This window comes from Denticeps clupeoides, chromosome 7 (genome assembly GCF_900700375.1).
Source record: "Denticeps clupeoides chromosome 7, fDenClu1.1, whole genome shotgun sequence".
NCBI lineage: Eukaryota > Metazoa > Chordata > Actinopteri > Clupeiformes > Denticipitidae > Denticeps > Denticeps clupeoides.
The window spans coordinates 18,925,029-18,997,117 of record NC_041713.1 but is presented as its reverse complement, the minus strand read 5'-3'; the positions used below and the strand labels follow the sequence as shown (position 1 = coordinate 18,997,117).

Genomic DNA, 72,089 nt, shown 5'->3' with positions numbered 1-72,089 from the left:
ACTGGAGTGAATTCTAAAGAGCAGGAACTTCCACAGCCTCCGGGTTACGTACCTGAGCTGCTGTCTGGCACCACAACAAATGGTGTGCAGGGCATAGAAAAACGAGCAGGGTACACTCACTCACAGACACACACATATGTATACAAGGATATATGAGGTGATTGTATGCTCTGCAGGGTGTCTGTGGGTATTCTGTGGTATCTGGTGCTAAGAAGTAAGCAAGAAGTATGAACCACAAAGTTGCAGGTTCAAACCCCACTTACTACCACTGTGTAAGACACCTACATCAGGAAATTCTTTTTCCACTAATTGGTGTTCCTGATTAGCAACAATGTGAAAATAGGCGTTACGTCTATTATATATATATATAATGTGTGTGTGTGTGTGTGTGTGTATGTATGTATATATATATGCGTTTTAGATTGTGCATAAATGTGATTCACCTGAGCAGACCACATTTTTCCAGTTCCTTATGCTCTTTTTTATGCTCACAAGTCCAACTGATACTCTCGTGTCTTTGCTCTTCATAGAAATCAATAAACCTTGGACTGGCGGAAACTCTTGGGCAAAACATGGTACTAACCACTGTATATCAGGAGCATTCCACAAGAGCTGCTGTTTTAAAGATCTCCTGACCCAGTCATCTACACATCACAAATTGTTCCTTTTTCCATGTGTCTTGTACTGTGTCCAGCGCATCAAGTTCAAGAACACTTCATGCCTGATTTAGCCACCTTGTCACAGGCGATATTGTAACAAAATAATTCATGTTCTTCACTTCAACTCTCAGTGCTTTTAATGTCGCGGATGAATCATTTTAAATATTTCCCAAGATCCCAAAGTCCAATGTTGTCATCTTTTCATTCTTTTTCATTATTAATATGATCACTCCTTTGTTTCTGCTGGGGTTGACTTTGAAGTCTACGCGCTGATAATCTGATAATCTTGTTCATTGTTTTCTTTGCTTGGCTGAGTGTCAGATTTTTTTTTTATGTATTTTTCATGCATTTGTAGCAAAGCCTACACTGTCTAAATGGAATCAAATGGAAGTCTCTTTTGGCAGATCTTCCGTGGTCTCATGACTTCCGCATATGCTTTCTGCAGATACTTGGTGTACTTACACTTATTTTACCCGCTTTATGTATATGAAAAGTCTTTCCAATTTAGGCAGATCGCAGATCTTTTCCTCTGTTTGGGATCATTACTGTGGTGCAGACACCCTGACAGCCTGCTGTAAAATTTACCGATACAATCACCTCTCCCAGAGTGATTGCAAACTTACAGGTCCTCAGGCAGCAAAGCAGCTTGACATCATTACCTCCCTCCATCATGCTTGCCTCAAAGCAGAGGCAGAGTGCTGTATTTTGTTTTCTCCTGACATCAAGCCATTTCTTCATAGTTGTTTTGTACTGTATATATTTCAGAGTAGAAGTGGGTACTGGTGGCCAACCAGGATCACGAGTGGCAAACCCCAGAGAACCAGTACAGCAGAATCACAGCATAGTGACATGTTTAGCTGTTCCCAGAGGCTTCTATTCTCTCCATTCCTGAATATTCTATTCCGATTCGCTGGCGGGTGTGCGTTAAGGCCATATAGTAGTCAGTCTCAGTCTAATTGCTATGTTGAATTAATTCATAAGCCCTGAGGCATGGAAACAGTCTATGTAACCATAGTAACATACTGAAACAGTAGCAAGAATAGTCAAATTCATTTAATTACATTAAACTCCAAAAAAAATTAACTGACTGCAAACAATTAACATCCCAAAACAGGGTGGAAAATTTGTGCAATAATTCTGGCAGTTGTTTTTTTTCTTTATTCTCTTTTAAAAAATATATATTAACATGCCTTTATGACATTTAATGTTTTAGTATCTTGATCACATAATGTAGTGTCATTGCTATGTCTTAATTTGTGATGCTTGCAGATCTGCATGTTGTTCACGTACATGGAAAACACCTTCACTCTCACACTCTTCTGAAACGCGACCTGGAATGTTCTAAATGCAGAATCCGTGATTCTGATTCTGTTTTCTGATGGACCAACCCACCCACAACAGACACAGAATACACTTGATGATATATAATGAGACACCAAGCAACTATCTCTTTTTGGGGAAGGTGACTTGGAACCAAATCTGGCCAGTAGTTTATACTAGAATATCAAAAGGTATTTCTTTACGCGGACACAATAGTGTAATGGTACAATATGTTTGTCGTTTTTACTGAAATTTTTAAAAAAATGCTCTACACTTATTGTTTGATGCTTTTTTCCAAAAAATCAGCAAGATGAATCCAATTAGACTTCCCTGTCCAGAGAATATGTATTCCAATCACCCAGCAGCAAACGCACCACTTGAAAAATCAGACGGAACCTTGACATTGTCCCTGAGATTAGCATGAAAAAGGAAACGGCTACTCACACTCTCTCCATGTGATTTCATAAGTGGTGGTGATACGGCCCATGATGCCACCTTCTCTGAGAGTTTAGCGTGCCCTGCAGGGGATGTCACATTTGCATGTGCACAACCGCGGACTTTTCCCCCCTTTTCCTGCACAAAGTGCAGCTCATTATTGGTAAGGGCTGTACACTGATGAAAGTGTTTCTTTTTTTTCCTTCCTTCACCCACTCCTCTCCATTCACTACGTGTTCCATCTACGTTCTTGGGTCACGGCACACTTTGGGTCCTGCTGGCACCGACCAACAACTTTGCATTTGCATAACGGAGTGTAGAGGCACTTAACAAGCGGACAAGGCTCAGAGCTGGCAGGGTCGCTGGCTGGGTGGAGTCATTTTTCACGCTTGGGTTCAACATCTTGTACGGTGTGTGACAGATAATGAAAGCTCCCAGAGCCCGGAGCGCAATGTAGAGTCGCGTATCTACCAGCACTGCTGAGAGATGAGGCGGTGACGTCATGTGTCTTCACAGATCTGTGAATGGAATTAATGAGTGTCATGCAGTGGCAGAGCGGTCAAAAGAGGGTTTGAAATGGAAAACAGTCTAAAAAGTGCTAATACAGGAGAAAAAAAAATAATGAGTAAGAGAAGAGGAACATATTATGACTGACCACTGTGTCTGTTCATCACCTAAGTCTCATAGGGTTGGTGACAACATCCACAATGTCCAGAGCAAAATCTGGAGCACACTTTTAAGACATAGAGGGTGCTCATGTTTGCTACATCAAACAAACAAGTGCAAACCTCACATATAAAAAGAGGCAGGATTCCAAAAGCCAACAACAACACTTATTTATTATATAGCCCAAAATCACATACAGTATGTCTCAATGGGCTTTGACAGGCCCTACAGTTGACACCCCCCACACTTGACCCTTCTGCACACGGAAAAAAAATTCTAGGAGAGAAAAAAAGAAAGGAAGAAATGTTGGAAAGGAGTGATAGAGAGAGGGACCCCCTTCCAGGGTAGAGTGAGCCTGCTATTGGTGTCAGTGCAGGGTTTGTAATAATTTGTCCAATAAGAGAAAAAGTAAATTGAGCATTTACATAGAATAGGCATATGAAAGTAGTTCACCTCTGGACATTTAGGTCATGCCTTTATGAATTGTGACCAATGGATCGAAATGTGTCCTCTGTATTTAACCATCACCCTTGATGAGCAGTGGGCAGCCATGACAGGTGCCCAGGGAGCAGTGTGTGGGGAGGGTGCTTTGCTCAGTGGCACCTCAGTGGCACCTTGGAGGCTCAGGATTCGAACCAGCAACCTTCTGATTATGGGGCCACTTCCTTAACCGCTAGGCCACCCCAGCCCCCCACTGCACATTCAACAATGTAAAGAACAAAGTATAGGATGTCTTATTTTAGTGTTCCCTTTGTCTTTTTGAGCAGTGTATTTCATACAACCAGCTGCCTGTGAGAAATACTTCACAACGGTAACCCTGTGGCAATAAGAAGCTTTCATGTTGATGCTGTCTCTCCTATTGCTTGCCAGTATAATGTCACAGAGGGGATACATATTTTGCTGGGAACTGTACTGGTTCGGAAATCAGCAGCAAAGACAGCTAGTTCCAGTTTTAGAGCAGAGCAGCACTTTCGGTTGTGGTAACATCGCTGGTGTCAGAAATGCAGAGACTACAGCACCTAACACCTAATTTGCAGTGCAGCCGTACAGAGGCTCTGGGGATTTTTATTTATGTAAAAGCTCTCAGAATCATGCCACGTGATGTTTTACTTTCCAACACTGACACGCGAAATGATTTAATGTGGCATGCTCAAAATAATTTAAGAAAATGAAGCTGAAACAACCTTCTGGCCCACATATTCAAGATTTACTTTTTAATACTCAGAGGACTCACCTTTCAGCAGATTAAAAATCTGGCTTTTCTCCTTGATATTGACTGGCATCTCATTTGATTTTGAGGATCAGAAATATATTTGTTATTATTTTACAGTTTTTTTTTAAATAGCTCATTTTAATATACGACAAGGCTATGAATTACAATTTATAATGCATATAGTTGGTTATTTGCAGATGCAACTGAAAAACCAAATATGTTCAAGCTAGAAGTACAGAATGGCAATGCAATGTCAACGGATCTGTAAATCTGTGACAGGCTGCAAAAACAGGTCCCGGACAGCATGTCTTATTTTACCACATTTAACAAAGAAAAGAAGTGATAAAGCATTAAAAATCATGTGAGTTCCATTTTTAGTGTGTTTAGTGGCAAAAGGGTGATGACAAGGTGTGTGTTTAATGTATTCTGCTCTGTTATGAGTATGTTGATGTGAGGTCTAGGAGTATCTGTGCTTGCCCTGCTCACCTCTAGTGTCTATATGCTGGGTGGTGGCCCAGACTGGTTACCAGAAGGTTGTGGGTTCAAATCGAAATCTTGCAAGTGTATAAAAAAACAAAATATTTCCCACTGTCAAGAAACAATGATTAGTTTTAGTAATTGGTGACGGGATCAGATGGTGCCGCAATGTTCTTGAGTGCAGAGAAGATGTTGACAGTCATCACAGATGTAATGTCGTAACAACACCAGAAATAACTAGCTCCACCCATCAAGAAAACCTGAAATCTCCATTAAAGTGTGCAGAGTGTAGAGGTGCACTGTAATTGTCTCCCGCTGTCGGTGCGTTGGGAGAGCATTAGTTTTAACTGACACTTCTGTGTCAGCTCTAAAGAGGATCTGAGGACATCACAGCGGGAGAGAAGTCTGCTGAAAGAGATTCCAAATTTGAAGCTGTAAATGATTTTATTCAGGTGCAGAAAGCCAAAAATGGATTATTTTCACCGCACTGCATTAGTTATAGACATGGCGCTTTTTATATTATCAAAGAGAAATGCTTCGAGGAAAAATATGACCTAACACAGATTTAGTCTTCTTGAAATTGATTAGGGCAATTTCACGGCACTCAGAGTTGGGAAGATAGAGGGGAATACTTACTTTTTGGTGAAATGTATGTGCTGAATGACTGACTGAACTCAATGGAGCCGGAATCCTATTCACGCCGGAGCATTCATAACCATTATGCACTGGACTTTAAGTTCAGAGGAACAAATACAGCATTCACTTTTCCTCACTGATATAATTTGATTGAAGAATCCATCAAATGGATGTGTTGGTCACCAAACAGATTTAAATGGATTGTCCTGGACCTCCAGGCAGACATTCCCTGAGTTCCCAGTTTTAAAGAGACAGCTGTGAGTCACTGTGTGAGTCAGGCAGGTATGGATTCAATTGATGCTCAATCCTAAAGAATTTCCACAAACATCTCAAATTGTCATGTTTTTGTCAACTTTTTTTTGTGTGTGTGTGTGTGTGATCCTGGTGAAAGACACTGCCAACAGCAAATATCGTATATCAAAGTAGCGGTGTAGCTGTTTAGGTAGGTGTGACATGTCACATAACATTCACATGAGTGCAAGGTTTCACAGCAGAACACTGAGTTTCACCTACGTCAGAAGCATCATTTCAGCTATTGGAGCTACAGTAGATCTTGGGCCAGCCTGTGCTTGATCTGTGCATCATGCTGTCAAGGTTTTACTTCCTGTGACTGCCATGTGTTGAGTGTTTTCACTTCACTGGTTTGCCTTTTGGTAGACCCTGACCACTGCAGACCAGACAAGAGCTGAAGTCTAAAACAGTGTAAGACGACCTTGCACTGGTATATTGACTTGTTCACTTACTGCCGTATATATAGCACATCAGCAATATTCAGTGTAGAAACATTTTTAGGGACATACATCCATACTTGAAATCCATACATCTATCTATCACTGTGTCTATAGCCGCCCTTTTCATCAATGGTCAGTTTAAGCTCACTGTTGACCTGATAAAATTTAGAGGTGGGTCCACAGTAAACAGAGAAGTGTATGATTAATGTGGCAGAGAGACACTGAGACATTAACTTCAGGGTCATTGCTGGTGTGACAGTGGCAAAGCACATGCATTTGCTGCACACATACTGTAAGTGAGCAGAAGACAAGAGATACAAGCATTCTATGAGATATCTGAATTTTGTCTTGTTTTGTTCAGGTTTAGAGTGAAAAAGCACACATTTCAGTAAACCACCAACTATACATTGGAATATATATATTTTTTGCATGTCTGCCTGGTTAACTTCCAGATATTGTATATATTTTAGACCATCATTAATGAATTAACCACAGATAGATAAAAAAAAGGTTGCTTCATTTTGAGCCATTATTGTGTCAAACATAATAAATGTTGCAATTACCTTAGTTTGTATAAACATGTAATGTTTATTTGAAAGTATTAAGTCATTCTTTTATGTTTTATTGTTTCTCCATTTGTCTAAAACCCATTAAAAAAGCAACTTCACAGATGAATGTTTCTAATTATGTTGTTTTTCATACGCTGTATGCCTGAATCCCTTTAGGTCTGCCTTTAAACACCTGATTTCAATTTAAAAGAAAGAAATGCAAAGAACACACTTTTAAAGGTTAAAGAGCAGAAATCTTCCCTAAAGTGCTTTTCCACGAGTCTGTGGACATCTTCAGACTCGTGAACATTCCGGATGTTTACACCCTGGGCAGTGAAATGTATTTACAGTTGAGGAAAGATGCCGTTATTAGAACTGTGACTGAATTTAATTTCCAGCTTTTGTATTCCAGGGAAAAGGTCATGCCCAATTACAGATATTCTGCTGCAGGCACCATGTGACTCGTTGAACAATGATGTGTCAACGATCCAAATTAAAGGTTGAGACAGAAACAAGCCCAAGAAATTAAACCTTGACACATGGTTCAATTTCAGAAGGGCATGGAAAAGATCAGCCCTGTGCTTATCTGCAGCAGAAGGGGTGTAATTCATAACCACATAAACAGTTCAAGCGTGAGAGATAAGGTGTAATTGTGACGTTTCGCATGGAGGACAGAAGGATGAGGTGCCATTTTAACCTGTTTCTATGCAGAAGCACAAGCATCTGAGAAGAAGAACATGCTAGAATAACGTTTTTTTTAATACCTAACACTGCCTTTAGACAATCAGATTTTATTTAAAATCTTTTTTTTTGGCAAATTGTTCACTAGAAATTAACACATAAAAAATCCCTGAAATGTGATGTTATTATGTGTGAGAAGTAGTTTGCTGCCCATTTTCCTGTGTGTCGTGTCCTAATCACCCTAAGGCCCTGCCTGTAGTGGTAAGGGTGATTAGGACCTGTTAAATGTTAGTCTACTCCACACCCCCTGGTCCTGCGTTAACGTGACGGTGAAATGTGTGTTAATGTGTGTTTCCTGCACTTTTTTATTTATTTTCATTTTCATTTATTAAAAAGTCTTTATTCTCCTGCATCTCCCTCACTTCCCTGCGTGGCATTACAGACTCTGTAACAGGAATTTTTCTAAAAGCCTTAATCTATTGTTTTGATTAAAAAAAAAATTCTAAATATCTAAGCAGCCACACTCACAGAACCGCTTTACCATCTGTATAATATATTTAAATCTTGGCTAAGGTAATCTTGTGGCCTGTGCCTCTGATTTCTGTTTGCGGGTTAACCATAACCTTACAACCAACCTTCCCGACATTATGACCGCATGGGAAAGTAAAAAGGCTCCGCATGAACACGGGGAAGAGTGAAACAACGCTGAATATTCTGCATGTGACCCTCGCCGGAGGAGTACTTATTTTGCTCCTTCCTGTCCATCTATTTTTCTGTGTGATCTATCAGTCTATTTGTTTAGTTATTCATGACGAGATTTGGCAGGAACGGAGGAACGAAGCGGTAGAGATGCAGTTTAACTGTTGGCTTTTTTTGAACTGGCATTGTGTGCCATCGGTGATTTGTAAATGTAAGCTTGCCAGTCATTATTCAGCACACAATAAAATGCAGCGGTGTGAAGGCACTTGTCACCCAAGCCCCCCCCCCAGCATGTTTAATCGCTGCTGTTAAACGGTAGGGTGAGGAGACGGCTTTATACAAGCCATTGATTTTGAAAGCGTGTCGGCGACTGTATGTGGCAAGATTGATGACCCACAGCTGTAATAGCCGCGCTCTGTCACTTTTACAAGGCTGGCACGAGGAGGGCGTTCCCATCACGACAAATGGGATGGAAATATTGTTTGCACAGGGCGGCGTGCAACTCGTAACTGGCCCGAGAGGACAGGACGGGTCCAAGGCAGGGATCATTTCGTTCATTATGTCCGTTCAGACAGGACGTGGCGTTCAGGTCAGCGGCGAGAATGGATGACTTCCTCTTCCACAGCAACCGGCCCTTCTGAGGTTTGATTGGCCTTTTACCGTTTTCGCCCGGCACATTCCGAGCATGGCCCGTGTCGATTCTCAAAGGGCAGAGTCTGGCTCCGGCTCAGGCCTTGCGATAGTGCAGGATTTCTTCACGGTCACAGACATTACTCCGCCGCATAAAATATCACCTTCATTATGAAACATTGATGGTGCGGCATAACTCGCTCCTCCCAGGCACCTTCTAATTCAAATCACAGCACCGTCTGGCCCAGCGCCACTCCTCATCCATAATAGAGTATGGAGATCTTCATCATGGTCTCAATAAATAAAAAAAAAGGCAAAGCATGGTAAAAGTTTAATCTCGGAGCCATAATGAACATCAGAGCTGCGCTCGCCTCATCCCTTCATGCAACACAAGCTCACGAGGGAGTAAATTCAAAGAAATCGGCTGAATACTGATTGTTGGGAAAAGCACTGGCACGTGGCACAACCGCTGGACACGGCATGGGTCTACATGTTGATGAAGATGTGCTTCGTTATTTCAAAAACGCTTCAAACATTCAAATATTTCATTTTGCGGTGACTGAACCATGATCAAACACACATCCACGGCATAACTGAGGAGTCATATTTTGGAGAAACATCAAAAAAGTGATGGCCATCAAGCTGAGAACATCATGAGCTGTTAAAAACCTGTAAGGATTACAAAAATCTTCTATTATTATTGTCATGCTGTCACGACTACGGACTGACGGGGGAAGGAAGCGCAGAGGCGGGACATGCTGGGAAGGGGTTTTTATTAATAATAATAAATAAACGCGGCTCGGTGGCCGAAAACAATTTAACTTAAGGAAAGAACATAAACGAACCCGCAGGCGTGTGACGATTGCCAGAACTCAAAATACCCACATTCACAAAAGGGCACTAAAGTCCACTAAAATGTCGGCGCTTCCGAATGGGCGGAAATTCCCGGCTTTTAAGTGCTGTCCGGATTGGGCCCAGGTGATGAGTCCAAGTGCCGTCAATCCAGACACATGTATTAGTACAAGTATCCAACTACGCCAGAAAGAAATAGATAAGAGTTGTTCTGTTGGGAACGTGTTGGGAATGTGTTGGGAACGTATTTTTCCTTGGTTTAGCCCCTCATAGGGGAGATCTTGTGTGCAGGGTTGAAAGGAGCAAGCAAAGCCTTTCCCTCACTATTATCTGGGAATTAAACAGGTCATGGAGGGTGGTATGTTCGGAACCAAGGATACCCTCTGACTGTACTTTGTAACTTGGAATTTCACGGGCGTTCCAACATTTCAGAGCATCTTGGATGAGTTTGCAAACCGCCTGTACTACATTCCTCATCTTCAACCATCAATCACTGTCTGTCCAAAGTTCAAATTTTATTGAAACTGAGGCTGTGGAGAGTTTGTAGTTGTGAACATATTAATCTAAATTATTATTCCCATGCAAGAAATGTAACTGGAACCAACACTGATCCTCCTAATTTCCATGCATTTCATGTGAAAGTGACAGCTTTCCTTACAGAAATTTTGCAAATAAAAGGTGAATTTCACTACTATTAGGTCTGCTCTCATCTGATCTTCAATATGGCCCTGGTAGGGGCATGGCTGGATGGAACATTTGCATTGATCACTCGTCCTTTAAGGGTGCTTTTACACCTGCAGGCTTTAGTGCACTTGAATTGAACTCAACTTCATTTCATTTCTTCAATCATCACAAACCCTGCACCGACACCAATAGCAGGCTCACTCTACCCTGGAAGGGGGTCCCTCTCTGTATCACTCCTTCCCAACGTTTCTTCCTTTCTGTTTTTTGTGTGCAGTTTTTCCTTGTGTGCAGAAGGGTCAAGTGTGGGGGGTGTCAACTGTAGGGCCTGTCAAAGCCCATTGAGACGTACTGTATGTGATTTTGGGCTATATAAGAAATACATTTTGTTGTTGTTATTTCTGCCCTTGGTGTGGTTCAATTTGTCCGGGGTGAACACAGCAATCACACTCAAGTGCGCATAAAGACAACTGCACCGGGATGCACAACAAGAGGCGTTCTCGATCTGGTGAGAACGTGTACCAAACCAAAACCGGACCGAGTGCAATCACATGATTTGAAAACAAATTTCTGTATTTACTTTTGTTGTTCCCGTGTCGATACATCTGACCAATCAACAGAGAAAAAGTTCTTGATCCTCATCAAATCAAAAAAGTTCTTTTAACCATTTTGGTTCGGTTGTATTTTCCCTGTGTGAAAATAAACCAAACCAAGAGGGAAATTATACAATGTTACAAAACCACCGACTGATTTGGACCAAGGAAAACGTACTTAAGTGTTACTTTGGTGACAAAAAGAATAAGCTTTAATTTATACATAGAAAAGCCATTTAAATGAACTAAGCTTGAATGTAAAAACAACAGCAGGAAACATTATATCTTTGGCAGTTTTGGCATTGGGCTCTAATGGAAAATATCCATGATGCTCTTTTACATGCTTTTCGGCAGCTTCACTTCACATTATTATTGACTTTGAGGCTTAATTTTAATCTATAAAAGATTAGTATTGCCGTATGTCTTAACACATCAAGTGTTATCAAGTAAATGAATAATACGACCTGATTCAATTAGTCCTTTCCAGCAAGCAGTTTAGCTACAAATAGAAATGGTCTTTGACCACTGTAAAGAAATGCTGTGCTGTAAAGAAATGCTGAGGTTGTGTGTATTTTACGTGTAAAACACGATATTCCTTAACTTTAACAGAAAATGTGTAATTTGTGTAATGTTCTACATGTATACACTGTTGATAAAGTTCACAGCTGCTAGTATGATGAAGAAAAACCTAACAAACCCTCTTTTAATCTTCACCACGTCTGGGGGTGATAGTAGCCTAGTGGGTAACACAGTCGCCTATGAACCAGAAGACCCAGGTTCAAACCCCGCTTACTACCATTGTGTCCCTGAGCAAGACACTTAACCCTGAGTGTTTCCAGGGGTGGTCTGTCCCTGTAACTACTCACTGTAAGACGCTCTTTACTTTACTTTACTTTACTTTACTTTACTTTACTTTATTTAGCAGACGCTTTTATCCAAAGCGACTTACAAGAGGAAGACACCAGCAATTCTCATTCGATTTCTATAGAATATTGAGTTTACAAACTAAGAGCCCTGATAAGGCTCAACTTGTCAGCGAAGAGCATGCTCAGAGATTGTTAAGTGCTAGTGTCACGACTACGGACTTACGGGGGAAGGAAGCGCAGAGGTTTGACATGCTGGGAACAGGGTTTTATTAATACAAACAATAAAGAAATACAAATAAACAGCGGCGCGGTGGCCGAAAACAGTTTAACATAAATCACGAACTGAAACAAACCCGTAGGCGTGTGGCGATTGCCAGAACTCAAAACACATAAAACAAAACTAGGTCAAGTTCGTGCAGCGAGTTCACGAAAATGCCAGCGACCCCGAACGGGCGGAAACTTCCGGCATTTATGGGGCGTCAGGATTAAAGTCAGGTGTGGAGGCCAGCTGCAGGCAATCCTGACAGCTAGACAAAGAAAAATTATAATGTATTTATACATTTTTGTATAATACGGCATAAGGGCATTTGATAAATGCAGTAAATATAAATGTAAAATTTCTTGCCCACATATGCCTACATATCCCACCTCCCCCTCATAACTCATTATTGGTAAAATAGATAAATACCCAAACACATCGTGACATTGCACGTTCAAGTGAGGAGTGTGTTTTTACGTGCGAAAGCAACTCGGAAAACTGTCTCGCACACATCAGCCTGCAGGGTTTATGGGGACCAGTCGAATCAAAGCGTTGAGGCAGCTTCCTCCTAATTATAACAGAGTTTCCAGCTAAAAAATCACAGCACTTCTACAAACGGAGGAGATGAGACAAGTCCTCCTCAGCTCCCCTGTCACAACAGAGCAAATATGTTTCTAGTCAGATTGGACTGAGTGAGGGGATCTGCCTTGTTCTTTATTTGATGAGGATCTGGAGAATAAAGTCTGCGAATCTGCCATAAACCCATGGCGAAGGGGGTCCTTTTTGCAAAGTTCTACATGGATGCAAGGATAGAAGCAGAGTAAAAAAAAGAAAATGGTGTAAGTTAACTTTGCTTAAGTAAGCAGGAATAATTCTAACAACGGTATGAACATATGTTAATGTGATCAGTTCGAATCTGGGAATTGGGATTGGTGAAAGTTCAATGTCACCCACTAATTTCTGCAACATTGCAGTGTTGTTTTTTCACTGCTACGCCAACCTGTGAGATACCCACGCCCTGCATTTTTTTTTGCAGAGAACAGACTTGCGCACTGTGAAATGAATGCCCGTCTTCCACACCGAGCGAGGCTGCCCTGTTTACAAAGTGCCCTCCGTAATTAACATTCCGCCCGCGTCCCGATGTAGCGAGGCACCGAAAAGGCCCTCTTTTAATCTTTTCTCATATGGACTCTGTAGGGCTTATCTAAATCAATAAATGGCTGCAATTAAACTTGAGCAGCAGCGGATCTAGTCGATGCGCACCTTCGCCTCACAGCCATGTTTTATGCAGCTTGTATCCACTTGGTCCGATTGTCTGGAGAAAACACCGGGTCTTCGAAACACGTGCCATGAAATGGGATTTTCTTTGTATTTTTTTCACTATTGCTGTGACAAATACAGGCCTTATCGCTTTCATCAATAAATATTTCCTCTCTCAGACCCTTGGCCTGTAATTCATTTCCTATATTTATGGGTATCCCCCCCCCAAAAAAAAAAAAAAAAAAAAAACAGATTACAATTTGCATGAGTTATGATACCATGTAGAAAATGGAAAATCTCATACATACTCAATGAGACAAACATCTGTTTTCTTTGAGAAATTGAGCCCGGCAGCCTGTGCAGGAGGCCTAGCGGATCAGGTTCGACCCACGGGTTGCTTGCTTCTGCTGCTGTTTGATTTGAGTCGATAATGATTGGCAATATCAGCAAAGTCCTTGAACCATGCAATGTTAATTAACCTATGCTAACCTCTCTAAAACCAAAAAAATATACAAATTTGATTAGTTTAAATGTGAGTGCCGAAATAAGCCCTGCCCAGTTAGAGATACGTTTCTTAAATACATTTCCAGTGGAAAAGGAGCACATGGGTTTTGACTAAACGCCAAAATAGAGACGCGCCCCCAAATTGGGCCCCTACCCTGACACTGAATAATGGTTTCTAGCACTTTCTGCTGACAGTAAACCTCGTGGTGATAAAGCACGCACAGTGCAGACTGACTCGCCATGGCTGGAGTCATCTGGCTGAGCCACGGACCAGCAGCTGTAATTACGAGGCGCCTGATACACAAAACCTGCGCTGAAGAACCTCTTTCATGTCTTTTTTTTTTTTTTTTTAACCAATGGCCAAAATATCCCTGTGTTTGCCCCTGATCAAAGGCTGTTTCAATTAAAAGGACCTAGATTTCAGTGAATTGCACTGACTCCCTACTGTGTCCTTGATTGGTGCATGGCCTTATTCGATATAGAAAACAAACAAAACCACAAGGTTTTAGCCAAAATCAGGACCCTTTGGGCATGAGAGCAAATTGTAAAACCTGAAATGTGCCATGCAGCATTCAAAGAACGTGATCTACAGTGACTTGCAAAAGTTTGATCAGCCTTGCTTAAAATGACCTTTATGGTGGAGTCATCCTAGTTAAAATCTCAAGCATGCAGCTACACAGCTAAACAAGAATGATGCATTCTGGAAATTAGACTTGGAGACAGGTCCAACTTGAATAAAAATGTGTGACAGAAATGTGTTTGGAGAAAAATATTGGTGCTGAATTCCAGGAAAAGAACACATCTCCAGTGATATTACTGTTCTGCAAGCAAATATAATTCATCCAGGTGATATAAAAAAGATTATGAATGTAGTGAATTAATTATGGAGCAGAATAACATATAATCACAGAACTATGTCAGGATGTATGGTGACCGAGTGGGGCAGGGCTGTTCAGTGATTGCTTTAAACCCAGTGGTCAGTCTCACCCCTCCGCCACTAGGAGGTGAAGGTCGGTATCTCCACCACAACCATTACAGTGTCTGTTTCCTCATAAGTGTTCCTAGCATCCCTGTTCCTATTCCCACCTTCCACGTCATGGCAGCAACCAGACCATTCCCATTCATGTTGTGGGACATGAAGCATTCTAAAAAGGCTTTGTGTATCAGTGCAGCCTTGAAAGCATCACATTTGTGTCAAATTAAAGGAAACATCATATTTACATTTACAGCATTTACCAGACAACCTTATCCAGAGTGACTTTACAATCAGTAGTTACAGGGACAATCCCCCCCTGGAGTAAGATAGGGTTAAGTGTCTTGCTCAGGGACACAATGGTAGTAAGTGGGGTTTGAACCTGGGTCTTCTGGTTCATAGGCGAGTGTGTTACCCAATAGGCTACTACCACCCTATTTGCAGCTGTATTTTAACACATCATGACAGAGTGAATATAATGGAAAATGTCAGGGTTGGGGGGGTGAGTCACGAAGCCATCTGCTGATGTTACCTCATCTGAGCGGCCAGTGTGACCTTTACAGCCAACTAATGTGCACATTACATAATGACTCTCTATTAACCAAAGCCAGCATTATTTTATTCAACTTTTTTCATGTTATGCATTAAAGCAAATTACCTGCTATTTCCGGCAAAAGTGTCAGTCTTTTGGGAGAAATCTGAAAGTTTGTAGTCACCATTAACGCATTGACAAGAGTTTCTTTCAGATGGGGCTGATGGCCACATGCATAATATTTACATTTACAGCATTTACCAGACGCCCTTATCCAGAGCGACTTACAATCAGTAGTTACAGGGACAGTCCCCCCTGGAGCAAATTAGGGTTAAGTGTCTTGCTCAGGGACACACTGGTAGTAAGTGGGATTTGAACCTGGGTCTTCTGGTTCATAGGCGAGTGTGTTACCCTCTAGGCCACTACCAACATACTAACATATGAACCAGATGGCTGCCAGATCACAAGTTGTTACCCTGCTTTTAACAATTGTGCCCCTCTAAATTGCCTGTAATCATTGATTGTGGATATAATAATTAATACTTCTTTAAGGGGGGGGGGCGATTGCTCCAAACAGTTGTGCAGTTATCGCCGATCTGCTACGTGGTGCTTCACACCAGGGTGCACTACGGAGTGTCCCGGGAGGCTGAGGGAAAGTAACAGCTTTCAAGTCCAGCAAAGTGTCGCCTCGGTGGACGGAGGTTCGTTTGATTACATGAATTTGGAGTGCCACCCACCGCCAGACACCCGCCAGCCTCAGGCAGACATCCGCTTCTCGCTCTCTTCCCTCCACAGACTTCTGGACTGCAGCAGAGAATCAGCACGACACCAGACCTGTCTCCATCTGGCTCCTCGCAGGCACCAGCTAGCAAACGTCCTAAACTGCGCCAGTGGCTGGCGGTGAATCAGAATTAATTACCCGTCGGACGAACCTCCAGCACCGAGAGCTTATGGGCGCCACCGCGATGGGCCCGGAGGAGCTCCATCTCAGGAGGAGCTGCAGTTTGCCGGCCTAACCGCATTCCGCAGCTCACACAGCTCCCAGCCCACCTTTTTCATAGCGACATCAAAGCACCACTTCACACATCCCTCCAACAAGAACCTCAAGAAGAGTGTGGGGGGAAGGAGGAACGGAAGCCTGTCCAAGCTGCCGCCATCAGTGCCGCGAGGGATGGATTCCGGAATCCGAGCACAACTGTGATTTTGAGATTTTTATTGGTCGTTCAGCCTTTTAACTGTAGTGCACTGCTGCAACTGGCTAACATTTATTTAAGAGCATTATAAAAAAAAAAAAAATACTGATGGCCTGAGTAAAATGCTGTTTCTGAATAAAGGATGCCAGTCTCTAAGGTATTAAAGGATTAACAATTTAAGAGTTAATCCCATAAATAACTAAAAGATAGAAATATCAACAACAATTCAATATTCATTAAAAAATTGCTTTTTACTAAATATTGGAGGTTTTATACCAGGTTCTTTTAGTAACCAAATAAAAAATAGTTGTTTAGAACTAGCGATCTTATCTGAATCTTTAATGCCCCTGGCTGCATAAACTGTTTAAATAATTAAAATAATTCATGTGCTTCTTAGATAGTTGTTGTGTTAATCATCTTGGACTTTAGTATTTATCATTATAACAGAGCTTATAAAGAACTACATGCATTTGCTTCATTGTAATTATTGTTATTGTTAAAAATTGAGTCATCTGAGCTGAAAAGTAAGAAATTGCAACCATCCCTGTCAAACTGTGTTCACAAAATGTGCTAATGAAATATTCCTGATGGAATACCACTCCCATACTCCCGTATCTCCCGTGTTTGTTTCTGCATTTCAGGTCACATGACTGAGGGGCAATAGACATCCTAGTCTACTGTTTACTCAAAAATATTGCTGCAGTAATGGAAAATGGTCCAAGGCTGAAATTGATTTACTTTAGCAGAACGGTGCTCATGGTTAACATGAGATATCAGAACCGATGACGATGTTCAACTGATGTGTTCAGTATGCCAGTTCTGATACCTCAAGCTATAATCTCCACCTTTTCTGTATATTGCAATAATAGTACAAGTTTGTATTTTTGGCCTATATGACAAAATAGCTCCTCTCTGGTTCAGAGATTCCTATGAATACAGTGGTCAGAATACAAATCAGTTATGATAAAGGTGGATGCATCTGAGTAAATATATCGTAAGATACTGTCACTTCCCTGATTCTTATCGGCAGGTCAGCATAAACAGTGGCGCAAGTGAATAAAATGCCAGTTGAGTAAATAATTTATTTAAAGACTCCAGTACTGTAATAAATGTACAGTTTAGGTATGAGGGTATTGACGACTGAGCCCTGATTATTTCAGTTGTCCAGTTTTAGAGGCTGCCTGGAGGTGGAGGTGCCTGCACGGTGGTATGAGTGTTCGCACCACACAGCCGGAGAGAGAATGATGGAGGAAACAGCAGCTGACATGTTGCATAACACACAGTCAGATATGCAGCTAGCATGACAGACACAGGGCCACTGAGGTCACATCGTTCTGGAATCTTCTGGACAACAAACGCAAAATCTCCCGTCCAACTGAAGGAGTTGGTGAGGGCCAACGATTAAATATTTAATACCCTGAGAAATCAGGATAAATGAATGGTTTCAGAACAGTGGCGTGACAGAGGAGCGTTACTGCAGGACAGGAGAAGACAGCGTCTTCAACTCGAACAACTTCCTCAACCTTCAGGAAAACATCGAGCGAGGCCGTCTGAGAGCCGAGACATGGAGGTGATTAAATTTCCCCCTGGAGCCACCAAATCTCAACGTGCAGGAGGAGCTCCCTTCAAGGTCACCCCACACTTGCTGGCTCCGGGGGCCATTTGTCCGTGTTTTGTGTGTGTGTGTGTGTGTGTGTGTGTGTGATTATTTCCTGTTTTCGTCTGCCGGGGTTATGATATGATAGGGGAGTCAGACCAGGGAACTGATCAGTCAGGGGAATCGTCAGCGATGTCTGCCCTAATCGGTTTGGTTGACACACGAGAGGATCAAGAGCAATGAGCTTGCTGACTGTTTAATAAACTGGGAGCTTGCACTGCAGTCTGGCCGTAACCATGATTCATTACTTTCGCCCGATTCCGTAGGAAAATAAAAAGACGTGCCGGAGGAGGCTGCTCAATTCCAGCCTGGCTAAACTGCCGTAAATTGCCTACACGTCGCACGTCAACAGTCTTTGCGGGAAGTTCGCGTTGCCTTTTTCTTCTTTGTGTCAGTTTTTTTTTTTGTATTCAACCAATTCAAATACATTCTAAAATAAAATTCTAAAACAAAATTCTCATGGGTCTCTGGCTGTTTGGAGGTTACATATTGAAAACATATTGAAGACTTATATTTTATTCATATCTGTGTTTCTTTGCACGTAATTATGTAGGAACTTGCGGGTTTTCTTGCATAATATAATACAGAACGCTGCAGTGTCAGCCAATGAGCTGTTTTCTTCTCTGAAACCTGTTTCTGAACCTGTTTCTCCCAACTGAGGGTCCTGAGCAGACTGGAGCCGGTTCCAGCAATCTCCTGGCCGGTGATCACAGAAATACACACACACACACACACACACACACACACACATACACACTGTTAATATAGCATCACCACTTCTTCTGTGGCATGTTAGAAAATAGGTGCTCCATGTAGGCTTTTGTGCGGCCAGATAGCCATGCCAGCTATGAAAATGTGATGCAACATATTGTTTTAAAGAACACTTCAAAACACGACTGTTAACCATTTAACATGTACTGATGGTGAAAAAAAAACTTTTTTCCATGTCCGGGAGGTGAGCAGGAGTGGGGGTGCAAAACACTTTTAATGCATAACTTGTTGGCCCCTGGGCCCAGATTTATCAAGAGTTTGTGTATAACCCTGATCATCGTTATTGTCAGGCGGGGTCTGTGGGTATGCTCCCCAGTGAGGATTAAAGTAGCATCTTAAATGGTACATTTTGTGGACATGAATGAACAATATTCCGACATTAGATGAACAAATCCACCATGAGCCATTATTTTCAGTAGCATCTGTGGGCAGAGCTGTTCAGTAATCCATCCCTGCTTGTTACTCGCCTAATGAGATACTACAGCCATAGCAAGAAAGGTCAGTAGGACGGCAATTACAGTACAGTACTTCCTAGTAAACTAGGAATTCATTAGTAGTCGCTTACTAAAGGACACTACAACACTACAACAAGTTTATTCAAATAATTTGATATTAAATTAACAGAATGGAAAAAGCGTACTTTAGGTTCTGAGACAGACATTTGCTGTGTGTAACATGACAGCTCACATGCTGCCTCCAGACGGACAGATGTGCGAGGGTGACTTATTCTCCACTAATTTCTTACATGAATTGACGAATGGACGAGCGATAGTAGATTAGTAAAATTTGTAAAACAAAATTTTTTTTGTTACAAAAAAACATTTATTAAAATTCATTTACTGTTTTTGCTGACTGCTCATTTACCAGCCCGACCCGATTACAATGACAGAGCCTGAACCCAGCAAGATTTACAGCTCTAATATGAGGTGTGTTGCGTTGCCCAAACTGCTGCTTTAATACTGTGGTCTGATTTGTGCCGTGACAGACAACTTTTTCCCGCCGGTTCCACATAGCAGCATCTTTGTGCAGAAGCCTGCTCCATGGCACCAGCTTCCAAAGGACGTTTCATCACAACTCACGTCCTCTATCCAAACCCAGCTCTCCTTATTCCTTATGCCTTTATCAAGATCTTTGGTGTGTTCTTGGAGGTACGGGAAACACAAACCACATTCGCGGGTGGAGAGACTGCTGGATCTGGACCTGTTTGGCCAAGAAAGCTGTTTGGACCCATGATTTAAAAATGCTTGAAAATGCTTAAAATCATCAGTTTTCTTCAAATGTGGTTTTTCAGCTAATTGCTGGCTTAGTATGTATTCATATAAATGGAACCAGTGTGTGAATAGTTTTTAGTTGGCTCCACTCGTTTTTGATTGCAAAAACTGTTTAAATTCACTAAATATTTTTCTTTTTCTTATAGAATGAGTAATAATAAACTACAAATGTGTTATAAACTAGTATTAGAGTACACCTAGCAAAAAAATGTTGTTGTTGTTTTTTTTTAATTATTTAAAATTATTAACAGTAGTGACATCTTTGGTGTTTCGGGTCAAAACGGACCCGCATAGATAAATGGTAGGATAAAGACAAGAAGGCAAACATTTTTTTCCATAAAACCAACTTCTATTTAACCATAACAATTAACCAAACAATTTAACCATAAAATGAACATTGAAAATAATATGGTGTTAGCGCAGGTATGTTGTTCTGAATTAACCATAATCTAAACAATGAAAAAAAAACATAATTTGAACTGTGTGTGTGTGTGTTTGTGTTCAAATGCATGAATCACAGTATTTGATGGTTACCGTGTGCTCCTTGCAAATGACTTTCTTGCATGTGTGGCAAGTGGTGTTGGATTTCCTGTCCTTGTTGGCAGGGCAGGACTGGCACCTCTTTCTCTTCCTCCTGGAATCTCCTCCCTGGTTCTTATGAGAGGATGATGGTGTGGGTGTTGGCTGAAGCTCTCTCGCCAAACGAACATTGTGGCACAAAAAATAGGGCGTCCTGACTCACTATGCCATAAGCTGGCCGTAGCTTCATTACAGGATCTGTATACCCCCGCAAGAAGCAACAGTCTCATGTAGGCATCAAGCTGTGTTTTGTCCATCTCTGTCCAGCTATCACCAAACACTCTTCTTCTTCCTTCCATGTTGGTCATCTCAAGTAGGATATTCTGAATAGGTTGTGGAAAGAACAGTTGCTGACTTGATGTCTTGGGCGTGTGACACCGCGTATCTAGCAGGCCCTGGAGTCATTCTAAGGATGTTCTCTGTCGGTGCCCTGGATTGGGTTTGAAGAGGACTTGATAACCATGAAATGTCACTTTTTCTGGACTTGAAAACCTCTTTTTGATTATCTGTGACATCTGGGTCCTCCTCATCGGAAGTTTGGTCTTGTTCAGGGTCATACTGAACGTCATCCTCATCCTCAGACACACTTTGCCCTCTATCCTCAGGATCACCATCATTACCAAAGATATGATCCAGTGCCTCATGAACAGTATACCTTTTGTTCATGTTGACCGATGCTCCTACGGAATTCAACTGATACTATCCCACCCAAACTTTATATGCGCCAATGTTTATAAACAATGTATCAATATGCTGCAAGAAGGTTTGAGTTCACGTGGGGGTGGTGTGTGTGCACCTGTATGCATGTGTTTCTGAATGTCTCTGTATATGCCTGTGCATGTGAAAGAGGCCTGTGTGTGTGTGTGTGTGTGTGTGTGTGTGTGTGTGTGTGTGTGTGTGTGTGTGTGTGTATGCGTGTGTGTGTGTTGGTGATGTGGGCCATAACTGTGTACATTGGGCCATACTGATGCATACAACAGCCAGTTTTCTCTGCCGGGTCATTTTGGACTCGTAAGACCTTTAGAATTTACTAAAATTGTGAAAATTGATTTTGCTGCATTTAAATAAGTGTGTCTGAGGATTAGGTGAAGTCTCATTCCAGGACAAAAAAGGAAAGTGTACTTTTTACACAGTTAAACTTGAAAACGGGTCAATTTTGACCCTAACACAACAGAAGGGTTAAAAAGATTTGTTCGAAAGATTCATTTACCAGAACTCCAGATCATTCAGTGCTTAGCGGGAGGAGCCTGCTACTCCGACTTTGTGAACTACATTTGTAAAAATAAAGTTGATTATAAATCATTATGTTTTAAGTGTCCTGTCCTATGGTATGCTATTTAATTGGTCTACTCGGCAAACTGGGCTCAGTGAGTGATGCCCCACAGTACATTCAGTGAAGGAGAGTCACGCATTTTCTCAAACTTCTGTTACATGCTGTGTCCTACTGTACAAGAGTTCGTTTTCTCAGATGTATATTTGAACACAACACACCAGGACATGTCTCTACACTTCACAGCCCTGTTGTTCACTGTTGTTGCTCATTTAATCACTAGTCGGCAATCTGTTACTGTTACACTGGTCAATGCACAATCTATGCACAATGCACTTTAGAGGAATCCATGGCCACTACCCAGTGATGTCTGTGTCTTATGTTCTCCTTGAATATATATATTTGCTTGCATTATATCTTGCTTACTTTAATAGCCTATTTTATGTACTTTTATAAATTACACTTTAACTATGCAAATAAATTACACTTTAACTATGCACAGTCAAATGCAGTTCAGAGCTGTCCATTGCGTGTTGTACTGCTATAACTGAGAATCGAGCGTATCACTTGAGGGAGTGAATCGGTTCAGGGCATTACCTTAAAAGATTCGTTCGCAAGAGACAAAACAGTCCCTGTATGTATTTCTTGTCTTACTTCAAGTCTGCTACAAGACCAGCTGTCTTAAATGTTCAATAATTCTGCACCACCAACACAATACAGTAGAAGGCCTACACCTCACCAAATCATCTGTGCTGGCTTTAATATAGCTGCTGAAATAAACACAGCCATCATGGCGCTTTGTTTGATTTACTGTTGGCTATGCTAATTTCTGATGACAGGACGATTATATGCGAAATTTCAGTTTTTATGTTGTAAGAAACACCAAGCTGAAGCAATAAGAGAAGACATCTGGGAACAACATCTGTGAAGCGGTGAATGGAGGGATGGGGGAGTGGAGCCTTGGGGGGGAAATGACAGAATCCATTTGTGTGTCCTCTTTTCGGTCACCCGGTCCAAGGTAAAATCATATGAAGGTGCCCATCGAATGCCACCCATACCCCCCTGATTAATAAAGCCATCACACTGCTCCTCTGGGTCTGGTACCATCTATTATTCATTTAAATGCATTGATTATAACTCTAGCTGGTGTTGGGGTGGGAAAAGGGTAGCAGGCAACTTTCTGGGGTTAATTAGGTTTTTGTACCCTAAAAAGTCACATAGAAGGCTTGTGAAATTGGGCCCAACAGTCTAAGTACATACATACATATTATTTTACATATTTAATATATTATTAGTTTTGTAATGTCTTGATACAACATTACTATTAGACAGGCTATATGTATTTCACAAAATAAACAATGCATCATGCACCTTTCTGTTCACAGAATAAAGAACTTATGCACTTTAATTATATATATGTTTATTTATTTAAAGTACAAAAACACAATAATATTTTATTCTGACTATCATCTGTGAAGTAATTGTTCGTACTATAATTTTCCATTGCCAACTGTGCCACTGGATTTTCTGGTGCTGGTCCCAAGCCCAGGTAAATGGGGAGTGTTGTGACAGGAAGGTCACCCGGTGTAAAAAATTTGCCAAATCTTTTGTTAATTGTTTTCATAATACAATGTGTTCAGTGAATTTTCTACTATACCAATGTTTCAGTCAATAATGTTGAATATTATTTACATGCACACAGGGTTCTTCACTTTAAAATGCTTACTCTATGCTTTGTCCTCAGGCTTCTGAAAATAATTTCACACTGGGTAGGTATTTAATTCCTCGTTTCTGAGATGCAGGAAACTAATAAGCAGTCCTTTCTTTTGTTTATTCATATAAACAGTGAAGTGAATCTGAATGATCTTCTTGGTACAGGAGCATCTGGCAGTGGGTGGGATGTACTTGGCAACAAGTTGTTGTTGTTGTTGACGTTGGTCTGTTGGAAGCAGAGAAATTTAGGAGTATAAGAATGACTTTGACACTGACCAAATTGTGATTGCCAAGCAGCTGGGTCATAGCATCTCCAAATCTCCAGGTCTTGTGGGATGTTCCTGCTCTATAGTAGACAGGGCCTACCAAAAAAGAAGGAAAACTGGGGATGTAGCAACAGGGTCTGATAAATATGCAGTGTGTGCATCACTTATACCAGACATTACACTATAGGATGGAGACAAGACAGTGTGATGCTTTTGTCAATGTTCTGCTGGGAAGCCTTGTATCCTACATTCAAGTGGACATGTACCACCTTGTTAAACACATACACATTTACATGTTATTGCATTTAGCAGACAGGGGCATGCACCCCATCATAGAGACAATATTCCCTGACAGCAGTACACTTTTTCAGTAGGATAATGCACATTGCCCCATTGCAAATTTGGTTCAACAATGGATTGAAGTACACAACATCAAATTTGCATGTACTGGGCACCTACTTCAAGGTGCCACTGAGGTGCCACTGAGCAAAGCACCTTATAGTGACAGAATGTAGCAGCCCAAACCAGACTTGCAGAAGACCAGGGAGGCGGAGAGGGTGAACATCAGGGATGAGGCATTTCCCCAGTAGGCTTTATATATAAATGTAGACCAGAATGCATTATTCACATTAACTAATGCATTAACTATCATTTTAAGTCATGACAATGTTTGATCGTTGCAATTGGCATCCATGTTTTCTAACAAAAAATACTACCGAGGTAGCCATTTTATTTGCCTGTTTACTCTTCAAATGCGCTGAGCTCCAAAAATGTTTTTGAGGCATACTGAGCAACGTATGAGTGAGTGAACCTGGTTTCTCCTCCACCACAGGTAAAACTGTGGCCTGTGCAATTACAGGCTGTGTGCTGCTTAAGGAAAACAAACATACTAATTAAAAGTGTTCTCTGCCTCAAAGGTAGCACTGACACAGCTAATATGGCCTGATTTATTGAAAGTCTCGGTGGGTCATTTGCTCTTGTTCCTCACGTCGCGTCGCGGTAAAAAGCCAGCAGCTGCATCTTAATAAAAGTAATGAGAAACACCACTTGCTGACAAATCTATTAAAGCGCCAATTTTCTTCTCCAGAAAGTGCCGTAGGTCATATTTATGGTGCAAATGTGCAAGGGAGAGCTGCCGCTGATGACTTGGTCATTAGCAGGGGCTGTGTCCATGCATTTCCAGTCTCAATGTTTAAGGCAGAACCCTCTCACCTCACTACCATCATCGTAATTTAAGCCCATGGACTCCAGGCTCATCCAGCTTGTGAGGCAGGTATGGAACATAAAAATAGAATGCGATAACTTAGAATAGAAGAATACTGAATAAAACAAATGGAATACAATGGAACACATTTCATTCGGGGCTTGTTCATATTGGCATATATTAGCAGAGCGAGGATCAGTTGTATATCTCAATGGCCATTGACAAGACTAAGAAACAGCACCCACTGATTACTGTTAGGGGGTTTTCTGTATTACTTTTAGGGGTGTTTCATTCATTTCAATCTGCGGCCACCAGGGGGTTCGCCATTTAAAGCACAAATGACTAGAGAAATAAAACAATAACTACAGGTGATGAAAATAGCAACAATTTCATTGCAGCCCTCACACAATGTCTTTGATTTCGCATCTCTTTCTGGGACTACCCAAAGCATTCTGATGAGCATAATCACAGAGGAATGAAATACAGGAAAGAATATAAGATTCAATAACACTTTAATCCCAATGGCAGCTAATAATAAAGGAACCAAAAATACAAAGCCATTAAGGCACTAGGGTAAGCCCTGAGAAATATTAGCACAGCCTGAACACATTTATCCATAAATAAATAATGGCGGAGGAATTTATGAGGGCATTTGGCTTCTTATGCTGGTATTAGCTCTTGCTCCCAAGTAGCAATGCATCATGATAAAGGAGATCTATGCAATGTCCATTATGACTATTTTGAAATATAGCTTTGCATTTCTTTAGACTCAGTGTGGGGAATTAAAAATATAAAATAAAAACACAATTTAAAGAGTAGAACTTTTGGTCACATGAATCCCACTAGGGAATATAGAGGATCCCAGGATTCATAAAGTATTTGCTGACAGAATCAATGACTCCATCGTGTTATTAGTTTTTCATAACTTTCAATCTATATTTGAAATGTAATTGTCTCATTTATCAGATGGGACACAATGAAACAATGCAATTCACCGTTCTTATCGCTTTTCTCTGAGCTGCTCCCTGGCAGAAAAGAACCGCAGCTTACAGAAGCAAGCGGTTCCAACATCATACTGCAAACCCCTTCATTTGAAAAAGAAAGTAAATACAAATTCAGAAATACATATCGGCCAGTGTTTCATGGTGTTTAAGAGAGGGCATTATGGGACTTTTTAAGGAATCACAGAACTAATTTCCCAGTGTATAAATTGTCAGACATGTTGCCATGAAGATATAATTAAATTTGTAGAGTTTAGTAAACTGAATTTAGCGAAACAACTTTAGCGAAAAGTGGCAAAATAATTGTTTTTTTTGCTGTGCGGTAGAAAAAAGTTTTTCAATCGACTGTTTTTGTTTGTGTTCTACCAAACGTTGCATGCGGTGCAAAAAAGTGGAACGGGAAGTGCAAGAGTGAAGTTGGCGTGAGCCAACTGGCCGTCTAGTATAAATAGTTCCTGAGAAGCGGATGTGAGAGTGTCTTTTTATTTATTTTTTTTTTGTGACGAGTCGGCATTGAACTTGAGTTCAGAAGTTGGACCTAGATCGTCCGTGTTCTGCACCATGCGATTTGCCAGTAAATGCTTAGCTGAACCGCATTCCTGTCATGTGGTCACCGGTAAGGCCAGTGATCATTGTCCTAGCAGCAGCCATTATTAGGGAAAGGGACACGCCACAATAGTTTACCCCCAGTTTCACGCAGAACACTTGGAAACTGTCGTGCAAGATACTTGCCGTAAATTTTTGAAGGTAAAAGAGCAGCATTCCTGGCGCACGTCTGCATGTTTGGCAACACGGAAATAAAACAGATTTTACTGATGTTAGAATGATGCAAAATGTAGGAAGTTATGTGATAGATCAAAATTGCAAAAAAGTTCATGCGACAAAAGTGCAAAAAGTAAAAAAAGTATGCTAATTGAGTTAATTATTGCGATCACAACATCGCAAATTCCTGGAGGGACTCAGTAAAGTACCCCTATATGAGTGGCATGTATGGCATATATTCACTAATTAAATAGAACTCATAAAACCATGCCATAGTCAGATAAGGAGGTTGGCTTGTTTGGTTTGTTTTACTTCTTTAAGGCCGATACTTCATAGTTCAGGAGATATTATGCATACTAAAATTTCTTGGAAGAAACATCTTGAAGTGAAAAAGCAATTCTAAGGTTAAGAGAGTGCAAAATAAGCATTCATTTAAAACAGTTAAGCATTTAAGCACACACTTTACAAACACAATTTGGACAATGTGCATAATTGACCATTTTGGGAGATTTGACGATTTTGTTGAATGGCTAGTGGCATCTTTTGATAAAGAAAAATCATCTTTATGATCAGTCAGAAAGACCATTTACTATTGTGCTGGGAACATGTTTTTTCAGCCCACTGCTTGTAGCCATTGAAGCTAGCGACCCGGGAGTCTAGATGCACAATTTGACATATCGAATGGGTTAGATATGTCTGAGGCAACATTCAGAAAAAGCAGAGAGGCCAGACCAGAGCTGGCCTCAGGGGGGTCTATGAGCCAGTGCAATTCTAAAAAAAAATATTTCAGGCTTTGTGGTCAGACGGTTTGATGTACAAAGCACTTTTGACGTCGACCAGTCTCACAATGACGTATTATTTGCATTGTGTCGTCGACAGGTGATGGGAAAATTCGGAAAAACCTACAAAGATGAAAAAAACACCCATTAACTAAACCCTTGCAATGGACAAGAAACCGAAAAAGGTTTTCGGAACATGCCTTGCTTGGGTCTACGGGTGTTTTGGCATCCGCATTGGCATTAGCATTCACTCTATTGAACTTGAATGAACCCTCTCAACCACCTACACAGTCATTACGAACATCCTACGACACACTCACTAATGGTCCACTTTATTAAGAACATCTAGTCCTTTGACTTATTTATTAGTGAAAGTGAAAGTGAGGCGATTGTCATTGTGATACGCTGCACAGCACACGGTGACACAACGAAATGTGTCCTCTGCTTTTATCCCATCACCCTTGGTGAGCAGTGGGCGGCCATGACAGGTGCCCGGGGAGCAGCGTGTGGGGACGGTGCTTTGCTCAGTGGCACCTCAGTGGCACCTTGGCGAATCAGAATTCGAACGAGCAACCTTGTGATTACGAGGCCGCTTCCTTAATCACTAGGCCACCACGGCTCCGTCTGGTTCTGTATTAGGTCTGCCTGGTCTTACAACATTTTTATTAGCAAGGCCTGGTCTTCTGGGCACTTTATCAGAAAAGTGCCACTGCTTTTTGCCCTTTTGTTTTTTTTTGTTAATGGCCATGCTCATGGGGCAGGAAATCGATATTAAAGTCAGTCCTGAGAAGGAATTGTTCAGATGTCTATCACAGCACTAGCACTTGTCCAGGTGCCAGCTTATCTCTCTGTTTCCACTGATAGCATCTCTCAGGAAATTATTATACACAACAAAGCATCTTTTGTACACTATCATTTTTCAATATATATATATATATATATTCCTGTGTTCTGTTGAGAGTGTGGAAAGGACATATAGTCTCAGGAGGCGGAGCCCTCTTCTTAAGCTGTAATAATGGGGCGTTGGGCATGGGAGCCCACACAGGTCGCAGGAATGAAGCATCACTCCCAGCCCAGGTCTTGCTTCATTGATGGCGCGGCCCAATAGTTTTCTGCCTGGCAGGCAACATCAAGTGAGATGGATCTTGAGCATCAATAGCAGAGCTGTCAGACAACCCTGACCTCATCCCAGGGGACTATCTGGAGAGACTTCCTTTCCTCTGGAGGGACTCTGGCTGCCCGGCGCCAGCTGCCACTCTCTCCGTGTCCTGGCAGTGAGGAGTGGTGAGGGATTTTGAAAGGATGGAGAGAACTGTAAACAGCATCCACCACCAGAGGCATAATGAAAAGTCAGAGCAGTAAAAAAACGATCAGACATTCCTGGCGCCGGGGAGCGCAGAGAGCGGCTGAGTTGTGGTTATGCTTTTAAACTCTGGCTATTAAACACCTCTGCAATAAATCTGTAGCTTCCCCATGCATCATGCAAAATGGCAAAATGGAGAAGGTCTCATTAAAAACTGCACACACCCCTTCACACAAACACACACACACACACTGTTCTATATACCCTGAGATTTTACAGCACAGAATAATTGTTTATAATTTCCCCCTTTCTGATTATGCATCAATGCAAAATATGCATGTTGACAGTAAAGAACTACTGATCACACTTAAATCTTAATTTCACATAAAAAATATTGACATCTAATACTTTTTCCTACCTTGTGAAATCTATTAAAGTTAAAATATAAGATTAACACCCACAATAAAATAATTAGGGGCAATCAATAAAAAAAAATAACACAACTAATATTTATCTCGACTAATTGAAATTGAATATTAAAATCACAATGCAAATTTGAAATAGAGAAAGAGGCTGAGCCGAGCTAGTATTTTTTAAAAAATAAAACCCCCTGCTCCCTTTGGTCCAACACACAGGGTTCATAGGCCAGTGCAGCACTCGATACTCTATACTGACTCCGAAAAAGATGATGACAGCTCGGGGATTTTAATGGAAAGAATGTCTGGACCTGGAGGACGATGAGGAATGGGGTCTGGATGACGAGAAGAGGAGCAGGAAAGTAAAGACGACTGCCTGTGGCGATCTGCTGACACTCTCTCTGCTATTCCAGCTCATGGTGCCCATGCTGGGAACTCCACCCGGATGTGAGGAGCTACAGTCATGTGAGAAAAGTAGGACATTAAATAATCAGCTCTTTATTAGGAAATGTTCACATATCAATGTCCAATCATGTTTTTATGTATGTCTGGAAAAGAAAGTGACTTAATTACAATTAAACAATAAAAAATGACATTTTCTTACACATAAAAAAAAAAGATAATAACTAGTCTTGCCCCCTTTGGCTCACTTCGGTGAGATGCCTTTGGTAGCCTTTTACCAGTCTCTGACATTGATCAGAAAGAATTCTTTCAGCTGTGAGATGTTTGAGGGTCGTTTCAAGTCACCCCATAGCATCTCAATGGGATTAAGATCAGGGCTTCTTAATCTCCATTTCTTAATTTTTAGACAGTCCTTGGTGGATTTGCTGGTATGCTTTGGGTCATTGTCATGTTGCAGTATCCAGTTCCGCTTCAGCCTAAAAATGTTTTGCAGATGGTTTCACATGTTCTTCAATCACCCTCTGATACACAGTAGAAGATAATGTTTCTCTTAGAGAGCAAAGGTTTCCTCCTTGCACACCTGCCTTGAAAGCCAAACTGGTGTAGTCTCTTTCTGATAGTAGAGTCATGCACTTTCACATTGACAGTAGCCAGAACCTGCTGTAGTTCCCGTGAGGACATTTTAGGATTTTTGATGACTTCTTTGAGCATCTTACGGTCTGCTCTGGGGGTCAATTTGCTTGGACGGCCAGACCTGGGCATGGTGGCAGTTGTTTTGAATGTCCTCCACTTGTAAACAATTTTTCGGATGGTGGAATGTCAAATTCTGTTGAACTCTTTTTAACTCCCTTACCAGACTCATAAGTGGCCACAATCTTCTTTCTGAGGGCATCAGACAGCTCTTTAGATCTCACCATGGTGCTCACTTCAACACTTCAACAGTCAGGAATACACCAAAGTAATCTGAGGTTTAAGCAGGGCGAGGTTCCTTTACAACGCTGGGTAACGATGTACTGACCATATGCATCTGACGTGATACAGCTGTGTCTTAAATTATTCCTCACCAGAAACTGCATTCTTTTTAAATTTGTAATTGTTTAGTTATATTATTTGGATCCCTCAATATCATTAAAATTGATATTAAATATCCATATGTCCAAATATATTTAAAAATATACAGGCTTTCATAGGGTGTCCTACTTTTCTCACATGACTGTATCTCTCACCATCTTGTTGGTTTCAGTGGGGTTGCCAGGTTCTACGCCAGTTCCCTTGCCACGATGCCTGTACCCGCATACATTCATTCCTCTGGTATCACCAATACCAGCTCACCTGAGCAGGTGCAGTACATGATGATGGTAGCCATATGTCTGCAGGCATAAAAAATAAAGGGCACCATATAAATCTGGCCTAAAACTCCTTCACCATCAGCCTCCACTGTAACAGCTGCATTCATTCATTGCATAAATTAACTTGAACACATTATTAACATAGGAAAGTGTCAAGTCAAAACAAGTGACTGAACAAGTGATCAGGCTTTTAAACCAGGAACACTTCCCATCCTGTAAAAGTATGAATTTTTAATCCTTTTTTTAAAAACAACATATTACTGGCTGATGTATGTTTCCTCATCCTGAGGGCAGCCTGTCATGGCTGCCCACTGCTCACTCAGGGTGATGGGTTGAATGTAGAGGACACATTTTGTTGTGGTGCTGTGCTGTGTATCACAATGACAATCACTTCGCTTTCATTTGCACATAAAACCGTGCTATTATTATTCAACCTATCTGCTCTAGCCTATTTATGCCTGTCAGGTTTGTACTGTTGCCTTGTTTCTTGTCGTTTTTTTGTTTGCTGTGCTGTCTTGTTCACACGTGTAGTCTATTCTACAGCCCTGTCAGCATTTATTAATGTAGTTTTTACGACTGAGGAGGTGCTGGATATTGTGGTGCATGACAGCAGTTTGTCCTGTTAAATCTTGATCTGATGAAGAGCATCTCCTGTTCACAGAAGAAGTTCAGGCAGACAGTAGTGCTGCATCCACAGGGTGAAAACACCCGTACACTGAAAATGTGCCAGGTGCCACTGTGCCTCACTGATTCAAGCAATGGCATGATTTACAATAATATAGATTATTGATTATTCCATTGATTATTTTTAACTTCTATATTTTACATTTTTAAAATTCGAATCAATAAATATTGTATATATATATATACACACACACATACACACACACACACATCACAGGCCAAAAGTTTGGGCACCTTCTCATTTAATGTGTTTTCTTTATTTTCATGACCATTTACATTAGTAGATTCTCACTGAAGGCATCAAAACTATGAATGAACACATGTGGAGTTATGTACTTAACAAAAAAAGGTGAAATAACTGAAAACTTGTTTTATATTCTAGTTTCTTTGCTCTGATTACTGCTTTGCACACTCTTGGCATTCTCTCGATGAGCTTCAAGAGGTCGTCACCTGAAATGGTTTTCCAACCGTCTTGAAGGAGTTCCCAGAGGTGTTTAGCACTTGTTGGCCCCTTTACCTTCACTCTGCGGTCCAGCTCACCCCAAACCATCTTGACTGGGTTCAGGTCCGGTGACTGTGGAGGCCAGGTCTCCACTTTTTGTTAAGTGCATAACTCCACATGTGTTCATTCATAGTTTTGATGCCTTCAGTGAGAATCTACCAACGTACTGCACTAATAGACCATGCAGTTGCAGTGATTTTCTCTGTTTAATTGTGGGTGTGTCCATTCAGGAAAGGGGAAAAGGGGAATAAATGGAAATCATTTTTTCCCCACCTCCCATTTCTGAGGTCATCAATACTCAAGACACTTAGTGCAGCGCTCTTTGATAATCTGCAGTCATAAACAGCTTCATGTTGGTGACCTTTCACTCAGTTCTCTACACGCATATTAAGCCCCGTCACCTCCCGCTCTTTTTCACCTCCTCCGACCGCTTCTTCTTCCGATGAGCTCCGAATAGTGCCCCTCCGACTCCGGCCCAGGGAGAATCAATTACTATCGATTTTCTTACAAAGTTCCCTGCACTTCCCGGGGATGAGTCAAAAAAAGGGGACAAAGGAGATAAAACCACAGGTGAATTGCTAAAGTAACCCTTTTTACTGCGAGGGAGTGAAATTATTGAGTGCAAAGAGGAGGAAGGCTGGTGGACAAGCGATGGGAAGGAAGTTAAATGGTCTTCTCCCCCGACTGTGACTTTCTCTCCTGTCACTGGAGGAGAACCAGGGCTCAGGTTCTTCACCAACACCGGGTGACATCTTAGTCTCGGGGTCCGCCAGGGAGAACAGAGGGTTTTAAGGTTGTGCACAAGTCACCAGAGAAGCCAGGTGGGTTTTGTGCAGGACCACTGGACCACCAAGATTAGTTGCCGCATTTGCATTCTGTCTCTTGTGACTTCTTAGCTGAGTGGCCGGACGTGAGAAGATGACACTGTGGAAATCCAAACGGTCCCAGTGGGGTGACAGGGGAGCTCTCTGCCATATCGCTTTCAGGAGGTGGAGTTGTTTCAGGTTAGGGCTTCCACCTTGGTTTGGGACAATTCCTGAATGTCCTATTGATGAATAAATAACATTTCTTCTGCTTTCTAACATCTCATACTGACTAAGATTCTAATCACCAGTTCTTGGTCATTATCAATCAATCAAATTAGAATCGCCAATCTACCTAGTGTACCTGCATTGAGATGACAGGAGGACGGACAACTTGGAGGAAACCCGCACCAACACATGAGGTCCGAGCTAGGATTCAACTAAAGATGTGCAAGGCCACATCGCTAACTTCCGCATCACTCTATTTGTGTGTGTGTGTGTGTATGCTACTCAATACCTCAATATTTTATTGTATTCTTTTACCTGGCAGTATTAACAGATACCTTCCAATGCCTTTCATGCCGGTGTTGCACGTTGGTTATTTTGCCTTTCTTCCACCTGCTTCTCATGTACTCACCCTCCTGTCACCCTGGTTTTTTCTGTCCCAGCCATCTCAGGGTACAAAGCCATTAGAGCAAGATCACACATATCTCTACAACTCCCTGCAACCATAAGGAGAAATGGACCTTTATTTTTTAACACTGCTTCTCTATTTCAGCTAGCAAAGACGTGCATCTGCACCACTATCCATATGTTACTGGCTGTCACGGTAACAGGTGCCAATGTGGAAAAAGAGGATGTAATCGCTCGACTTATAAAGGGGGGTTTAATACAAACAGGGAAGGCGAAGCACTCATGGTAACGCTGGAACCGACAAAGACACAATACAATCAGGGCAGATTATACAGATAACAGAAGGGGAAAACACTCAGGAGTTCGGGGGAAAAAACGGCCCACGGTAATCTCTGGTCCTGAGCACCACACAATGCCAGACCATGACACTGGCCCTTTCTTAATTATTGCAGTGCCACTTACTGCCAGTATGGAATGTATTAGATCAAGTGAAATCTTGACTTTGTCTGAATTATGCGGAATAAAACATCTGCAGGAAGCTCCTGTGGATGTTCTACCAGTCTGGGATTACCAGCCATGTCTTCTTCAGTGTGGTGTGCTGGCAGAGCATCACGGCAAAAAAGGACTCAACCAGGCTGGAAAAGCTGATCACGAGGACCGGCTCTGTGATCGGCATGAGGCTGGACAGTGGTGACAGTGCAGAGAAGAGGACAAACTGCTGGCCATTGTGAACAATTTCAGGCTCCCTCTGCACTGTCATAAGGGGAGCCTGCTCGGTGACAGGATGCTTCCAGATACAAGAGACTCCTTTCACCCATGACTGTGCAATCAACACAACGGTTTAAAAAAGGTTTCATTATTACTTTTATCCCAATATTTTTGTAAAAATTGAATGTGAATGTTTTTGTCGTCGTGAAACACTGCAGCACAGCGCATGGTCCACACAACAAAATGTGTCCTCTGCTTTTAACCATCACCCTCGGTGAGCGGTGGGCAGCCATGACAGGCACCCGGGGAGCAGTGTGTGGGGACGGGGCCTTAATTAAGGGGACCTCAGTGGCACCTTGGCAGTTCAGGATTTGAACCCGCAACCCTTCATTCACAAGTCTGCTTCTTTAATAGCCAGGCCACCACTGCCCATGCCAAAGCTCTGTCAGAAGAGGGATTACTCAGTGTGTCTGTGTGATTGCATGTATTTCCATAAATTAAATATTTTTTATTTGCTGTATTCCTTATATCGCTTTATATCTTATGTTCTTATGTACTGCTGCTAGAAACGGATTTTCCCTGAGGAACCTTCCCGAAGGATTAATAAAGTTCCTACCAACATGCGGAGAACATGCATGTTCCAGGCACAGGGAAAAGATTCCCGTTTCCTTGCCAACCACTGCGGCACCATGCCCAGGATCAGCACTGAGATCAAGCTTTCCAAGTTATTTCAGAAATGTCGTCTAATGTGTATAAAATCCAAATATTTCCAACGCACACCGTAGGAAACGGCATTAACGTTTTCGCAGACCGACCACCACGTTCCAGGAAGATCAGGACGACAGAAGATGACCATCAAGCCATTTAGCAGGTCCTTCAGCTCCAGGCCAGTTCGTTGCTCCTCATTCCATCACAATTCCCGGATTCGGCCTGCAAAGCTTCGGCTGTTTTTAATGCTAATGAGAGCGATGCGCTTCCCGCCACCGCCACGCCTGCTAGGGGCGGGGTATCCGCCGACCACCTCAAACCCTTCTCCAGTCTCCCTGTTCTCCTGCCCTTGAATGCAGGCCCAGAACGCTTCTGCGAACACAGACCGGCCCGCGTCGCCTTCGCGTCCCTCTCCCTGTGAGGCTTTATATAGAACACGGTGTGTGAGGACGTGGGGTGGGGGGTGGGGGGTGCTCATATTCACACACTTACTGCACATTTTTATTCACACTTCTTTTGATCCCCTACAAGACACTGACACCACACACACACACACGCACTTCCTCACCATCGGTGCTGTTTGACAGGGTGCTCTCTCTCTCTCTCTCTCTCTCTCTCTGTGTGTGTGTGTGTGTGTGTGTGTCTGGGAGGAAGAAGTTGTTTAATTTGCTGAGAGTTTAAAAAGGGACACGTTTTTGTCCTTCCAGGAGCACGCCTGAGGCTGACAGCGTGAGGGGCCGAGGGCCGGCGTGCGGCGGCAGGAGGAGGAGGCGTGACAGATGAGTTCACCGTCCAGGAGAACCTCCCCACCGCCGGCCGCTGTAATTAACTTACAACGCCGAGCCGGTGGGAGGTCTGCCACTTCACCGGCCCTGACAGGCCAAGCAGAGAAGGTTGTTACAACCAGGGAGCTTAAGGGTGACATGACTGTGTCTGGAAATACAGCAGGTCTTGTGGGACAACGCACACACATTTTCTCTCTCTTTTTTTACACTCTGCTGGACTGAATGAGGACAGCGAGGGGACCGCGGCTGAATCTTTCAGAGCTCTGGTCACAGTTTGCTGAAGAGACGGGGATTATACATAATGCAAAGTAAAACAACAGCAGAAAAAAAAAAAAAAAACAGACTTTCTGCATACAAAGAAACAAATGTCACCACTGGAATGTAATTATTGATGTTGTAGGGGGCTAATGTAACAAACCCCTGTACCCCGTACCCCAGAGTCAAATTTATATTCCTCAAACAAAGGGGTGACACTGTCGCTAATGATAATAACACCTCTGAGATGCCTTCGCAAGATGGTACAGGTATCTGGACATGCATGACTGGGGGAAAATAAATATAGATGGAATTTTTTTACATGATTAAGTAATACAATCAGTAGCTGAGCCTTGCAGACAATGTGACATCTGAGTTAAAGATAAATAAATTCCTAAAGCACAAAAAGCATGGAGGACAGAAATTATATTTTTTTGTTTGTTTTTAAATGATCAGGCAATCAGCACCACCTAGTGGAGACGTAGTGCAGAGTATTGCAAGAGGTAACTTAAAATCAGTATTGTTTTATTACATTTCACCTTAGATCTTGCAGTGGTAAACCAACATAACGTATACAAACACTTTGCATTTCGCCTCTCAATGAATCCTTTGACGTAAAAAAACAAAAAAAAAAAAAAAAAACATCTTGCATATGAAAAGTGCATACACATTATTTAATAAAACATACAAATAAATTAACATAAAAGCAATAGTCTCGTGCACTTAACAATTTTTTTTTTAATTTTCACCATGACCGCTTACGAAAAGAACAGAAACTAGAAAAGCGGGAGTCCCGGCTACCGGCCACCAGTCTCTGTAGTGTTCTGTACATTTGAGTTCTCTGCCAGGGTCACTTACATGATCAAGTTGTCCAGTGTGCAAAACCACGAAAGGAGGTGCGGTGAAACAAAAAAAACAAACCAAAAAGATATTAAGCTTTATTATTACAATTCTACTGCAGATGCATCACATAAATCCATTCTCTGTATCTAAGGCTTGTTGAGATTCGCATTTGTACTTTCCAGTGCCCCGCATACACACAAACAGACGTACACGCAGAAGAGTTTTCTTCATGGTTAGTATGCACATTTTTAAAGTTGTGGCTACATAGATACGTCACCATGTGTCCGATCTTCAGGTATTATAAAATTAGTGTCAAGAAAAAAAAAAAGGCTGTAGACGAAGTGGAACGACTGCTGGTGAACTGGTTGTAGTCGCACTACATCATAAACAGTAAATCAACTCCAGCAGAAAAAAAACAAAAAAAAAACAAAGTCAACAATTTAAACAGGACCCTGTTCCAACATGTTACATGGAGACAGTTATTAAAAACAACAGTAAACAAGAGTACAAATGAACACAAAAAAAAAAAAAAAAAAAAAAAGTTCTTTTGTTGGCTATGAATGGTAGACAATTTCGGGAAATCAAGTGAGCAAATATATAAACATTGGTCACAATCATTATACATATGCAATGATACCTGGAAGTGCAAATAAAGCGCAAAGGAACGAGAGAAAAGGGAGAAAAAAGAAAAACAAAAAAAAAAGAAAGACACGCCCATGCTATCTACAGCTGGCATTTTGATTAAAAATTGCAAAAGTGGTTTGCATAGTTGAGTGCATGCATCAGCATCATGCAATACTGCTTTCTACAACTGGCTTTTTTTTTTCCAGTGCACAGGTCCTACAGTGTGGGAAGCAAACAAACAGACAAAGGTTTAGCTGCCTAAAAAACATTTAGCTAAAAAAAATGTTTGATGTATTAGTGTTAACTGTTGGAGAATAACTTTTTTCTATTTCCCCACAAGATAGCAAACCACTGCAGGGCGTGGCCACATGATTTGTACTACATGACAACGGCCACTGCTGACTGCAGCGCTCGCTGGGTTTCCAAAGGAAACAGTTAAAATGACGGGTTGAGGGTTTAGCCCGAGTTGCCCTCGACAAGAAAAGTCTGGTCTTGATTATTCCAAATCTGGTAAAATTACACCAGGCATTTAAACGCTTGGCTGCACTATTAGGAGGGGGGGGTCTTTTTTTTTGAAGAGCAATATTTAACTTGCTATTAAATATTCAGTTAGAAATTTCCCAAAGCCTTGGCATAACCCTGGGTGAAGACTGAGAGCAAATTACAGTAAATTATGGCGTGGGGCAAATTTTTATTGCGTGAAGGAAAGCTGCAGCTCCTTAATATCTGTCTAGTCAGTTGATGCAAATCTGTGAAGATTTTTCAGACAGACAGTGAAGTATTGCACAAGTCAGGAAGAAAGCATATGGCATTCCGCTATAAACAAAAACCCTCCAGGGAAAGGTATGGAAGTGTCCTGGGGACAGGTCAATTTTGTTAAAATGGAAAGTATACATCACCCTCCACAACAGAGGAATGAACTACCAAGATTGTCCTCCTCTGACCATCCCGTTCACACTACAGTCTCGCCTTTTGGTCTACGGTTCATAGAATGCTCTTTTTTTTTTTCAGTTTGAAAATAGATTTCGATGGCAGTTAGGAAATTCGATTTAGCCTAGTCTCTACGTCCTGCTACAAATAAGTAAATAGGTGTTTAACACCTAAAGTTTAACCTCGGGGGGTTTCACAAGAGATGCGAAGAGCCTCGCAGATGTTGTCTCGCCAACTGGTCAATGCTTCCATTCCAGCAGGAGACAAAGCCTGAACCCTGAACCACGAACCTTGAAATAGCACCAGGATCAGATGTGGAGCTTTTCCTCCATGGAATACATAATGGGACTTGAAGGTATCATCTTAGAAATCTCCCAAGCCTGCTAATCTACTTTCACCGATTACCTCTCCGTAGAGCCAGTAACATGTTAAAAATGGCATAGTCCGGTACATTTTAGCATTATTTCGCTACAGGACCAAAAAACAAAACAAAAGTATATATATATATTTATATATGTATAGGTATATACAAAGTGCTAAGTTAAAACATTCCTATTCAGACTCGTGTACAGTAGTAAGTTTTTACACCATACTGTGCCAGAGGCAATGATTTGGTTCCATGGCAGGATATAAAGGCGCTTTTTGATCATTTACATATTTTCTTTGAGAAAAGTAGAATACAGGTATATACTATATACTCTTCATATATTCATATATATATATATATGTAATTTTCAAATATATATGATGTCGTAGGCACATCAAAAAAATAGCTGCATTACAGAAAATAATGAAACTGCTTTCGAAGTAAAATCACTGAGGCGTCTGTGTTGGGCGTGCAGAAGATTGCATGCTGGAAGAAAGCTTGCGAGAAGATGCTGTCTTTTCTAGAAGCTTCTTTCCATTGGAGGACGACTGAACGCCCACCTCAGAAGTGGAAGACTTTGACTTGCCCACCGGCAAAAGAGAGCGTTTGACCGGCGTGGCGGCCTTGGAGGGCTCGTTGTCGTGGTGGGGGGCGTGGCCAGAGTGCGCCGGCTCCGGGGATGCCTGTTGTGACGGCCCGGCGGACCCCTCGCCCTCCTCACTTTTGGTCTGGGGGCCAGACCTGGCTGTCCTCTTGGTGAGCAGGGCGGTTTTGCCCAGGTCGGCCGAGCGGCGCGTCTCTCTCTGCCGCAGGGCGCTTTTGAAGAAGGACAGGCCCTTGTCCTCAGATTTGCTGCTGCGCCGCAGGTCCCTGGAGGAGACGCTGGGGGAGCGGAGGCTGGTGACGGAGGAGCTGCTGCTGGAGCTGCGGACGGGCCGGCGCTCGGCCCGGATGGCCTCGGGCCCCCGGGGCGCGGAGCCGCGCGCTGTACCGCCGCTCCTGGGCTTCTCGGACAGCGGGCTGGTGCGCACGGAGTCTCGGCTGGCGCTCCTCTCCGCCAGCTTCTTCCTCTCGGCCACGGAGGAGGTGCTCTTCTTGATGGTGGGCGAAGGGGAGGCGGAGGACTGCGGCGTGGAGGGCAGGCGCTGTTTGCGTTGAAGGCCTCCTGGAACGGCGGCTTCCTGGGCCTGGGAAGACTCTTTCTTTTTTGTGGGAGTTCCCTTGGAAGCCTTGGCAGAGTCGCTCTTCTCTTTAGCGTTGGTCATCTTGGTACCCTTCACCTGCGGGCTGGAAGACTGTAGGGAGGACGGAGACCTCTGGATGGAGGACGTGCTCTGCCGCTTCTTGGAGGTTCTCTCCTGGTCCGTTTTGGAAGAGCTTTTCCTGGATCCGGCCCCATCTGACTTCTGCTTCTCCCCGGAGCTGCTCTTGCTCTTGGGCTCCTTGGTGGGGGTCCCATGGGTATTCTGGTCCACCGCCGTGATCTGGTTGTTGTTGTCCAGGGGCTCGCTCTTTGAGCTCCTCTTGCTGGGGGTCGGCGTAGCCCGGCAGTAGGTGTCGTCCAGGATAATCTTACCGTTCCCGTCGTCGCTGCAATTCCCCTCCATCGTGGCCAAAGGGGCCTTGCTGGCGGGGTGGCGCTCGTGCCTGCTGTAGCCACCGAAACAGGACGTGGACACCTTGTCGTCACAGGCCTCGCCTATTCTCTCTAGCGGGGGTGACGAGCGGGAGTCCAGAGAGAAGCGCGAGGGCGAGTTGGACCTCATGTGTAGTTTCGCTGAGAGGGACCAGGAAGGCTTCATGCCGTTCTCGCTGAAGGCAAGCGGGCTGGTGACGGACGATCTGGAGGACAGGCTCTGCCGCTGGATGCTCCTCACGAAGGGCCGGGTGGAGAAGCCTCCTTGGGAGGAAATGACAGGTTTTAACTAATGCACAGACTCTACACTGAATAGAATGAACATTGGGCATGCACTTTAGCCTTAACTGAGTTTGGAGTCAGATCCTGTGCTAGCCAGGAAAAAAGCTACAGGACAAAGAGAAGATGGAAGGAAAAGACACACAGAGACATAAACAGCAGCAGTTGGTTGCTAGAACGTCATTAGAAAGCATCCGAGACCGAACTCCAGCGAGAACAGACGGGAAAAGGCAGGCGTTTAAAGCGGCGGGCGCGGAGGGGCTGCCTCACCGTCATCCTCGCTGCGGTCTCCTGGAAATTCCATCGACTCGGCCAGCGAGGCGAGGGACGTGCGGCGGGAAGAGGCGCCCGAGGCCAGGCTGGGGGGCCGGCTGCCTTGAAGTCTGTTCACCCAGTGCTCACACAGCGACGAGCTGGTGGAACCTGGAACCCAGGCATCCCCACCACGCAGTCCGATTATGGTAAATACATTTTAAAAACCACACGCGCAGTAGAACCTCTGGCTCGGTAATTCTGATGTTTCTACGGTACGAGCTGGACCGGCAGTAATGCGCTGAGATTAAGGGTTATTCCAGGGATTAGGGAAGCGCTGACTCGGCAGACGGAGAAAGCTGCACGGCCCGCTCCGAAAAGCCCTTCATCTCAGCTAACAAATGATTCGCTTGCAGAAACGCTTTCTCTGGGCAAGCAGGCTCACCTGCCACCGAGCTGTTAGCGGACCACGAAGGAATGCTGGTTCTCCTTTGGTAGAACAGGATGTACGCCATCTGCTGACAGACGTCCTCATCGGGTATAAGCTGCACCTCGCTGTCATCGAAGCAGTACCACTGGCCGTCGATGGAGTTCTTACAGTACGCTGGAGATCAGCAACCAGATCCAAGAACATTACAATAATACAGCCAAGGTACATGAGATATCAGATGGACAAATCTCAACCGGTCTTGGCTGCAGAACAAGACTGCTGATCTAAAACAGAATATAATTTTCTCCTGCATTGAAAATGACTCCACCAAAAAAAAAAAAAAAAAAAAAGATTTTTGTGCTTATGTCCATAATCTCACTATACAGTGAGACAGTGAATTCTAGAATTATGATTGAAAATCAAGCCACATGGCTATTTAGATGGGATGTAACAATCTACTGAATATCACAATCTCATGGTCTTCTCTTACAGAGAATTTTAACGAATGGTAATTATTACATATGAAAATAAAGACATTGGTTTCGTGGTTTATTCCCCAATATAGTTCTTATAATACTAATCACACACATTGAGCAGGTACCCCACACACACACACACACACCTCTCCGTTTGCCCAGGTCAGAATAGGCTGCAGACTCTACCTGTGTAATGCCCTCCGTGCATGTTCCCATGGTGGTTGCACACAGCATAAAGGTCATACAGGTAGTCGTCAGGGTTACGGCCCAGTCCGTAAGGCCGTCTCCAGGGCGACCAGTGGGAGGGCAGGCTCCAGCTGCTCTGGCTCCTCTTCACCATGTGGGGAGCCATGTCCATGCCCAACAGGGGGAACTTGACCATGTTCTGCATCTTCACTCTGCGGTCACCCTCCTGGGTTGAGGGGGGCCACACAAAAATCATCCACAGAAATAAACAATGTGCTCCCAACAAACATTTCACTTTGTCATCCTTGTCATTTGTAGAGTCATTAAAATGGTTAATATCCTGGTCAAGATTTAAAATAAAAGGTTCATTCAAACCTTTTTCAAACCTATTCAAACTACAAGCAAAGCGTGCTCAAATAGCAAGGATCTCACAATACGATACATATCATGATACATGGGTCACGATACAATTATATATATTGTGATGTAAATAATGCGATATTCTACATCTCACTGAAAATGTAAAAATAGAGCTGAAATACAAGCTGCTCTGATTGGTCTGTCATGTTTTGTGATTTCACTCTGCCATCTACAGTAGTGGAGGTTTTAGTCGCTCGCTGATTCTCATCTTTGCTGGCCTCACTTAAAAAAATAAAAATAAAAAATAAATGTTCAACAGCACCACCCAGTGGACAAAATTTGTTTCACAAATAATTTTGATGTCCCTGTATCGATACAATATCACCACATAAAATGTCGCGATATATTGCTGTATTGAAATTCTCAACACCCCTACCCCCAGGTATTGCTTAATGACCTAAAAACCACCGTAGTAAGTTGCCAGGTTATAAGAAATGTGCAGGAAAGGAGGCTAAAGAAGCAGTAAAAAAAAAAAAAAGTAGTTTTTAAACTCACAACATTTAATATAACCTTTTTGGAATTATCTTAATTTATGCAGTTAATTTGTGTAATTTAGCATTTAACCTCACCACGAGACAAATAAGGCACTTGTCTATATGTTTTTGAAGTCCACCTAAAAAAAAAAAAAAGCATCGGAGTAGCATCGGCTATAAAATTCACTGGTAAGGTGGGGATAGTGGTCCAGGCTGTACCTGTCTGAACCTCTTGAGGTGCAGGATGAGGACATCAGGCAGGGTCCAGAGGCTGAGCTTGATGCGGCCCTGCTGCAGCTGCTTACAGTGTGGGCAGCGCCAGGCGTCGTCCGGGGCCAGCTGGAACGCAGGAGAAACACACTCAGCATCCGCCAGGGGCCACACTGCCAGCGGAGTCATTTTCACTGGCCTGCCATTTCTTCCACCCTAAGTTCAGCCAGCGTAGCCAGGTCCAAACTGCTCTGGAGGAGGGCCACGGCCAACTCAACTTCACCACGGAGTGTATTTATACAGCACGCGCCGCCAATTCAGGGTACGAGGCATTTCTCAGATGAACTGTGCTCTCCAAAAAGAGCACTGACAGCAGAACAGTGGCAGCCTCAACATTTGTGTCAGATGGCAAGACGCAGAGGCGGGAAGCTGTTCCAAAAAGCATCTTTTTCCATGTTAGTTTCTGTTTAGTGTTGGCATCAAAATTATTTTTTAAATAATTTGTAGGTGGTGTTTTCCCTTACGGTTTCTGCTAAGAATCCACGCCACAGAAGTCAATATATACATGCAGGAATAAGATCGTTTGTTTAAACACTACTTCACAGGTTACCATGGAAAAATGTGAAAACCTGACTAATCAGACAGGGCTGATTCTAGACAGGCATATATCTGAAGGGGCAGAGAGAAATGTGAAGGGGGCACATATTGGCGACAGAGGTGAGAAATGGGTGGGGTGCTCTGGATAACAGTTTTTGTCATGTAGTTGGATTTCACATAGTCACATCCTCTAAGACCTGTCCTACTTGGGTGTCCCACCTAAAGGCTGAGCTTCTGCTGGTGTAGCTCTTAGGACCACACAAACCCCCTAACCACGATAATGTGGCAATTCCTCAGGGGGAAAAGTGAAAAATAAAACCGCAAAAAAACAGATTGCAAACAACTAAGAACATGACATTTACCTTAATTGGATGACTAAATGTCCCTCCAGGATTTTGCAATAAACTTCAGGCACCTGAAGTTGTGGTGATTCACCAATAGTGCAAAGCACAGATTGGCTGAATTTGCATTAATTGTTGCAATCAGCAAATTGCTGACTAATATGAAATATGTTCAAACCCAACAATAAAACATCTCACTATTGCCAATATTAGCAAAACTCAAAAGGCTAGGCCAAGTTTTTTATATATATATATTAAAAAAAAAAAAAATCAATAAGCTTTACTATAATTACTGGAATTACATAATTTTTCTAAAAGAGAAAACTGTTGAGTGCAGAATTGAAAGCGGGGGGACACAAGTCCTCCAGTCAGCTCTATGTAGCAGACAGGCATAACATAACTTATTTCCACTGCACTGGTGCTGGTGCTGGGTGCCAGCTCTGGTGCTCGGCCTTTACTGAACTGGGAACAAACCGACGACCAGGCTCAGCGTGTGCCGCATGGTAATGTGTCACAGGTCAAGTCCACTATACAGAAATCTCAGCATCTCTTCATACGCCGCCTTTTTTTTTTTTTTTGGGATGTCCATATAGCTAGAAGACGTTATATAATTATATATTTTATATATATATAAAATATATAATTATAACCTCTCTCCACCGGCTCCTGGTAGCTGCTCGCATGGAGTTCAAATCCTTGATGCTGCCTACAGGGCTGTAAATGGAAGTGCACCCTCTTATATCAACACACTACTAGCTACACTCCTGCACGCTCTCTCAGATCTGCAAATGAAATGAGACTGAAAATTCCTTCTTCACAGGGTCTCCGATTCCAATAATCTCTGTTCTCCGTTGTTGTCCCTGGCTGGTGGAACAACCTGCCCTCCTCCATTCGACTAGCCGAGACTATCACCACTTTTAAGAAGCAGGTGAAAACCCTCCTATTCAAAAAATATTTCAGACAAATCTAACACTTACACACGCACAAGCACACACATTGCACAAAACAATACAAAAAAAATATATATACATTATAATTTTTCTTCGTCTAGCACTTAACAATCTCCGAGCATGCTCATCGCTGACAAGTTGAGCCTTATCAGGGCTCTTAGTTTGTAAACTCAATATTCTATAGAAATCGAACGAGAATTGCTGGTGTCTTCCTCTTGTAAGTCGCTTTGGATAAAAGCGTCTGCTAAATAAAGTAAAGTAAGTAAAGTAAATTTAGGGGCCGGTTCGGCACTGGTTCCAAAATTGAGAACTGGCATGGGAACCGGATTAGTGGATTTTTAGTTGATAATTATCTCACAAATCATTCCCGCTGTGCAGCTGCCTACTAGAGCTGTAATCGGGCTGGAAAAGTTAGGCCCGTCCCGGCCCGACACGAGAGTGGTACAATATGACTCGACCCGAGGCGGACTTGACAAGTACAGCTTTTTAAAAGCCCGGCTTTGTGTGCGAAACGAGCTCTAGACTAAGAGGGAAAGGAAATGTGTGCTTAGTAAATCTAATTTACAACAACTAAAACACTGAAACAAATCTACAAAACTGCAAATCATACGGAACGGATTGGTACTACAGACCGGAAGTTTGTGGTTGCTGACCAATAATTTACCGCGCAAGCTCAACCAGTCACAAGCTATACTGCCTACTGAGACACTTCACACCGGCGTATTTGCAACAGTGATGGGCAGTGATCTCTGTGTGCAGAGCATGGAGGGAAAGAGCCAACAAGTGAGGAAACCAATTTGAATTTGTGAATTTTTCAGCTACTGCAGTTAATCTTGTGGCTAATTTATCATTTTCTTTCTCAACTTCTTGAAGGGGCAGGACGTTTCTTTAAGGGACCATTGCCCCAGCCTAGTGCCAGCCCCGCTAAAATAATTTATTGCAAATATTATAATGGAATGAACACAGTTCAGTAATCAAATGATCTATAATTCAGCAACCAACAATCTATATTTAACTGTAGATGCCCTGTTGTGTGATTCAAAAATGATTTTAGTCTAGGACTAGGTTTAATCCAAGAATGGGAAAATCAATCATTTTAAATGTTTAAGCTTCTTCAGTTTTTATCTAAACTTCTGTGTCCATCCATATATATATTAATTCCACTTTGCAGTAATTATAATTAAATATGCAAGTTCCAATAACTGCACACGGTGGGCATCAGCATCAGCTGTCACCACACATTAATGGTCAGAGGTCGGCCGCCTCACCTGCTCCTCTTTGGTGTAGAGCTGGAAGCATTGAGCGAGGGTGCAGGCCTGAGGCTGATGGTGCTGGTCTCTGTGCAGATACACACTCTCAGCATCAGGGATGTACTCTTCCTCAGTGTGTCCAAACAGACTGCAGGGAGACCAAGAAAGGAAAGGAAAAGAAAAGAAAAAAAAAAAAAAAAAAAAACTCACATTTCCACCCAGCTGTCTACAAAACACAGATTTTTCCAGTCAGCTGCGGGCCTTTGAAACGTGGGGGAGAGAGTTGTGGCATCCCTGGTGGGAACATCACAGAACTCTTCCTAGCTGACAACAGAGAACCAGTGTATGGAATGCATAAGGTTGTCTTACCACAAGCTCCATACATACACACACGATTTATCAAAGAGCTTGCGATTGTTCAGCTTCACTCACTAATCCTTGGTCTCTTTGTCCCATTCCACCACAATCTTCACATGTGGAGGTCCTCCAGGGCCACAGGACTTGTAAGCTCTGTAAATGGTATAAAAGAGTAACCTCCAACAATGGCCAAGAACTGCTTCAAAAATGGAACCGTGAGGGGAGAAAGAAAGGAGGCGGACCTCTCTACAGTGGGGTGGCACAGCGGCTGCTCCTCCTGAGGCAGCAGGTAAGTGATTCCCACCACACCGACCACTCGCAGGCTAAAGGGCCCCACCTATTAAAAGTGAATGAATAAAAATGACTAAAATCGGCCGCTTTAGTGAAACCTGCAGCGGAGTCACGGCCTTGTTCGGCCCACCTGGACAAAAACTCCAGGCCTCAGGAGGTGGCGCATCTTTTCAAGGATTTCCTTCTGGAGAACATCCCAGGTCACAGTACGGTCCATGTACAGTACAAACGGAAGGCCAAACCTGGAACAAAGGAAAAATCACAGTGTTGCCACCACTGAAGAGTCTGCTAATGTCGTACCAGGGACATTGATCACATCCAGCACAGCTCACCACACCAATGCTGTGCGATTGCATAAATCCAGAATCGGACAAGTGCTAAATTAACACAGTCATTGGAATCACAACATTGTGGTCACAATGATCTAAAATAAGCCACTTAATCCCCCATTTTGACCAGAACTGAGGTTGCTGGGTTGCTATGTCATTCCTTACATAAATAATGTGCAGGACGATTCTCCACGTGATGCACGGGACATTTTGAAAACACAAGTTTCTTTATCCCCATAACTAGTGGTCTGAACTATGAAAAAGTGTGTCATGTATGTAGTACTTGTTGTGCCTGGTCGAATTCTGTGAACTCAATAAGCATTCAGACAAAACTATTGCACCAAATATATTCAATGTATAATGGGTGTCAAAAGTGTCCAACACTTTAATGAAATTATGTTTATACCAATATATGCAACTAAAACAACCAAGATGGTGTGATGCACGGGACAACAATGTCACTGGTATAAAACCTACATGAGTGATGTTAAGTTTAACACATGATAGCCAGTACTAAGAGTTAATAAACTGAACTTTGAATGTCCGGGTAACGATAATTTGCTTTGAATTCCACTGATATTAGTAAAAAATTTTACATCGCGAGGGGTAACTGTTTCAAATGTCTGCAAAACATTCAGGTTTTTAAATATACTGAAATTAAATGATGTTCCACATAATCTGAGTACCCATCTTAAATATAACGACAAGGAAAAATGCAAATATTAGACATTTAGGTTTCATTTTCCAGATAATAACCCAGAGTAACCCAGATAAGACAGGTAACTGGTCTGGAGCTAATATAATACATTATAACACCTACATATATACACATTATGCAAATATTTAAGTAAATTATTGTTATAAATAAAATATTTATAACATAAAATATCAATTACAGGAAATACAGGAGCAGTACTTATTATATTCCTATTAAAATCTTTTTAAAAGTTAATACAATGCTTTACTATTACACTATAATGCGGATGGTAGCATTTCTAGCCATCTAAAATCAAGTGGAATGCCAGTTTACTTTTAAGTGAGTGATTTAGACTCTAGGTCTTAATTAAATCAGAATAAATTAAGCTTAATGAGCATTTCATACTCAAGATAATAACATGGGTTCGAACTTGTTTTGTTTTTTTTGTAGGACGTCGTAGGTCTGAGAGCAGCTCACCTCCTTCCCTGGTGGCCAGTACAGGCTCTATTGCAGATAAGCAGAATAATCTTGTCACTCCCTGTGTTCTTATTGGGTGAGGCAGGATTCACTGCTCCTTGCATGAATGACGGGGTCCTGCTGTTCTCGGTCCCATACTTCAGATTGTTCTGGTTCAGGTTCGCGAGGAGGCTTCCTGAAAGGTGCCGTCTCATCAGATAACAGAAAAGCCAAACAGAGACAACACTTCTCAAGAGTAGAAGAAAAAAAAAAGGACAGAGTACCTCTTTTAGAACGAATGTTCTCTAATCGGAATGTCTCAGGGGTTTCAAATGCAAAAATTGAATCGCTCTCTTGAATGATATCAAGGTCGTCGTCATCATCACAAAATGAGCGATGGAAACCATCGTAGTACATCTCAGTCAGGACAAACTGCAAACACATTAACACAACCAATTAAAAAAAACACACATACACAATTAAAACACTTTTACACATTAACAGAGAAGCAGTTTGGTACAGAACCGGTCTTCCCTGTCGTCTCCCATTTTGATTTCTTTCCTTCAATGCTTGGCTATCACCAGCTACTCAGAAACTCAGAAGCTCAGAAACAAGCTTCTATTTGTGGGTTGTGGACACAGAGCGGTTCGTTCATTCCGAGGATTGAAGTGACTCTGCTCCATCAGCAGACTGGAGCAGCTACTGCAGGGTTGCACCTGCTATCGCTGCAGACTGAGGCCAATTTACAAAGCACCGAATGTCCACCGTAATAAATATGCTCAGTAATGGTGTGCCCGATTTTTACTGAATCGTATTTCTTCTACTTGTTTAACAGATCAATCCCACCTGGAACAATGCAGATTAAACAAGCAGGGGAATTTTTCAAATGTTTTTTAATACACTGTGAATACACCAATTAAGGCCAAGCTCATCCGCAACGGGCCTTTTCATCACATTCGAGTTTAACTCAAGGACATTTTGATCAGATGTTCAAACTCCTCCAGCTCTTTCCTCAATTAGCTTAGATGACAGTGAAAAACTGTTAACTGAAGAATCATTAAAAATAGGTAAATTAAAAATTAGTTAAGGTAAATTTCATTTAATGAAAGTGTGATGACTTTTAACTGATTAACAAAGAATTCGTTTTCTCTGTAGACTTCTCCATTTGTGATGCTGCACCTCTTTTGTGTGTATTAATTGTTAGTGTTCTAGCTGAGCAACGCACCTGATCAGGGGGTATTTTGGTCTCTCGTGACACGGCTTCCCTCAGTCGGGACACGGTGCTGTTGAGTGGCACAGCCACCCCGATCCTCATGCAGTGTGAGTATTTTCCCTGGTAGACCACGGTCACATACAGAGGCCTGGGGACACAGAGGGCACAGGTAGAACAAAACTTTTTATTTGCTGCTCTAACACCTGTAATAAGTGAATAGAATAAATGTTAACAGTTTAAACACATACAGGGTAGAGTCGGAAATGGGGTGGTGTTATACACCACAAAACTGAACTGTGGGTCTGTCACTTGTCCAAAAGTTATTTAAAAAAAAAAAAAAAAAAAAAAAAAAACTTTTTGGATTTTATCATAACGCTGCTTGATTTTCTTAAAGACTAAATTCACCTTAAAGACTAGAGCCGGTAGTGAATGTGAGTGCCTGATCTGACCACAGCGCCGATCCGGGTCGAGGTTTCACACTGCACAGCACAGCACTTGGCGGCCTTGTTCTCTGAACGTGGTCATAGTTGAAATTTGTTGAACTTTGACTGCTGCGCGCCATGATGCATTTTCTCGCGACCAATTGAATCAAAGTGGTCTAGTGCTCTTTATGCCTCTTCGAAACACACACGAAACGGGAATGGAGGAAAAGTTGATCTTATCAAATCTCTGAGTGTCCGGAGATCTACAACACAACATTATCCTTCTATCATGCTCTCTGCATCAGGACTGGGGCAGACGACTAACTGCGCCACAGTGACGTACTACCAGTATATACAACTGTTACAAGGTGAACATGATGACAATGTAGAAAACGTATGGGATGCATCGATATTGAGGCCCCGATAATCATATTCAAATCGAGTCGTGAGGCCAGTGAAGGTTCACATAGTAGATACCCTGAATTTCATCATGATCGTAAATCCATAGATTAAAGGTGAATGAATGAGTGAGTAACCAAATGCTCCGTGTCACAGGGTCAAAATGTAGGCATGGTTAACGCCACTACTGACCACCACCCTAGCGATTTCACCACATAATAAGTTTTATAACTACACTGAAAAGTAGGTCTATAGGAATCACGTCATATTTCTACACTGACAAGCAACTTTCACTGTTGGTTTTAGTGGCGCTTCGACTGGTTGGTCAAAGATCAACAATAATCAACTGACCGCGGTGTCTGCAGACGCTCGAGGAGCATCACTCGCTGGTTTGAGCACCACTAGCCACTCTGCTGGCCGCAGCGAGTCCCTGCTCTTCAGGCGCCCAGCCAATAAACAAAAGGTGTTGTGGCAAAAAGTAAAACGAATATTCAAGTATTCAAACAAGACCCCACCCGCCCACAGATGACCGAAGTCTAGTAACTAGAACTGTGTCTGCCAGCACAAGTGTGCCTTTTTGCAGAGGGTGGATCCTTAATATCATATCAAGTGCGTAAATACTGCCATGCTGTTTTCTTTCCACAGCAGATCTCGTGCTACAAACGTATACTTCCTTTCTAAAACATAAATATAAAATTTTTTTAGAATAAAGGCACTGAGTCAAAACGATGTTTCTGCATTGAACTGATGGCCTCTCAAAAATCTAAGAAATCTAATAACAATACATCTTCAGGAACCAGATATTGAGAGCAGTCAAATGTGTTGCTATACTGTAATCAGTACAAGCCGCCCCGAAATGGTACCTGATACAGACAACTGTACATTTAATACTGCCTCGCATTAATGAACATGATTAAACAACCTGTGTGTGTAAGGTGGACTCATTAAACTGGCCAGACATATTTTGATATAAGCTTCTTGTTAATATTATTAATTAGTTATTATTATGAATTCGTTTGCACTTTGGTTGGGGAAAAAAAAAAAAGGATTTCATCTCCATTTCACACAAAATGCCACCTGCTCTCACCAAACGGATGAACACCAAACTTCCACAGTTAGGAGCTCTGAAGCTGGATAAGCTTCCTGCAGACCGGATTTCCTGAGTGAACAAGTCAATCGGTGCCAATCTCAGTTGACACCCATCAAACCTGGCGCCGCAGCACCCTCCCCGCCGCTGCCCCATCAGCTACGGAAGATTATAAGCACTACATTCGAATGGCAATACATTTTGCAATTGCCAATTTTCAATCTGAAAGTGAAGTCACTTGTGATACGCAGCACAACAGCACATGGCGCACACAGTGAAATCTAACCCATCACCCTTGGTGAGCAGTGGGCAGCCATGACAGGCGCCCGGGGAGCAGTGTGTGGGGACGGTGATTTGCTCAGTGGCACATTGGCGGATCGGGGATTCGAACCGGCAACCTTCTGATTACGGGGCGCTTCCTTAATCGCTAGGCCACCACTGCCCAAGAACAGGGGAGAGCACGAACGCAGTCCCCCACTACCAGAAATTATGCAATGGCTGAGCCTCGCCCTGGGTGAACCGCCTACTTGATCACGGTATCTCCCCTGCCAGGTAAGTATGTAATTTGATATTAGATTTTGAATTTGGAAATTTCAATGTGCAAAGAGATAGAATCCTTAAGTTTTATTTCAAAGTATTTTGAATAAAAAGTAGAATAACAATTCACTGAATTGAATTTCACAATGCAAACTTTCAGACTTATCTGTGATTCTCAGTGTGGGACACAAGAGATCTTGGGGAAAGTCATACAGAACTAAACGTTTAACTAATGTTTTCACAGCAGAACAAAGAATTTGGTTTACGTTAGCAACCTGCTGGTTCTCTGTTGTCAGAGGCTTAGTGCAGTGGACCCCAACCTTTTTTCCCATGAAGCCCCCCTCTTTATTTGACCTGAAAGCCTTTCTTGACCAAAAAAATGTATGCGATGCACAAATATTGGTGCAGTAATTTTTACTCAAAATACTTGAATCAACCCTTTGCACATTGGATTGCCAATTGCAAAATGTAATATCAAATTACATGCTCAGATTTAAAAAATGAATCGCCTTTTGAATTGTTGTGCTTATAATCTTCCATGATCAGCAGCCTGCATGCAGCGATGGAACTTCCACTCTCCCACTGGTGGAGAGACACAGGAACAGATCTACCAACAGCTCTACTCGCAACTAGTCCATTATCTTTACTACAGAGTTAACTTACACCAAGTTAGTATTTGGTGCGTCTCTATGGCACTGAACTGATTATGAAATCTGTGATTGAATTGTTTCACTTTTTATACAATCACAGCATGTCACACAGACATTACACCGTAATTCCTGATTCCTGACCTAAGAGTCAAATCTAACTTCATGCAATAAACAATGTTTAACTGTATAGAAACTCATTTTTCCACAAAGGAACCCCCATGTGGTGGCTGCACAGTTTTAAATGCAAGTCTACTGTCCTATCCGTCAAAAGACGGACAACATTACACTACAGCAGTCCGCCTGAGCCACAGAGGGACTGGACAGAGTGTGACAGAGACTGTGTTTTAAACACTGTCACATATCACTGAGATGCACGCTCATCACTCCTCCTGCTGTGATGGCCGAGCTCCTCCCTCACTTGCATTTTTAATTCTTCACCATCATGTCTTCGGATTTTTTTTTATTCATGGACACATTTCATAACAGCTTCTAACAACCTGAATCCCCGTTCAGATCCACCTGGGCCAAAGGCACATAAAATAATCACCGTCCACTTCCATATTTCACCCAGTCTTTAATTATTCAGTATTTGTGAGGAACGGAGTAGAAGAGGACTCTGCACTGGACACAGAGTTCTCTCCTTTATCCATCACTACCGCAGAGGCTTAAAATAGTTGCGCCGCGCCACCTGGGACATCACAACCATCCGCCAAGAGAGGCGGTGAAACTTATCCAAGGGAGGGCGAGCAAGGAACGATTATGGCCCACCTCAAAAGGTACCAGGCTGTTAACTAGAGACAAAAAGGGAAACCGGGCTTTCAAACGTTAGCAATAAACATCAAGGTCAAAACTGAAAAACAAAAACACAGCAGATGTCTTTTTTTTATATTTTGAGTTTTGATTTTAAAAATCGCGATGAGTAATGGCTGCATCTTATATTACAATTAGGGGTGCAACAGTACAGGTATCCCACGTATATCCCACGTGTTCTGAGGTTATTTTCTTGTGTTTTATCCAAAGTGTCACGGTAAGTCGGTGGAAAAGTCAGTTGCCGTTTCACTGCGGTTGCACTTGTGTGATTTACTTTAGTCGAGTTATGCGCCGCACTGGGACTGGGAGGCTTGTAATGAGCTCCGCTTGCGTGTGACTTCTATATTGTGTCACATCTGAACATAAATGGGTATAGTAAGGTCAAAATACAGCAATTTCCAGAGTGCCCCCCCCTTCTCTCCACGTCACTTCCAGCTCAGCTACAGTTACAACAGTATGAAAAGTGTCCAATCACCAAATCAATTTAAAAATAAATCACAAAAAGGGTCAAAATTTTATGAACATTTTGGCTTTACTCATAATTTTGCAGCAATTATGAGTACAAGAAAAAATAAAAAAAAAGGCCAAGTGGGGCCTACTGGGAGGGTACTAACCGTGTGTGAGGTAAAGGAATAGGCAAGGAGATGCAGAGGAAGGGGTCAAACGTGTTGCTCTGTTTCTGGCAATGCGGGCAGGTGAGGGAAGACCTGCGGGAAGATGGAGAGGAGGTTGAAATACCACAGAATAGTAATGAGGTCCTGATGATTTCTCACACACACACAGACATTAAACATGATCTGTACAGTGCAGGCAATTCACACTACTGTAACATCCCAGCATTAAAACAAAAAAATCATATGCAAAGAAGGAGAAAGACGCAGAGGGCACACATACCTGTACTGGGCCTGAAACAGCTCCTGGACAAAAGAACCCGCAGACAGGGGCAGTGAAGGACCCTCTAAGGCTCCATCGTCTTCTTCTAGAGGAGGCTATGCAGACAGAAAAAAAGGAACCAGTTGACCAAAACACCAACTATAGGCACCTGATCATCTAAGTCACTAAAAATCTGTACTTTTTTCTGTCTGTAATTGATCCATTTTATTGATCTATCTTTCCATATCTGTTTTTATGAGGATGAGCAGCTAAAACACGGATTTACAAAAAAAAAAAAAAAAAAAAAAAAAAAAAAAACATATCCACCATGAATTCTGCAGCTCTGTAGCTCTATCTGTGCAGTGTATGTAAGGGACCATTGATTGGTTGTTTGAGAACTGATTTACTTTTCCACAGACAATTTTATAGGGAAGTATTTTGCACCGAATGGAACTGAAACTCTTGTACTTTGTACACCTGTACATTGTACTTTGGTATAATCATAAAGTGAACTGATCTGAGGTCAGTTTTCCCAGCAAACCTAGATCAATAATCAAGCATTTTTCCTTCTACTATCAAGGCAAATTGGACACCAGGTTGTCGGTCCAATCAGACCAACAACCACATTGTCACAGAGCAAGGCTCTTTACCCAGTGCTAATCCGGGGACGGAGAATCTGAAATTAATTCATGGAAGACGTCACTCCGGACAAGATAAACCAGGTAATTGCGCAGCATTTGGCAGAATCCTTGGTCCTCGAGCTGACTCCTGCTCATGTCTCATCGTCAGTTCCAATTCATCAAGCAAACTGAGTGTGCAGCACACTTGGTGTGTAGCCTGCAGGCTGATATATGGAAGGCTGGTGTCTCCATGACACACCACGAGTACATGCTGGTATCATAGCCGAGGCTGTGATAAAAAGCCAACCCAGTCAGTAATATGGATGACATAGCATTTCCAAAAATATTTATGAGAGACTGTGGAAAGAATTATTCTGGCAAAAGACTGTGGGAAAGGTTTCAACCACCTGAAGCTACCTGAGAGCATGAGCCTGTGCCAAGAAATGCCTTTAAGCCAAAGGTTCGAGGCTGACTGAAACTGACTAACGGCAGCACATATAATGAAATGAATAAGAATCTGTTCAAAATTGCTCTGGCGAGGAAACACGAACATCGCAAATGTCAACGACTTACCTTGAAGCAGGGTCTGCTATCGGGGTTGATGACGTGGTTGAGGTCCTCATGCACCCGGTCCAAAAGCCAGAGCAGAAACTCCTGGGCGTCGTGCTGGGCGTTCCCTCTGTACTGCATGGCGTTCCTCGCCACGGCATTCTGCGCGACAACGTGCATTACCACAAATGCTCAGAGTACAAACGCTAATCAAATGAACAGTGCAAAGTATGGCCGAGAAACGTTGATCAAATATCGTAATGGTGATAATAACATCTCTGTAATACATTTTGTTACTGGCCATTCGCACTATACCTTCTAATCAGATTTCAGAACGCAACAGAGAACAGCACAGCACACGGTGCACAGCACACGGTGACACGGTGAAACGTGTCCCCCGCTTTTAACCACCAATCTTGGTGAGCAGTGGTCCCGGGGCCGTGTGGGGACGGTGCGTTGCACCTTGGCGGTTTGGGGCCAGCCTCCTTACCCGCTGGGATATGTTGTAAACAGCTTTCATTTGGTCCGGCTTGACTCGACAGGTACGATCCGTACGGAAGCGTGAGAGCCAGCCAGGATAAAGATCCGTGTGTTGATCTCTACCTCCCCGTTTTCCAGGTTACAGGATGTCGGTGCCCTTGCACTTACTGACTATGTTTTATCGGTTTGTGATTAATATTAAATTATGCCTCATTTTCTACTCCCCAACTTACTTTGAACTCCCGGCTGTGTTGGGGCGTGTACTCGAAGGTCCACAGCGCCCGCACCAAGCCGGAGAGCTGCTGGGTCACCTCGCCCCGGTCCTGGGGCGCCTTCCTGGCCAGATGCACCCCGTTCGACTTCGGGGTCTCCTCGTCCGTCTCCTCCCCGCGGAACTGCTCCAGCGCCAGGTACTCCGCGAACAGGTCGGTGTTGCTCAGGCACTGCAGGACCGCGTTCATGAAGCACGTGTTGCCGTGGTTCTTCAGGCCGGACACGCCGGGAATGCGGTCCCGACTCAGGAAGCCCCCGCAGTCGCTCTCATCCGAGGCCACCGAGCCCTTGCCCTCGCTCTTGAAGGCGGTGAAGCCGCCGTCGTCCTTGTCGCCGTCTGTGGCGTGCACCTCCGAGCCGAAGTGGGATAGCGTTGACAGGGTCTTCAGCACCCGGCTCATGAAACTGCCCACGGAGCGGACGGAGCTCCTCCGGAAGAGCTTCTTGCTGAAGCCCGACTTCTTCTCTTTGCTGGCGGCTTTGCTGGACATGGTTGCGACGCGTGAAGGGCATCCCCCGCGTCCATTCAATGACAGCGTGAACCCGCAGTCACAGCCACGACCCCGGCCGGGAGGCAGACGGAGCCCGCCGGCGCGCCAGCGTAGTAAACAGAAATAAAAATGCTGCTAAGGGGTACAGAAGTGACCGTGTGCCATTAAATCTATTTTGCTAACCATTAGCTGGGGGTAGTTGCGAGTTTAAATAGTGTTGCCAGGTCTGGACAGAAACACTTCACACACAAGTCCGCATAAGATCGACTGAGAGGCCACTGTCCAGCAGGGAAAGAGTTTCGCGTTGAACGTACAAGCTACAATACGCGCCGTGCTTTAATTGACCTCCACCGGGAAAAGAACAAAATGTCCCGAAACCCGCGTGTAAATCACGACTCTGGCAACCCCACGGTTGATTAGCCTGGCCGTGCCATGGATTGTCCTGCTAAAATGCTAGCCAGCGGTACAGTCACACAAGCGTCCCTGAAACATCGCATTATTGCAGACTACCGACTATCCGAATCCCCCAGCTCTGTAAACGCACGGAGCCCCTGTACTCGGACAGAGAAACCCCCTGGTCAGCTACATTTCCCAGCAGATAGCAAGCCGGCTACTCTGTATTCTTTAACTTCATATTAGCGACATTAGCAACAAAAACAAACCTTCTCTTCGCAATTAAACAGCAGCTAAATGTTTCTAAACTTATTTGCTGCAGGCATGGTTTCTCGGGACATGACAATCGAATTTAAAAAGTAGGTTAGCTAATATCGCAACAAAAAATTGTCGCATAGCATGGAGCTGAATTAATGTCAATAGTCGCGATATAATTAATTAGCCAAGTTGTTAGCATTGAGGCTAAAAGCGCGGTAAGTAGCTACCTGGCGACAGCTGGTTTGACTTGATCAATCTTAGAACGCATTGATTACTGAACGGTTCGCTGCAACTCCACCCCTCAAATGGTATTTCTGGCGAAAAACTCGTGTTGGGTGATCCTTAAAAAAAATTCCTTGCGATTTCCTTTTCGGTCTTACAAAATTTAAGACGCGCCCTTTAGTTTTTACCCCCTCTGCAGGTGACGGTTACGATAGAGGAGATCGAGTTTGATGCCACAGGACAGGCTGCATACGGCCACGAGATATCCTCCACCGCATCACCAGCCGCTCATCCAGCGAACCCCGCCATATTCCACGCGCGTCCGGGTTTTCCTTTCCGAGACATGTCATGCATCTGAGGAGGAAAAGAGTAATGGTATTCTTCTTCTTTCTTTCTTTTTTTGGTTAAAATAGTCCTTCTCACATCCGAACGGCCATGGGTCTGGAGGCCGTGTCTGCGCCCCCCTCCCTGGCAGTAACGCTGTCCGAAAATCACTGACACTGCAGGGCGGCGGTGGTGTCGTGACGTCACGGCCCAGGCCAGTCCTGCTGTGCAGGTAGTTCCTGGTTCTCCGAGTCTGTTCCCATCCTGTCGCTGAAGAATGGCAAGATATGTGAAATTTGGTCTTCTGTAATTACGATTTTCAGCAATAGTAAAATACGCCAGTCTAAAATACATTTACATTTACAGCATTTACCAGACGCCCTTATCCAGAGCGACTTACAATCAGTAGTTACAGGGACAGCCGCCCCCCCCCCTCCCCCTTGGAGAAAAATAGGGTTAAGTGTCTTGCTCAGGGACACACTGGTAGTAATCGGGATTTGAACCTGGGTCTTCTGGTTCATAGGCGAGTGTGTTACCCACTAGGCTACTACCACCCAAATACAGTTGTATTTGTGTGCTGACTCTGTTAAATGAATACATTTCCGAAAAATAATGTTAAATGTTAAAAAGGATCACAATTTCAACGATTGGTTATTTCAGAAAATATAAATGGTCATCTATAAAATTGGAGTATCTCATCAGATCACCCACAGTTAGAATTTAGAAGCCAAGAAATCAATCAAACAAGGGCATCAGGTCTTTGTGTAATTTGAGAAATCGGCATTCTTTTTCTGCTTATAGGATGTTTGTAAAATATTTTAGTGCCGTTTGCTTGAGGTCTTTTCCTTGCATTGCATGAATATGCGGCCAAACTACATACTATTCTGGAACTAAAGGCAGATGGACTTTTATTTTTATTTATTCTGCTCATTCCTCCATCCCTCTCCTCCACCGGGCACCTGGCATGGGGTTCATCCTGGCTGGAATTCTGAATCCCTGAATTCTGGCTGGGGTTGTGTGGCCAACAGAATATTGAGTCTGGCTGGCTTGTTGTTGTGGCGTGTGTGCCAGAGTCATCAGTCGCCTTGCCACCGCCCCACCGCGTGTCCCAACCTGTCTCCCAATTGTTGAAGAATGCTGACATTCCAGAAGCCCATGATGCACCAATCACAGCTGTTCTTCATGACTATGCTTTTTAAGTGAAAATCCTTTCCATGACTCATTATGGTGAAATAAGTTAGTCAAGCAAGTTTTTCTTTTTAAAGTAGACTTGGAGTGTGCACACACACACGAACAGGACACATTTTTGAGCAGCACAGCAGCAAAGATGGAGGTAAGGGGACTTGTGATCTGTTCCTCTACCCAGCAACAGCGTTTTATTGGCTGCAGCTCTGCGGACACAAAGTGTTTTCGCCTTTGGCTGCAGGGCTGTCTCTTTCAGTGAAATGTCTGTGGTGTTTGTTAATGGCTGATACAAAAACAAAACCAATACTTATCAATAATTGGCTACAAGTCAGCAGCCAGTTCCAACTCATACAGACACATTAATTTAAGACGTTTTGTATCAACATAGGTGTTTGAGTTTGTTTGTTTGTTTGTTTGTTAAACTCAATAGCGCCCTCTATTGTTCCACTGCTGTGCAGCGCTATACTATTACTACACTATGGTTAAATGTCAGACAGCAAAGTACAATAAATCAAGCTGAACATAAAAAGCGCATGATAGTTTTATGCCCAAACAATAGCTCTGTGGTAAAAACCACCAGTCCTAGCACACAACGCTAAAAAATAAATTACCATTGATAACCAAAACCGTTCACAGACCCAAGTGAATCCTAACAAACCTCATTTTGTTCTTTGTAGTATTGTATCTCTATTGCGTTGTATCTGGTGGAGAACTTTGCTCGCTCAGCCAAGAAATTAAATCAGTAAAACTTTGGCATAAAATCAATTGCAGCATTGCACCAATAGAATACATTTCATACACGTTGCGCAGATCCAAGAAATAAACGTCCAACATCAATGTCTTAATCAGTCTTAAATTCAAGACCACTTCTTTATTTATTTTTGACCAAGTCTAGCATTACCATAATATACATTTTCCCCTTAGTCATAGCTTGCAATAACATATATAATATAGTATGTGTATACACAAATCTGAGCATACAAAAAAATACAAAAACATTTTAGGATAAGTGTAGGAACAGCAGTGAAAACGTGGAACAAATAACATTTCAGTCTGTTTTTTTTATTTATATATCTATATTTTTTTTATTTTATCTCCTGCACACTGCATGGATTTCACAGCGGATTTCCCGTCGCCGTGTCTAGAACCTAAAAGGGATGCGACAAACAAAGTATTGAACCAGTGCTGCAGTCAAAGTGGCACAGGTGTGAGGACCAATGTGCCCCCTTAAGTACGTAAAGAGGAGACGCCTCAGATCTCCAAGATATGTCGAGTGACCAAAGCCCGAGGACGTTCCAGCGGGCGTGTGGAACCTCAGGGGCTACGGAGGCACATTTCACCACGATACGACTGGACTCGGTGAGCAAGCAATTTAACACTCCGCCTACAGGGGTGGGTGGGGGCTTCGACTCGACTTGCCTGTTGCTAAGACACGAGGTCGACCGTAACCTACTAGGTGATTGAAAGGATATGTAAACATACAGGCATTCATAACAAACCAAAAAGTAGAAGGTGGCATCACAAAAGAAGTCAACGGTAAGTAAACGTGTTACGATTACAAAAACACCAGCCATGTAAACTTTGCCCTTCTCAGGCATTAAGAGAGGTGAACCTGACCCCTTCAAAGATTATAGCTTGTATTCCACTATTTAAGCCCTTTGTGTTTAAGTGTGTGTATCTTGTGAAATCAGGGGGGGGGGGGGAATACAGCATGCACTGGTAACACGTCAGAGTATGTGTATATATATATATATCGATCTATATATCCTTTCCTCTAAATATATACAATGCCAAACAGATAGACATGTAGCCTAGCAAAGTCATTTACTTGATCCCTGACCAAATTGAAGTTCAGATATTAAGTTGGTCATTGAACAAAGGCAACATAGTCAGAAGATATGTTTTACAAATGGACAATATGTTGACAGTATTTTGATAAACCATTCAACTTCAAATATAGTTGAAGAGTGCACACAATTCTTTTTTTTTTTTTTTTATAAATATTTGCTTAAGAAATGAAGCAACATCAGAGCTCTGAGATCAAATTTGCACAACTTGTTTAAAATTGCTACAGTCCAGAGCCACAGCGCAGCATTGAGTTGCATTGTATAAAGCTAAGTCTAGGCTTATATAGTCAAACTGGAGAAATGACTTGGTGCTGGAATGTGCAAGTGGTCATATAGGAACATGCCCCTGCACACAGAAATACACCCATGACACAAGCCACATGTGTGCTTTGCCAAGCAGCGCAAAGCTTGCTTGTTTCTAAAAAATATCTTTTGAATAAGGTAAAAAAACAAACAAAACAATAATAATCTATTGCAACACCAATCAATAACAGTCACTGTCAGTAAGCACTGGCATCGCCATCCAAAATATCAAAACATAAATCCCCACCATGCACATAAGGCCAGCCGCCAGTTCTCAAACACAGAAACAAATTATAAAAGGGGGAAAAGGCTGGTCCACATGTTGACACTAGTATCTAAAAAAAAAAAAAAAAGCAATTACAAAGTTTCAGGTAGACAAATAATAACAATAATAATAATTCTTTGTTCCAGTTCCATTGCCATGCAAATAACCTTAGGATTAACTCCAGGGATGGAAGACTAATTTCATGTCGTTTTAAACAGCCTCTCTTCTTTATGATGACATTCTTAACATCACCTAAAACGTTTCCCTGACCACAACTAAAATTCTCCTCTCTTCACCAACATCATCTGATTCCACCCATAAACCCAAGCTCACCATCGCCTCATTTAACCTGCCTCTGAACTACCTTGCACTGATGTGAGACATTAGCCTGCAGCCTTTACTCTATATGGCATAATGAGTGTATTTTAAAGACTTTTTTTGTCAAAACTGCTCACTGGACCATCGGATTTATTAGTAAAACATCCTCTGAAACTCAGTAGGAGACCCTGAGTAGACGTCGGGCCGTGCAAGAACGCCACGACCCTTTTTGCTCAGCTTACGACTGACATGCATATTCCTGCCTTATTGATGGAAAGATAGATATTACAGTTATTCTTTCCCATCCAAAAAAAGTGAAGATTAAAGAAAAGAAAGAAACTAGAGAGTCCAGTTTTACTGTGCAGGCACAAACAAGTGTCAATTACACCTAAAAAAAACACGAAACAAGATGTCTTCTCAAAACAGATTTCTCTCCCCTTTGGTGGGGAGTCTCAGAAAGTGATAAAGAGTGTGTGTTTATGACTGGGCGTCTCGGCAGGATAAAAAACCCCTCGTTGATAGTCTTCACATTCGAGAGCCTTGCTCTTGAAGAATCTGGAGAGGAAAAAGGTCGACTTCAAGATGACTTCATCAGGAAGGAAGTGTGACATTACAGGGATATTATGGGCAGCATTAAGCACTTGTGCATCACTACAAAGGGTGTAACGATCTAAATCTAGAATGAGCTTGCATTGTGGTTACCTACATTTTTATTTGAAAACTGGCTAGAAATGCTTTAAAATAAATAAATACAATTGATACAAAATGTAAATCATTACACCCCTAAATCATCTCTACATAGCCAAACATCAATACTGAGCAGTCTGTCATTAGGCAACAACGCAGTGTTCTTGCGAAGCTTACCGAAAAGCAACACATCCTTGTATTTTCGCAGGAGCACAGCTATGTGGTCTACCCCGGGAGAACATAAGATGTTCCGGCTATTAAATATTGAAGCGGATCTCCATCACCGTGTGTGTCTCAAGATGGATAATAAGCTGAAAGTCATTCTACGCCAGCTAATATGCAGGGGGTGGGAGGAGGCTAGTGTGCATGTGCTAGGGTGAAAATCCAGAATTCTCTCACCATCACCACTGTACACAACTGTAAAACGCACTGCATGCAAAAAGATCTTATATTAGAATGGCTCATTCTGCTTATTTCTTTATATAGCTCACGTTTTTTAAAAGTGTGCATTACGGCCAGCCAGAAGTCACCTGCTCCCTTCGGAGCATAAAGCACCCATTATGAATATAAGATAACCAGACTGGTATTTATGGAGATGACATGGGTGGTAGTGGCCGAGTGGGTAACACACTCGCCTAAAAACAAGAAAACCCAGGTTGTGTCCTTGAACAGCGGGACTGTCCCCATAACTACTGCCATAAAAAATGTAAATGATTTCCGCCTAGGTCTCTTTGTAAAATTCGGGACCATGGTGGTTCGGATTGCCCAAGAACTGCTAATCAGCCTAGATTTTCCTGCGCCATTTCTGTTGTGACATGTGACCACAGGTACACGTTGAGTCAGTGCATGATGGTACAATCACAATTCGACAAACATTGCAATTTTCAGTTCAGTATTCGCTATACTATGAGACTTAACAACTGTAGCATAACACTACTGTGCTGTTACTAGCATATCGCGAGTTGAGAGCGGGCTTTCTTGCTCGCGTTGAAGTATGCGTGGCTTTAACCTTTAACGTGATTGGATGGGGAGGGGCTGCTTTGTTTTGCTTTGAAACCCATTATTTTCTATGGCTTGCTTGATATTATTGTCTTTGTGACTGATGGGGGCATCTTGTATGTTTAATTCAGAAGTCATGGCATGATTTTCGTTGGCATGATTGGTCCCCTAAATCTACATAATGCACCTCAAGTTGTGTACAGTTATATACGTACAATATAATTAATAAAATATTTCTTTTTATGTAGCTGCCTGTTAAATAAACCCTGCCAAGTTTGTGTCTTATCTCCTCACCTTTGCTTTTTCACTAGGCTCACTATTCGTGCCATATGATTGGTTGTGAAGCTCTTTTGAGACAACACAGAGAAACTCCGCCTGGTCCTCATTTCCATAGTTATATGAGGAGCCGATGCTGACCAGCTGAAAGATCAGAAATCACAGTTAGTCATTTCATTTACCTAAAACAGACGAAGAATATCATAAACTGCATTTCATGAAAGACTGCACACTATAATCATAAAGCTCAGACATTTCCAGTTCAATTGTAAAGTTCATTAAAAAAAAAAAACATCTAAGTTTTTCAAAATGGTCACAATTCTGTTATAACTATAATGCTAAAGCCAGTTGGTTGCTTTTTTTCATCAAAAAGCTGGTATTGATCTGTTCATATTGATATGTTTTAAAACTACAAAACCTTTCTTTGGCATTTAGATATTCATTAGTTCAAAGCAACAATGTGCACCAATGCAATTACCAGAAAATGCACAAAAAATAAAAGTGAGACAGCGGTATTAATGGTACCTACCTGTTCAAACTTCCAGCCATCTGACATGGTAGAGACCATCTGTGTTAGTTCCTCCTCTTGGCACTGAAGGACTCTATACACATGTTTTACAGGAAGCTGGAGGAAGGAAAGAGGAAGAGGCAGTATTTGCATGGCGGCCACGCACAAACCCGACCTGATCTAAGACTTTCTAGAAAACAAAAAACGGAAAAAATACAATAAATAAATACCAATAAATAAGCCTCTCAAGATACAATCGTACTGATCAGAAGGCAGTTTAGCACGTTACACCGCACGGTACTTCTCCACGTAGGGTGGTGAGTTCTGCTGGCAGACTGCGCCAATTACTGACCTCACAAGCCTGGCAATAACATGTCAGCCGTGGGCCAAGATTCTTAAATCAACCTGTTAACCGAAAAGCGCACGGGAAGCCGCTTCTCCGGAGGACGTCTCTGCACTTTCCTGCCACCTCAGCATGCACAAACGTGTCTGGTTTTAACACTGGTTTTACAAAACTACAAAAAAAAGGTTCGAGCCTATTAGGCCAGGAATTACAATTCAATAAAGACATGCCACAATGATAAAAATTCCATTTCGACCGTGAGCCGACAGTGTACAGAAGGGATTAATAACAGACTGAGTGTCCATTTTCATCCTCTCAACTCACCTGGGCGGTTTTACAGTCCCGCTCCCGGATTTTGTCTTTGACCAGCTTAATCAGCGACGTGATATTGTAGAACTCGGCCTCCTCCAGCACACCTTGGGCACCAACAAATTATTTAAGGCTCCTGACACCAGCGCATCAAGAACAACAACACGAGTGAAAGGCAACACCGAAGGTGCTGAATGGCAAGTAGAAAGAAAGAAAAAAGAAAGAAAGAAAAATACAAAGGAAGTGGAAATAGGCTAAAAGGCGTGTCCGATGCAGATTCATACCTTCTTCGGCAAGGCCTCTGTTGAGCACGAGCTTACCATGCCGCAAGTAATTGAGCACCGGGCCAAAGTAAGTTGGGTCTCGGTCTATCAAATAGGCGCCCGTTTCATCCTGGAAGAGCGTCAAGTTCAGGAGATTAGCGCAAAAACATGAAACAGACAAATGTGCTCAGGACGAGACATGAAGACGCGCCGCTGACATTTAAACACACCCACATGCACAGCCTTCCCCGCGCGGACACCGTAATTAGCAAGGATCAATACAAGATGAGAACGAACAGAGCAGTCAAGAGAAATTAAGGCAAACGTCCACGTGCTAGAATTCCCGTTACCTGTGAACTTGCTAAAATGAAAGGGGGACAAAAAAAAATAATAAATCTTTGAGCCGTCTTTGCCGGCTGCTCAAATGTCACTGTCCTGTTAAATGATGCATGATGACCTTTATCGGTCGAAAAAATCCTGCAGGCGACCGTATTTCTCATCGTACGTGGAGGGCAAAAAACCCACGCGATGACTAACGTCGGATCTCAGTTTCCAGCAACAGAAATACGGCGAGGACGCGTCGTGGAAAGTAAAAAAACCATATTTGCATTCACACGCGTACGCTTTGGTCAGATTACGTTGGCCGTGCCAAAGTGCCCTGCACAACTCATGCTTTCGTGGTTTCAGCCCAAATCGGCCTCGATTCGGAACATCAGGCTGGACGCCCAGGGTTACCCCATCTTCCAACCCTGGAGGGACGGGATAAGCTCCAGACATGGCAATGGTTTGCCTGGTTCGTCAACGAGCGATTTGAAATAACCGAGATCTTAAAAGGGAGGTTAAAATGTCAATTTTAGGACGGGATGGTTCCTTTTGTAGGAGAGCCGTGATGGTCCGGCATTCTGAATACTTGCATTTTCCGATGCCGGCCTGAATTACACCGAATAAGCGTCCAAAAAAAAGGCATCTATTAGCTTGCTGACGCGGAAATTGGTGCTTTAGCTACGCATTCGCCCAGAGTAAAACGTTTAATTCGCGGCGCTAACGCTAACGCTGCCATTGGGAGATTATGACCCGGGCTACATGCTAACACATCCAGCGACGGCTTCAATTCCCACGCGAAGTGTTCTGCGTCTGGCGGGGCGCATTCGTGTGAAAATGTGAAAATTACAACAAAATTAAAAAAAAAAAAGTTTCCATTAAGTTTCCGCAAACAGGACGCTAGCATGCTAACGCACCTTGTCAGAGTCGAGGTCGGGATCGGCCTGGCACAGTCGGTACAGAAAAGACTTCGGGTCTCGGCACAGCGTCTGCCGCGTGGTGAGGAAGTACGTGCCGCCGACGTTGAGGCGAACCCACTTGGACACGTCGCTGGCGCACGCCTGCATCCTCTCTGCCGACGTCGCGGCGGGACACCTCCGACCAGCCGCGCCGTCGAAGTCGGGGCTCTTCTCCGCCATCCCTTCCCCCGTCGGTCCTCGCTACAGGAACTGGGCGCGAGACAGGAAGTGGCCGGCGCTGGCGGCGCGGCTCGGCTCCTCTCGGCGCGGCTCGGCTCGTCTCGGCGCGGCTCGGCTCGTCTCGGCGCGGCTCGGCTCCTCTCGGCGCGGCTCGGCTCGTCTCGGCGCGGCTCGGCTCGTCTCGGCTCAGTTCCTCACTCGGCTCGTCAGCTGGCCGCCCTCCACAACGTTGTTTTCGTCCGCATCACTGGCCGCCACATCGTAATTTGAGGTGAACGATTTTTTTTTTATATTCTATACTTACAGGCAACGTTTCGCCTCAGTAAATAGTTTTCTCTCTCTGATATTAAACTAGTTTAGACGTCATGTTCTTTTCATCCGCTGTCATTACTGCAAACACAAAGTGAAAGAGGACCCTCACCGTGCCACATAATACCACATGGTGTTAGCAATATGCCAGCCAATATGCCACTAGAGGGGACCTGAGTACCACAGCTCGAGAACCAAGGTGCTAAGGTGGTAACATCAATTTATGTGAATTTAATATACAAAATCTTACTATATGTGTTAAAGGACCCCTATTATGTTTTTTTATTTGCTTTGTCTTGCTTTGTTCTGTTTTTTTTTTTTTTTTTGTCTTATTGGTCCCCCAATGCTCTCTCTGAAGTCTCTTTCCAAAATTTAGCCGTGGTGCAGAATTACAGCCACTTTTATTCAGTCCCACAATGACAGTTTTTCAGACCTTTTCAGTGTCTGTAGCTTTAAATGCTAATAAGGAGGAGAGAGGCAGGACGAGGACGGCCTTTAGAAGTTGAGCAGGGATTCATGGAAATGAAGTCATCAACACCATTCACCAACCACACTGTTTGGCACAGCCAGGAAGTTGTGTCAGTTTTTTTCCTGAAAAAAAATTAATTAGCCCACTGGTTCTTCAAAGTCTTGCGTGACGGAACTAAAAAATACATTTGTGCTCATTTTTACATCCAAACATTTACATTTACAGCATTTATCAGACGCCCTTATCCAGAGCGACTTACAATCAGTTCAACTGATTGGCTCAACCATTATTTGGACTACATAAAGACTGACAACCACAAACAATCTCATGAAAGTGCCACAGATGAAATACCAAGTAGATCTACCAATATAAGGGGATTATTACAAGAAAAAAATTACATTGTGACAAGGAAATAAGCAGGCCAAACATTACACTACAAACAAAGGAAGAAAAATTAGTTGGTAATAATGTGTCTTAATATGAAAAAACAAGCCCACATGAACTTAAAGCCTTTTAAGTATTAATAGTAATAATAATAATGATATTTAACTTTCCTATGAGGCCACTGCCTTTCCCCGTCCATTACGGCAAGCCAACAGGGCAAGCCAACCAGGTTCATGGCACATTTTTAAAGGTGACGAGAAAAAAAAAAGGCATTTTGTTGCAGGTAAATGGCACATATTTGTGCTAGTAAAAACATTCTGGGGGCACCACCGAAAATCTTGCCTAGGGCTCAAAATATGTTAGGGCCGGGCCTGTGCCTTGTGTTCAGAGAAGGTGATATCGGCCAACTTGGACGGCAAGCGCCTACAATTTACATGAATTTTACATGAGCTGATTATCGTCCTCCTTCACAAATCAACCCCTTCCCTACACTTTTAATATTTAGATCAGATTCTCCGAATGCACTACAAAAGTGGCATCCCATCTTTGACAGACTATAACTACTAAAACATATTATATCGTACCACGCAATGTACGCTACACAATAGTTTTGTGTTTATTTGTTTGGTTTACTCTCATGCATCCTTAATGCATTTCCACATTTCCAGTAGTTCACAGAAGTGAGTACGCCCCTAACATTATATCTTTCCTTGGGACAACACTGAACACTTTGATGCAATGTAAAGTGGTCAGTGTACAGCTTGTATTATAGTGTACAGCTTGTATAATATGATGTCCCCTCAAAATAACTAAACACCCACACATTGATAAAAACGAGTACAGGCCTTAGTGAAAACGTTCAAAATTGTACCCAGTTAGCCTTTTCTCCTCCATGGTGTCATGTGACTGGTTAGTGTAACAAGGTCTCAGGTGTGAATGGGGAGCAGGTGTGTTAAACTGTTGTCGCTCTCACATGCTCTCATACTGGTCACTGTAGTTCAACATGGCACCTCATGGCAAAGAAGTGTCTAAGGATCTGAAAAAAGAATTGTTGCTGTACATAAAGATGACCTGGGCAATAAGAAGATTGCAGACACCCTGACACTGAGCTGCAGGCCACTGGCCAACACCATGGTCCACCAAAGAAGTTGAGTGCACGTGCACAGCGTCAAATCCAGAGGATGTCTTTTGAAAAACTGACATATGAGTGCTGCCAGCATTGTTGCAGAGGTTGAAGGGGAGGGGGGGTCAGCCTGTCAATGACCAGACCATACGCTATATGGTCTAATTGTTCTGACGGAAGCATCTTTCTAAAGATAACCAATCAGACTAAGCACATGGATTATAGGAACCATGTCCTGTCGTCTGATGAGATATCTGTTATCTCATCAGACAGATATTTTGGACCCAATTTGGACATTTTCACTTTGGGGTGTACTCACTTTTGTTGATAAGACATTGATGACAATAATGTGTTTACAGTTTCTGAGATCTTGAGAGATCACTTTCCCATTGCATAGCCTGTGTCCTTTACAGTACAAAGACTCTATCTGTTTTCTATATATTTATTTCCTTTTTCACCCTGATTTTCCAAAGTTCCATTTTCTCACTCCGTTTCAGTTTTTCTGAATTGCTAAAACACTAAAGCCCATTCGTTCAACTACCAACTACCTACTTCTACAATTTGTTCAGCTACCAAAAATTACAGCAAGCACTTGCATTTGAGCAAAAGAGCAACTCATGAATGAGCAGCAATAAAAATATTTGCAAATAACAACACTGGGAAACAGCACATGTAAACATCACACTGTCAATATATTAATTACAGAACTAAGTGTAGTCTGTTTTCATTCTTTACAGAGAAAACATCATGAATACATCTTCTCAGATTAAGCTGGATTCAGTCTGGCAAAAAGGAGAAGAATAGGCTGCAACGTCATAGGTCAACGTGCTTTTATGGAAGTGCCTCCCCAAGCGTGGTGTAAATGTGACCATCTGTGCTGCCATCAGCCACTGTGGGGTTGTCCACTGCCGTGTTACAGTTGGGCCATTCAACTCTGACTCCTAGTAACATTCGAGGATGATCTGTTGGGATGTTTTGCTTTGTCAGAGAGATCACGAGCAGGCAGAGTGTCTCATTTATGTTATCATTTGGCCCAATGTGAGCTTTCACTGTGGACCAAGATTGTGTGATTGGTTTCACGATGGACAGCATATTACAAATGTGCTTTTCTTCATACACTCCTTTTTATAAAACCCTACTGAGACATACCCTACTTTCTAACTCCTCAAGGTCAAAAATGGTCCAACAGAAGTAGATTTGTACATTTGTGCTTTATAATTGAGCCTATTGCTTTTCCAGTCCTAGACCAATAGAAGTGAACCTGTTGTGAACCCTCTTTAACCATCTTTTACATTGTGACAATGTCTTGTCTGCTATTTTCCAGAGTGTATGAAGGTTCTTTATTATTTATTTATTCATTCATATATTGTTCACTTACTGCTTACCAGTTATCATCTGAAAAACAGATGAATCCTTCAGGGCATTGTGAATGAGCCCGTGATTCATAGTTATAAACCTGCAGCAGCAGGAAGTTCATCTCTAGTCACATGAATGACGGACTTATGTTTCCAATTTGTTACTTGTCATTGAACCATGTGGAAACTGGCCCGTGTGACGTGGTGGCTGGTGGCCTCCTGAGAGGCCAAAGCGATCATCTGTGTAAACAAGTTAAAAACACGGCAGCCATCACTTCCTGTTATTGCAGGAGGTGTTTCTTACTCCAGAGTAAAGAAGCAGGTTGCTGCTGTGTTTTACACTGTTGTGAAATTCAGGACACCTGCCACCTTCTTATAAATTACACGGCCAAAGCCCAGAGGGGAAAAAAACACACACATAAGCACCTTCTATAAGAAACATACTGTGCAGTCCTTCAAAAAAAGGTGTACTTCAAAAAAAAAAAAAATGTAATAATCGGTATTATCAATATGTGAAGCAAACAAAGAACACAGCCAAGGCTAACAATAGTGACAGAGCCATAACTCTGCACAGCTGATACACTGTATATAAATTAATTATGATGGAGAGAAAGACAGAAAGAAGAAGAAACATTTGGATTATTTTTGAATTGTTGATATTTTTCTTTTTTTTTTTTGGTTCTTGCTTCTCTCGATCAGTCATGAAGAGAGGCAGTGTTTTTGCATGTGTTGCAGCATTAGCCTCCCAAACCATGAGGAGATCAGCTGATGTGCTGAAAATGTCAGAAGGGGAGGCTTCACTGGAGTCTTGAAAAGCTGGACGAAGATGTTTGAAAGTCCTGACATGTTCACTGCATTCCTTGACCGATAGAGAAAAAGACAGTGGAAGAGATGCAGGCCTCTGTCCATGCAGGAACACGTAGATGTTGAGCAGGAGGTGGAGGATGGGGCTGTGTCTGTCCTGAGGGGACTGATAATGGAAAGGTTGCGGGTTCAAATCCCGAACCTTAAATGTGCCTCCGAGGTCCCCTCGAGGGACCAGTCCCCAGACACTGCTCATGACTGCTCACTAAGAGTAATGGGTTAAATGCAGAAGACACATTTGGTTTTGTTGTGCTGTGTACCCCAATGACAAAAACGATCACAAACCAGATGTACCTCCACATATCACATATTATTTATACATTTTTTTATTAATAAAATTTCCATCTCAGATGGACTGGTGTCTTCTTGGGAAGGTCCTCTCTGACTTGCACCTAATTCAGACAAAGGAGCATTTGCTTTCTACATCTTGATTACAGAATGCTTAGTACACTATGCGTTTGTGACATGCATAACTTTTTATTGTCAAAAATATAATGTACAATACACATATATTCAGTATGAAATCATTTGTTATATTGTCAGTCAATTAGCTAAGATAAAAGTATTATATTGCAAATTATGGAACATGACATGCATA

General features: G+C 42.7%; 2 protein-coding genes and 1 pseudogene across 3 annotated transcripts; all 3 read right to left on the bottom strand.

Moving 5' to 3' along the window:
• Window positions 1-37,154: 37,154 nt before the first annotated feature.
• usp31 (ubiquitin specific peptidase 31) lies at window positions 37,155-58,458 on the bottom strand. Of its 2 annotated transcripts, XM_028987101.1 has the most exons (17): window positions 56,497-58,458; window positions 55,808-55,945; window positions 54,636-54,730; window positions 54,356-54,448; window positions 49,849-49,984; window positions 48,908-49,055; window positions 48,645-48,819; window positions 47,272-47,383; window positions 47,093-47,187; window positions 46,926-47,003; window positions 46,512-46,641; window positions 43,365-43,484; window positions 42,253-42,478; window positions 41,606-41,764; window positions 41,179-41,331; window positions 40,978-41,016; window positions 37,155-40,893 (listed from the first exon to the last, which is right to left on the bottom strand). In XM_028987101.1, exons 1-17 carry the CDS (start codon window positions 57,025-57,027, stop codon window positions 39,440-39,442), a joined length of 3,882 nt encoding a protein of 1,293 aa, XP_028842934.1. In that variant the 5' UTR covers window positions 57,028-58,458; the 3' UTR covers window positions 37,155-39,439. The 2 variants fall into 2 exon arrangements, with proteins under 2 accessions (XP_028842934.1, XP_028842935.1); XM_028987102.1 differs by lacking the exon at window positions 40,978-41,016 and having other exon boundaries at window positions 56,497-58,457.
• On the bottom strand, window positions 52,194-52,304 carry LOC114795007 (uncharacterized; annotated as a pseudogene).
• A 1,790-nt stretch (window positions 58,459-60,248) lies between the features above and the next one.
• kctd5a (potassium channel tetramerization domain containing 5a) lies at window positions 60,249-67,042 on the bottom strand. The gene is made up of 6 exons (XM_028987696.1): window positions 66,766-67,042; window positions 65,549-65,657; window positions 65,280-65,371; window positions 64,634-64,729; window positions 64,123-64,248; window positions 60,249-62,697 (listed from the first exon to the last, which is right to left on the bottom strand). Exons 1-6 carry the CDS (start codon window positions 66,985-66,987, stop codon window positions 62,668-62,670), a joined length of 675 nt encoding a protein of 224 aa, XP_028843529.1. The 5' UTR covers window positions 66,988-67,042; the 3' UTR covers window positions 60,249-62,667.
• Window positions 67,043-72,089: the final 5,047 nt, after the last annotated feature.

Bases quoted from the DNA above. Each gene is read 5' to 3' on its own strand.
- usp31 (XM_028987101.1), bottom strand. From the start codon at position 57,027: ATGTCCAGCAAAGCCGCCAGCAAAGAGAAGAAGTCGGGCTTCAGCAAG. The intron at 48,820-48,907 runs GTACTCTGTCCT...GGCACCTTTCAG, and splicing joins GAACATTCGTTCTAAAAGAG to GAAGCCTCCTCGCGAACCTG. The intron at 41,332-41,605 runs GTGAGCCTGCTT...CCTGGGTTCCAG, and splicing joins CGCTAACAGCTCGGTGGCAG to GTTCCACCAGCTCGTCGCTG.
- kctd5a (XM_028987696.1), bottom strand. From the start codon at position 66,987: ATGGCGGAGAAGAGCCCCGACTTCGACGGCGCGGCTGGTCGGAGGTGT. The intron at 64,730-65,279 runs GTGAGTTGAGAG...TCCTTCCTCCAG, and splicing joins GGGACTGTAAAACCGCCCAG to CTTCCTGTAAAACATGTGTA. The intron at 64,249-64,633 runs GTAGGTACCATT...CTGATCTTTCAG, and splicing joins ATGGCTGGAAGTTTGAACAG to CTGGTCAGCATCGGCTCCTC.